This window comes from Schistocerca gregaria, chromosome 3, assembly GCF_023897955.1.
Source record: "Schistocerca gregaria isolate iqSchGreg1 chromosome 3, iqSchGreg1.2, whole genome shotgun sequence".
Taxonomy (NCBI): domain Eukaryota; kingdom Metazoa; phylum Arthropoda; class Insecta; order Orthoptera; family Acrididae; genus Schistocerca; species Schistocerca gregaria.
The window spans coordinates 634,888,140-634,960,228 of NC_064922.1; positions in this window are offsets into that span (position 1 = coordinate 634,888,140).

Here is a 72,089-nt window from a genome sequence, read left to right on the forward strand (position 1 = left end):
GAGTGGAGATCAACGTAAACACCATTTATGCCCTTTTTATTGTTCATGAAAATCACACATTGCTTGTTATACCACCATACAGCGAGACCCTCAGAGGTGGTAGTCCAGATTTCTGTAGACACCGGTACCTCTAACACCCAGCAGTACGTCCTCTGGCACCGATGCATGCTTGTATTCGTTGTTCATACTATCCACGAGTTTATCAAAGCACTGTTGGTCCAGATTGTCCCACTCCTCAAAGACAATTCGGCGTAGGTCACATAGAAGGTTGGCGGATCACGTCGTCGTAAAAACAGCCCTTCTCAATTTATAACAGGCGTGTTCAATAGGGTTCATGTTTATAGAACGTGCCGGCTACTCAAGCCGAGCGATGTCATTATCCTGCAGGAAGTACTTAACAACATGTGCACGATGGGAGCGCGAATTTTTGTCCATGAAGTAGAATGCCTCCTCAGTATGTTTTCGATATGGTAGCACTATGAAACGTAGGATGGCATTCACGCATCATACAAGCGTTACGGCGCCTTCTTTCACCCCCAGTGACGTACGTCGGCCCTACATAATGCCACCCCAAAACAGCAGGGAACCTCCACTTTGCAGCACTCGATGGACAGTGTGTGTGAGGCGTTAAGCCTGACCGGGTTGCCTCCAGACACATCTCCGATGATCGTCTGGTTGGAGACATATACGATACTCACCGGTGAAGAGAACGCCTACATCTACATCTGCATGACTACTCTGCAATTCATATCTAAGTGATTGGCAGAGGGTTCATCGAACCACAATCATACTATCTCTCTACCATGCCACTTCCGAACAGCGCGAGAGAAAAACGAACACCTAAACTTTCTGTTCGAGCTCTGATTTCTCTTATTTTATTTTGATGATCATTCTTACCTATGTAGGTTGGGCTCAACAAAAAAATTTCGCATTCGGAAGAGAAACTTGGTGACTGAAATTTCGCAAATTGATCTCGCCGCGACGAAACACGTCTTTCCTGTAATGACTTCCATCCCAATTCGCGTATCATATCTGCCACACTCTCTCCCCTATTACGTGATAATACAAAACGAGCTGCCTCTTTGCACCCTTTCGATGTCCTCCGTCAATCCCACCTGGTAAGGATCCCACATCGCGCAGCAATAATCTAACATAGGACGAACGAGTGTAGTGTAAGTTGTCTCTTTAGTGGACTTGTTGCATCTTCTACGTGTTCTGCCAATGAAACGTAACCTTTGGCTCTCCTTCCCCACAATATTATCTATGTGGTCTTTCCAACTGAAGTTGTTCGTAATTATAACACCTAGGAAATTAGTTGAATAGACAGCCTCAGAACTATACTATTTAACGGGTAACCGAATTACAACGGATTTCTTTTGGAAGTCATGTGGATCACCTCACAATTTTCTTTTTTTAGCGCCAACTGCCACCTACCACACCATACAGCAATCTTTTTTAAATCGCTTTGCAACTGATAATGGTCTTTGAATGACGTTACTAGATGGTAAATTACAGCATCATCTGCTAACAACCCAATAGAACTGCTCAGATTGTCACCCTGGTCATTTATATAGATCAGGAACAGCAGAGGCTTCAGGACGCTTCCCTGGGGAACACCTGATATCACTTCAGTTTTACTGAATGATTTGCCGTCTCTTACTACGAAGTGTGACCTTCCTGACAGGAAATCACGAATCCAGTCGCACAACTGAGACGATACCCTACAGGCCCGCAGTTTGATTAGAAGTCGCTTGTGAGGAACGGTGTCAAAAGCTTTCCGGAAATCTAGAAATGCGGAATCAACTTGACATCCTCCGTCGATAGCGGCCATTACTTCGTGTGAATAAAGATTTAGCTGCGTGGCACAAGAACGATGTATTCTGAAACCATTCTGATTACGTATCAATAGATCGTTCCCTTCGAGGTGATTCATTATGTTTGAATACAGTATATGCTCTAAAAACCTACTGCAAACCGACGTCAATGATATAGGTCTGTAGTTCGATGGATTACTCCTACTACCATTCTTAAACACTGGTGCGACCTGCGCAATTTTCCAATCTGTAGGTACAGATCTATCGGTGAGCGAGCGGTTGTATATGAGTGCTAAGTAGGGAGCTATAGTTTCAGCGTAATCTGAAAGGAACCTAATCGGTATACAATCTGGACCTGATGACTTGCCCGTATCAAGCGATTTGAGTTGCTTCGCAACCCCTAAGGTATCTACTTCTAAGAAACTCATGCTAGCAGCTGTTCGTGCTTCAAATTCTGGAATATTCTATTCGTCTTCCCTGGTGAAGGAATTTCGGAAAACTGCGTTCAATAACTCCGCTTTAGCGGCACAGTCGTCGGTAACAGTACCACCGGCACTGCGCAGCGAACATATTGACTGCGTCTTGCCGCTTGTGTACTTTACATACGACCAGAATTTCTTCGGATTTTCTACCAAATTTCGAGACAATGTTTCGTTGTGGAACCTATTAAAGGCATCTCGCATTGAAGTCCGTGACAAATTTCGCGCGTCTGTAAATTTTTGCTAAGCTTCGAGATTTCACGTTCTTCTGAACTTCGCATGCTTTTTTCGTTGCCTCTGCAACAGCGTTCGGACCTGTTTTGTGTACCACTGGGGATCAGTTCCATCTCTTACCAATTTATGAGGTATGAATCTCTCAATTGCTTTTGCTACTATATCTTTGAATTTGAGCCATATCTCGTCTACATTTGCATAGTCAGTTCGGAAGGATTGGAGATTGTCTCTTAGGAAGGCTTCTAGTGACACTTTATCCGGTTTTAAAGAAAAAATTATTTTGCGTTTGTTTCTCGTGGATTTGGAAGGAACTGTGTTGAGCTTAGCTACAACGACCTTGTGATCACTAATCCCTGTATCAGTCATGATGCTCTCTATCAGCTCTTTATTGTTTGTGGCTAAGAGGTCAAGTGTGTTTTCGCAACCATTTAAAATTTGCGTGGGTTCGTGGACTAACTGCTCGAAATAATTTTTGGAGAAAGCATTTAGGACAACCTCGGAAGATGGTTTTCTGCCTACCACCGGTTTTGAACAAGTACTCTTGCCAGCATATCAAGGGAAGGTTGAAGTCCCCACTAACTATGACCGTATGAGTGGGGTATTTATTTGTTACGAGACTCAAATTTTCTCTGAACTGTTCAGCAACTATATCATCGGAGTCTGAGGGTCGGTAGAAGGAGCCAATTTTTAACTTAGTTCGGCTGTTAAGTATAACTTCCACCCATACCAATTCGCAGGGAGTATCTACTTCGACTTCACTACAAGATAAACCACTGCTGACAGACACAAACACTCCACCAATTCTGCCTAATCTATCTTTCCTGAACACCGTCTGAGACTTCGTAAGAATTTCTGCCGAACTTATTTCAGGCTTTAGCCAGCTTTCTGTACCTATAACGATTTCAGCTTCCAATCCTGAGTTGTTTATTCGGCATGTTATTGGGCCCATCTGTACCACTATGCATGGTATCGTGATTGCAAAGATGTACCTCGCCATGGACGTCGGGAGTGAAGTAGCGCATCATGCAGCCTATTGCGACGAGTTTGAGTTGTAACACGACATCCTGTGGCTGCACGAAAAGCGTTATTCTACATGATGGTGTTGCTGTCAGTGGTACGTAGCGGTCATCCACTACAGTAGTGGCCCTTGGGCAGCTTGAGCGAGGCATGTCATCGACAAATCCTGTCTATCTGTATCTCCTCCCTGTCTCTTCACGAACTTCCTAGATCAATTCGCGAGACTGAGAAAAAATTGCAGCTCCGTAGCAGTTTCTGGTACCGTAAATTGTTGTACTGCCTGCACCAACCTTCGATTAGTCGTTACACCATCCTTACTTAGGACATAGTCCCAATAGTTAACTTCCTCCAGCAGAAAATGATATTTTTCAGCCTTGAATGTGCCAGCCGTGGTGGCCGAGCGGTTCTAGGTGCTTCAGTCCGGAACCGCGCTACTGCTACGGCCACAGGCTCGAATCGTGCCTCGGACATGGATGTGTGTGATATCCTTAGGTTAGTTAGGTTTAAGTAGTGCTAAGTTCTAGGAGACTGAACACGTCTGTTATTAATTATAATAGTGCTCAGAGCTGTTTGCCAGCCTTGAGTGTGAGCCGTGCTGCTCTTAAGTTCCTGAATAGTTCTACCAGACGTTGTCAACGTTCCTGCATATCCCGACGAACAACCGCTGGAATGTCACCAGTGCATTTTTCAATCTAAAAGACTTCGTCCTACACTGGTAGTGCACCCATTTACTGAAAAAGTTTCTTTTGTTCAATTTTCAGGAGCCACTTGTAGCTGATGGTATCCACTCTTTAACTCCAAAGTCGAGAAATATTTGCTTTTGATTATGTTTTCTATGGTATCATGATATTCGGAACAGGCCATTCATGTGCTGGTCTTGCTGTTCAAACAGCAAAAATCACGGCAAAACCGATACTGTCTGTAGACTTCTTAAGTACAATTACTTCCTGCTACCAACTAAATCTCTCGGGGCTACTGGCACATACGCTTCTGTGTCCAACAATACTTTCCACTCTCTGGCATCCACAATACCCATTACGGCACGTTCTACCTCTGCATTAGTTCTGACTGAACTTATTCCTAGGAGAAACCGTTATCGGTAGTCCTGTACTATCTTTACCACTATCCTTATAATCCAACCATTGATCAAAACTACTTCTACTCTCTTTTCCGCAAAGTTGTTGACGACCCTTGTTAATGCAGCTGTGCTGTCGGTTCCGTAATTGGCGAGTTGTCTTTGTAAATTCGATGTGAATATCTGTTTCCACTGTCTTCCAAAGTAAAGTTAACCCCTTCATAAAGATGCTTAGGCGTCCCTTTGCCCACTATCCTAGACATTTCTGTTGTCAAACCACTTAATGGAGCATATAGCGCTCGTTTCTCAGCCTTTTGAAGCACTACTTCACTTATATCCACGTTTGAGAGCTCTTAAGTGCTAAAACTCATTTTCGTAATTCTATCCGCAAAGTCGTCTACTACCTCGTTACGTCTCCAGCATACCATCCCTAATTGCTCGCGAAGAAACTGTGCACTGTTATGCTCTCTGTGTGGATGTTCCAACCCCTGTCTCAGCTGGTCAAAAGTTCCCACATTCGGCAATGCTGCTGTGCACCTTGCGAATAATTTAGCTTCTCCTGACAAACGTATCCTAGCCATCTGCAACGACTGCTTATTTGACGAACTCGCTATGTCAGGTGGTGAGTTAGGATCCTCTATAAATTCCAACGCATTTTCAGACCCACTACCAGGAACGGAAGGAACAAAATTCGCCTACAGTCGGATCCACTCTTATAGTTTGTCACTTCCACACTTCTAGCTCGCAATTCTTTCCTGGTATTTCATTAAATAGAACCACACTATCCGCTCGTAATTGAGCCATCTGATTCACTAATGGCCGCACCGCTTCTTCACTGGTGATACCTCTTGTCTCTGATTTTACCTCGGCGTTCGTTATACACGACAAAGACTACACCACAACAAAACAATATGCACAGAACTTTTAGTCCCAGAGTGTTATACCAAATTAATTTAAAGCCATTATGACTATATTTCGACCGTGACTGTATCAAAAATTATGAAAAAGTTTATTTAAATACCGCTACCAGTCACAAAATTTAACATGTTTCAGGGAATACCCCATCTTCAGGCTCAAAGGCCTTACAAAAACATATTTTAACATTAAAAGTCATATTAAAGCCTTTTATAAGAGCTGTTGGTGTCCTGTGGAGGAAGAGAAATCTCAGTAAGGGCGATGTCACTTTGGAAGTTGCACTGATGTTTGTATGAAAATGTTTTGTAATGGTCACTCACTTTGTTCTTCAGGCGTCGCAGTCTCGTTGTGCTGGGATGAGGCGTTTCCATTCCTGTGGTTCTCTTGGTGTCCTTGGTCACTGGTCACAAGTATTCACTGACGTAACAGTAACTTGGAAACACGATCGCAAAAGCAAGTTTGTTTTGTGGTGGACAAGATGGCGGTCGAGAGTACAGCTGATTTCGATTTGACTATCGATCTGTCGATCTATGTGCTGTCGGATGTTTACATGCCTTCTGCGCGTCTTGTTATCGTATTGCAGATGTAGGTTGACAAATACATAACAAAATTGAGCACCTGTTACAATATTCTTATACAAATGATGATATAAACTATTTATTTTACGTATTTCTAAGCTATTGCTGGGGTTAAAGCCAAACGATTGTCATGTTATGTATCTTTTATTCTAAGAGTACTGTAGTGAAATTGGAAAAGAAATGTGAATTTTGGAAGTCTGTCATTTCATTTAGGATCTCGTTATTCCCCTTGTGGCCATGGATGAATATTTCCATTTCTTCCAAGATGTCCATTTTCCAACTCTTTTCTAAATTATGCAGTACTTTCAGATCGTTGTCTATTGTGACACTGTGTCCAGTTTCGTTTATATGTTTCGCTATTGCTGATTTATTTGGTTTGCCAAGTCTGAAACAGTCAATGTGTTCTTTAAAGCGGGTTTTAAAATTTCGTCCCGTTTGGCCAATGTAATATTTGTTGCAATGACTGCATGTAATTTTATAAATACCTGATTTGTTAAGTTTCTCTGTAGGATGTGAGATGTCATGTATCAGTTTCTTTTTTAAGTTGTTGTTGGTGGCAAAGGTGATCCTGATGTCTGCTTTTCTAAACAGCTTGGCTATTTTGTCTGATATGACACCTAAATATGGTAACGTTATATACCTGGATTTTTGGATGTTGTTTGAGGAAGCTGTGTCACATTGTTTGTTGTTAGTTTTAGTTGTGCGTTGTGGTAGTGCGTCTATTTCATGTTCGTGATAGCCATTATTATGTGCAATGTATTTGATGGTGTTCATTTCCGTCTCATAGTCGGCGTCATTAAGTGGGAATTTCTTTGCTCTGTTTAAGAAGGACCTGAATGCAGCTTGTTTATGTGATTTGGGGTGTGTAAAAGATTTATTGATGACTGTGTCTGTGTTTGTTGGTTTTCTGTATACGTTGATGTTTAGAGTTTGGTCTGTGTTACTTATTGTCATGTCTAGAGAATTAATTTTGTTTTCTCTTTCTTGTTCTATGGTGAACTGGATGTTGTTGTGTAAGTTATTGAATCTGTTTAATAGAGTTCCTATTTCTTCATCAGTTCCATCGTATACAATGAATGTGTCATCGACATATCTGCAGTAGTGTATTATTTTCTGGGTTATTATATCTTTGTTGTTGAGAAGTTTATTTTCAAGGTGGTTGATGAAAATTTCTGCAATGATTCCACTTAGAGGACTTCCCATTGCTAGGCATACATCCTGTTTGTACATTTTATCATTAAATGTGAAATAATTGTGTGAAAGAACAAGCTCTAGCAATTCTATTAATTCAACTACTTCAGCTGTGCACATAGTCTGACCTTTTAATAAATTATTTTTGATTATATCTATGGATTCTTTGATGGGTATGCTGCTGTATAAGTTTACTATGTCAAGGGAGATGAGCTTTGCATTGGCTGGGATATGAAGATCTTTGATACTCTGAGCTGCTTGGTAGCTATTTTTCACTGAGAAAGAGGTTTTGAATTTATATTGTTTCTGTAGAATTGAGTGCAGCTTACGCATAACTTTGTAGCCTGGATGATTTATAGCATTGAAAATTGGTCTGATAGGGACATTAGGTTTATGGATCTTAGGCTGGGCTCTTAACTTCGGGGCTGTTGGGTTCATAATTGCTAACCTTTGTGTTTCTTCTCTTGTTAATAAGAAGCATGTTTTATTCAGCTGTTTTTTTAGTTTAGTGTTGAATTTCTGTGTGGGGTCATGAGAGATTTCTTGTATATGATTATTCTGAAAAAACTCAAGTGTTTTATTTATATATTCGTGTTTGTCCATGATAAATACTGTACTGCCTTTATCAGATTTTACTGCTAGTGCATTGCCCTCAATAAGCTTCTTGTTTATGTTTTTTGAGTAATTGGTTCTCTTCTGTAGCTTCTTTTAGTGGATTATTGTTAATGTGTTTCTCTAATAATTTGTTCGTTTTATGTCCTATTACTGTTTGTTCATTTTTGTTTAGTTTGCTGCCATTTTGACTGAGCAAATGATGTCTTTAATGTTATGCTGATTGAGTTCTGGTTTTAAATTATGTTTAAGACCTTTGTTTAGTAGAGAGAGTTCATTGTTGTTAAAATGAATGTTTGTGGAATTGACTACTCTTGGGAAAAATTTGTGGGAGGTCTGACTTATGGGGCTGTAAGTGCTAGATTGTCTGAGTTGATCTAGTTTCTTCAAATGTGTTGATTTAATTCTGTTATAATTTTTGTTTAGAGCATGATTTATGTCATCTTGGAAGAAAGGTAGTTGTGATGGATGGGTGAGTAGTAGTAACTCTAAATGCAATTTATATGCTAACATATTTAAGTGGTTTTTCTTTTTGTACTGTTGTTTCACCTCAGTTTTCAACCATATTTTTTCACCTTTCCTTTGAGCCAACTTGGTGGAGAAAGAACTGCTGTTTGTTTTCAGTTTTACATATTTGGGGGTCAAATCCTCTTTCAAACAGACTTTGTTGAACTTTATTCTTAGGTTGGTTTTCAGTATTTTCATTTTAATGGTTTTGTATGCCTGAAATACTCGAACAACTTGGCTTATTGGTATAAAACAATTTAAAGCCATTATGACTATATTTCGACCGTGATTGTATCAAAAATTATGAAAAAGTTTATTTAAATACCGCTACCAGTCACAAAATTTAACATGTTTCGGGGAATACCCCATCTTCAGTCTCAAAGGCCTTACAAAAACATATTTTAACATTAAAGTCATATTAAAGCCTTTTATAAGAGCTGTTGGTGTCCTGTGGAGGAAGAGAAATCTCAGTAAGGGCGATGTCACTTTGGAAGTTGCACTGATGTTTGTATGAAAATGTTTTGTAATGGTCACTCACTTTGTTCTTCAGGCGTCGCAGTCTCGTTGTGCTGGGATGAGGCGTTTCCATTCCCGTGGTTCTCTTAGTGTCCTTGGTCACTGGTCACAAGTATTCACTGACGTAACAGTAACTTGGAAACACGATCGCAAAAGCAAGTTTGTTTTGCGGTGGACAAGATGGCGGTCGAGAGTACAGCTGATTTCGATTTGACTATCGATCTGTCGATCTATGTGCTGTCGGATTTTTACATGCCTTCTGCGCGTCTTGGTATCGTATTGCAGATGTAGGTTGACAAATACATAACAAAATTGAGCGTCTGTTACAATATTCTTATACAAATGACAGCTGAATAAAACATGCTTCTTATTAACAAGAGAAGAAACACAAAGGTTAACAATTATGAACCCAACAGCCCCGAAGTTAAGAGCCCAGCCTAAGATCCATAAACCTAATGTCCCTATCAGACCTATTGTCAATGCTACAAATCATCCAGGCTACAAAGTTATGCGTAAGCTGCACTCAATTCTACAAAAACAATATAAATTCAAAACCTCTTTCTCAGTGAAAAATAGCTACCAAGCAGCTCAGAGTATCAAAGATCTTCATATCCCATCCAATGCAAAGCTCATCTCCCTTGACATAGTAAACTTATACGGCAGCATACCCATCAAAGAATCCATAGATATAATCAAAAATAATTTATTAAAAGGTCAGACTATGTGCACAGCTGAAGTAGTTGAATTAATAGAATTGCTATAGCTTGTTCTTTCACACAATTATTTCACATTTAATGATAAAATGTACAAACAGGATGTAGGCCTAGCAATGGGAAGTCCTCTAAGTGGAATCATTGCAGAAATTTCCATCAACCACCTTGAAAATAAACTTCTCAACAACAAAGACATAATAACCCAGAAAATAATACACTACTGCAGATATGTCGATGACACATTCATTGTATACGATGGAACTGATGAAGAAATAGGAACTCTATTAAACAGATTCAATAACTTACACAACAACATCCAGTTCACCATAGAACAAGAAAAAGATAACAAAATTAATTCTCTAGACATGACAATAAGTAACACAGACCAAACTCTAAACATCAACGTATACAGAAAACCAACAAACACAGACACAGTCATCAATAAATCTTTTACACACCCCAAATCACATAAACAAGCTGCATTCAGGTCCTTCTTAAACAGAGCAAAGAAATTCCCACTTAATGACGCCGACTATGAGACGGAAATGAACACCATCAAATACATTGCACATAATAATGGCTATCACGAACATGAAATAGACGCACTACCACAACGCACAACTAAAACTAACAACAAACAATGTGACACAGCTTCCTCAAACAACATCCAAAAATCCAGGTATATAACGTTACCATATTTAGGTGTCATATCAGACAAAATAGCCAAGCTGTTTAGAAAAGCAGACATCAGGATCACCTTTGCCACCAACAACAACTTAAAAAAGAAACTGATACATGACATCTCACATCCTACAGAGAAACTTAACAAATCAGGTATTTATAAAATTACATGCAGTCATTGCAACAAATATTACATTGGCCAAACGGGACGAAATTTTAAAACCCGCTTTAAAGAACACATTGACTGTTTCAGACTTGGCAAACCAAATAAATCAGCAATAGCGAAACATATAAACGAAACTGGACACAGTGTCACAATAGACAACGATCTGAAAGTACTGCATAATTTAGAAAAGAGTTGGAAAATGGACATCTTGGAAGAAATGGAAATATTAATCCATGGCCACAAGGGGAATAACGAGATCCTGAATGAAATGACAGACTTCAAAAATTCAAATTTCTTTTCCAATTTCACTACAGTACTCTTAGAATAAAAGATACATAACATGACAATCGTTTGGCTTTAACCCCAGCAATAGCTTAGAAATACGTAAAATAAATAGTTTATATCATCATTTGTATAAGAATATTGTAACAGGTGCTCAATTTTGTTATGTATTTGTCAACCTACATCTGCAATACGATAACAAGACGCGCAGAAGGCATGTAAACATCCGACAGCACATAGATCGACAGATCGATAGTCAAATCGAAATCAGCTGTACTCTCGACCGCCATCTTGTCCACCGCAAAACAAACTTGCTTTTGCGATCGTGTTTCCAAGTTACTGTTACGTCAGTGAATACTTGTGACCAGTGACCAAGGACACCAAGAGAACCACGGGAATGGAAACGCCTCATCCCAGCACAACGAGACTGCGACGCCTGAAGAACAAAGTGAGTGACCACTACAAAACATTTTCATACAAACATCAGTGCAACTTCCAAAGTGACATCGCCCTTACTGAGATTTCTCTTCCTCCACAGGACACCAACAGCTCTTATAAAAGGCTTTAATATGACTTTAATGTTAAAATATGTTTTTGTAAGGCCTTTGAGCCTGAAGATGGGGTATTCCCCGAAACATGTTAAATTTTGTGACTGGTAGCTGTATTTCAATAAACTTTTTCATAATTATACCAAATTACTTCTTCTTCCTAATCATGAGCCACCCGGACTCTCTACACTGCCGAGTGGTGTGCCCAAAATAGTTACTCGTCAAACAGTTTTGCTACTGATTCAGCACAAGGGTCAAAATTCCCGAGTAAATTACACTGAATGCAACCTGGAAGTTATGACAATTCGTGTTCACCGACGGATCCACGGGTTTCTCTAATTTCGTAGATGTAACTTTCGTAAAGTAACGGACTCTGAACTTTAGCCCCTTGATTATCACAAGAACAAAACAGAATCACTCATCCGAATGACGACACTGTGGGCGGTAGCTCGAACGACGCGGTGTGAGAGGGGCACACTCTTCGCTGTTGATTGGTGTGACGTCGGTCCTCCTGACATCAGTCTGTGTGGCCCAAATTGTAGTGGCAACTCTGTAGGAAGTGACCCGTGCTTGGTGATGTCATGGGTGGTGGGGAGCCAGAGGAAACACTATGGTTTATTTAAAAATATGACTTTATTATATTTTCAGTTCTACATACGCAGACATGCATCTCCTCGTGAGCTCTGGACGGTGCATCCGGCCTCGGCTGCTAGGACGGCGCCCGGCAATGCTCTATCAGAACTCCGTCCTGGCGGCGAAGGCAACGTAACAGCCAGTTGCGAAAGCGGCTCTTTCAGGCGGATCGACCCGCTGCTCTTCGATGGGACGGCTGTGCGCAGGTCTCAAATTGGTTCACATGGCTCTGAGCGCTATGGGACTTAACTGCTGTGGTCGTCAGTCCCCTAGAACTTAGAACTACCTAAACCTAACTAACCTAAGGACATCACACACGTCTATGCCCGAGGCAGGATTCGAACCTGCGACCGTAGCGGTCGCGCGGTCCATACTGTAGCGCCTAGAACCGCTCCGCTACTCCGGCCGGTCCATGCAGGTCTCGACCCGCGCCCCTCGGAGATGCGGCGAATGACGTTGTGGCTCCGAGTCCCTACCTGGGCCTCAGCGTCGGCTGGAGAAGGCAGGACAGCACGCCGGTAGGGGTGTGGCACCAAGTCTCCAGAAGGATCCAGTGCGGCGGCAGATGCGACCTCGTCTCGAACGGAGGCTACTGCTACTGCTGTTTAGTCGTCTGGCAGCCTGGAGTTCGTGCATCATAGTGTGACTAAACAGAGACGATCAAGTCCCCGAGTCGAATGACGTCCTGTAATCAAATTAAGCTCATTTATACTCTGTTACTGCCTATTTGTTCCTCTAAAGCCTGGTGTCTTGCCACGGCGTCTATAACAAATAGTCTCGCTCGAGTATGGGGTCAACGACCCGCTTACTAAATCGCTTCTTCGCTGCGCTGATCCGTTTACCGTGGCGCTCAGCTATTGTCACTTCGCATCTCACTTGCGTATCTGTTGTTGTGCCCTATATGCTGAATGAAGTTTTCTCTCTACAGCGGAGTGTGCGCTGATATGAAACTTCCTGGCAGATGAAAACTGTATGGCGGACCGAGACTCAAACTCGGGAACTTTGCCTTTCGCGGACAAGTGCTCCACCAACTGAGCAACCCAAGCACGACTTACGTCACGTCCTCACGTCCTGTCTGCCAGTACCTTGTCTCCTACCTTCCAAACTTTACTGAAGTTCTCCTGCGAAATTTGCAGAACCAGTACTCTTTAAATAAAGGGTATTGGGCAGACATGGCTTTTCCACAGCATGGGGGATGTTTCCAGAATGGGATTTTTGCTCTGCAGCGAAATGTGGGCTTATATGAAATTTCTTAAAAGATTAAAACTGTGTGCTGGACCGAGAATCGAACTCGGTAGGGACCTTTGCCTTTCGCGGGCGAGCCTCGGTCCGACACACAGTCTTAAACTGCCAGGAGGTTTTATATCAGCACGCACTCCGCTGCAGAGTGAAAATCTCATTCTGGATGCTGTAGCTTTAATCTGATGTTTTAATGTGTGGATTAGAAGTTTACTACACTTTACTACGAACGAGGAGTTACGAACTTGTGATCAGAAAATTTCTGCTAAAAATTGTAAATTTTCAAGTACACACCAGAAGTTTTCTAGTTTGGTTTCAAGAGTGGACCAAAATTTCAATGATTTAAAAAGTGAAACTGACTTAAAACTAAAGTTCATTAATGAAGAAATGACAGAAGAATGTTAATTCAGTTGCTGAGTTGCAAAGGAAAGTGGAGACATTGGAAAACAATGCGGTATAAGGTTCAAACAACTGAGACCGTGTTATCAACGGGTGACAAAGTTATCTACGATAATAGTGACTGTGGAAGAAATTACAGTCTGTTTGTTGCGATGGTGACTGAATTAATGCAAGGTATTATTTTTTGTCTTTGGCACAATCATGATCTGCCTCAGCCTTCAATGGCCACCTTCTGATGCTATGAGCAGCATTTGATGAACAAACGTTCATGCATTCGACATGAATACTTAGTCATCAAACTCCACCCATAACATCTGAAGATGGGCATCCAAGGCTGAAACCGGCTGTCATTGTATAATAAAAAACGGACTGAGTCAAAAATAGAAAAAATAATACCTGAATGTAGTGGCTGTACTGTATTAAAGGCTTCCGATGCTACGCCAGTATTCATACGCCAGAGTTCCGTCAAAGAAAAATTATTACAAAACTATACATACTATGAATGCAAAAGGCACAAGACTCCCCATAAGTAATGTATGTAAAGAATGGATTGAAGAGTCAAAATAAAAAAATAAATAAAAGAAAGAATCGCGGGACGAAACCAACTCGTAAGATAGGACGCAATAATTCTATCAATAGTAAATTGTTAGTAAATATGCAAGTTCAAGCAGCAGAAGGTACATTAATTATTAACTGAAAGAAAACTGCACTTTAATTCCAACATTACATGCAGTGCATTTAGACCAAGAATTACATCATAAACACAGTAAAGTATGACATTCTGGGAGAAATACAGGAAGAAAAGTATGACGACATACAAGGTATTAATAGATGGAAGTCAAATACAGATTATGCTATGGAAATGATTAAAGATTGTAAGACAGGCTCGTCCAAACTGCGCCCCTGGGGCGCCAGCGCCCGCGATCGCCCGCGGACAGCGCCCCGGGCCAATTCGCATGTTGTCGGAGTGTCCGAGCCGTGTCGCTTAGCTGCCGTGCGGACCGCCCGCCAAACCTCGCCATGCCGCTGTACGCGCACTTCGTACGTAATTGTCTTCTTTAACAATGTTCACTGTAAGAATTAAAGAGCTTTATAACCTTAATTCTATTTTATAATAAGTATTCAAACTAGGTCGGTTATAATTATTACGTGCAAAACAGTAAACTAAGGATCCGATTTCTAAGCTCTGGAAAGGGATACAAAAAGACGTAGCCCAAAGTATAACAAAAAATATTTACTTGTAACTGCTAACAGTAGGTATGAGACTCTATATCCCTTACATAAAATAATTTCTAAAATAGAATATTTATTACTCTAGTTCATTTAAGAAACTGATATATTTTTTCAGAAGACGCCTACTGTACACAATGACGAGTGTGCATGTGCAGTACTAATAGAATGAACCTGTGAGACAGAAAACAACTAAGATGTTCTTCGATTCTGGTTTTGGATATTGTTTTCTTAAGCTCTGCGTAGTGATTCTGCCACACGAACGCTAGTTGTTACTTTTTTTACGTCGTTGTCTGACTGCGGGACAGTCTAGCACAGCGCCGTGTTGTGCGGTCTCACTCGCTCCGCAGCTTCTATGCCGACAGTAGCGACACACGGTCGCGGACGGGGCGCTGAACTACACTGCCTTGTACCCGCGGAACGCTGGCGCGCCCGCCGGGCGCAATTCTTGGATGAGCCTCTTGTAAGAGGTCCATGATTAAGGAATTTGTTGCTAGGGCGCTCAAGCAAACGTAATTTCGATGGATTGCTCGCGCTGCCTGCGATATGTAAGCTATAAGAAAATCTCAGACGAAAGAGCAGTGTTGTCAGAAGTAGGAACTGTATAGCAGTAGAACTAAGTAGTTGCTAAGAGTCTGGTGTATCGTGTTGGCTGGGCCGGTCGTGTGGAGTGATGGCGATGCCTGAGCGTTGTAGTATAAGGTAACAGCAGTCTCGCGCGTATATACTATTGTTATATCAAGTCCCATGTAAAATTAAAAAAAAATTAATTATAATTTTTCTTAAAAAATTAACTTTTGACGATCATTCACCTCAATTTAAAGATTTTACTAATTTCTCCAATCCATGGACATCCCGATTATTGTAAAGAAAAATCAGTTGTTCCTTTTTATAAATGATGAAGCTATCGGCCAGCATTGCACTGAGCTGCGCCAGAAAACCTTTCTTATAGGAGCAGATATATATGCGTTACACAGCGATCTTACTGAGGTACGAATTTTCATTTTTATTCAGAATGATCTTTCAGGGCCATGACGCAGCCCTTTTGACGTCCAAAATATACCAGTTTAAATTCACAGTCAATTATTGAAAGGTTATAAGTGAGCCACAATTCTATAGAGAGTTTAGTCACATTTTTATTATTGGTAGGTTACGGAATTTATCTGTTGGTAAGTTATGCTAAATGTGAATGGTATATAATTATTTTTTTATTGGGAGGTTACACTAAATGTCAATGCTGTACATAATTATATATTTTTTGTTGGGAGGTTACACTTCTCGACAACCGGCCCGGATCGTGTTTTTGTGAATTTTTGAGAAGTAGTCAGTTACACATTTGCTCTTATTTACCTAATGCTGAATGTATTTTGCGTCTGGCGCAAAGCATTTACTAATTTGTCACTTTTTCTTTCACAGATCATCGCCAGTTTATTGCCCTTTATTGTTATTGTATTTGTTCCATTTTTGGTTTGTCCTTGTTTGATTTTGTGCTTAACTTTGATTTGTGAAAATGACACAAAAATCTGCTGACAGTACGAGGTGCATTCAAGTTCTAAGGCCTCCGATTTTTTTTTGTAATTAATTACTCACCCGAAATCGATGAAACTGGCGTTACTTCTTGACGTAATCACCCTGCAGACGTACACATTTTTCACAACGCTGACGCCCGGGCATACACAAGTCACTAAGTTAACGTATTTTGCATATTCTTTCTTTCTGTGTGATATTATGTTCTCGGGTAACTCATCTTTAAGAAGGAGAGTTTGCGTTGCTGAAAAACGTGCTGTAAGAATATTATTTGACGTTCACCCACGACCGTCTTGTAGATATCTATTTAAGGAGTTGGGCATTATGACTACTGATTCACGGTGTATTTATTCGCACATGAAGTTTGTTTTAAATAGTTCACTACAATTCAAAAGTAACAATTATTTTAATAATTACAACACCACAAGGGAAAATGATATTCATTGCTTCATATTAAGGCTGTCATGAGCACAGAGGGATACACAAAACTGCAACAAATATTTTGGTCACTTACACAGTGGTATAAAGTTTCTAACGGGGAGCAAAGAAAAATTTGGAAACAAAACGAAAAAGTTTCTCCTTGACAACTCCTATTCGGTAGAAGAATTTCTGTCTTAGCACTGTGTAAAAGGTGGTGGGTAGAAATTATTAATTCTGATCAGCATATTAAAAAAAAGCCTTACGTATATTCAGCAGAGGCATCTCGTCACGGTCTGTGCGGCTGTCCCCGTCGGAAGTTTGAGTCCACCCTCGGGCATGGATGTGTGTGTCGTCCTTACCGTAAGTTAGTATAAGTTAGATTCAATAGCGTGCAAGCTTAGGGGCCGATCACCTCAGCAGTTTGGTCCCATAAGATCTTCCCACAGATATCCAAATTTTCCAATGCTCCCAAATTAATTTGCGATGTTAGTGTGTAATGACAGGTTCCCTATCACTACGATTTATTGTGCAAAATGATCCATGGAACCAGAAACTAACTAATTAACTGTCCACAATTTATTCCCAGAGTTCACCGACAGTGTCAACGGGGCTGGGATACGATACAGCTTGCGAGTATCACCACACGACATTGGAAACCTAGATCTGTATCTGTAGTGACGAACTTTAAACGGTTTAGTCATGTACGCCCAAGTACACAGACTTATACTACGCTAACATGAGCAGTAGTAAGAATATTAATTTTGTTCACACATAGATCTCTTTTACAAGGGTATTGGATACGTCATGGTACTACGGTTTCAGAAGAACAAAAATAAAGTAATTCGCATGAACAGATATTTGGAGAATGAGATTTTTCACTCTGCACCGGAGTGTGCGTTGATATGAAACTTCCTGGCAGATTAAAGATCTTTGCCGGATGTAGACTCGAAATCGGAACCTTTGCCTTTCGTGGGCAAGTGCTCTACCAACCAAGCTACTCAACCACGACTCAAGACTCGTCCTCACAGTTTTAATTCCACCAGTACCTCGTCTCCTACCTTCCAAACTTCACAGAAGCTTTTTGGATTCATTGAAAACTAGCACGCCTGAAGAAAGGATAGTGTGGAGACATGGCTTAGCCACAGCCTGGGAGATGTATCCAGAGAGTTTTCACGAGAGCTTCTGTGAAATTTGTAAGGTAGGAGACGAGATACTGATGGCATTAAAGCTGTGAGGACGGTTGATCAGCCGTGCTTGGGTGGCTCAGTTGGTAGAGCACTGGCCCGTGAAAGCTTAAGATACCGAGTTCGAGTCTCGGTTCGGCACAGAGTTTTAAACTGCCAAGAAGCTTCAGACATTTGGAAATTTATAGGGCAAAACGTCTTCGGCCCCGGGTGCGATCCCCGCCACTGTCTAAATTTTGATAAATAATCAGCATTGGCGGCCGAACATATCCGGCATAAGAAGTTAGCCTCATTCTGCCAACGGCCTTGTCAAAGAGGGCGGAGGAGCGGATAGAGGTACAGGGCACTGTCTTGTCCTAGGGGTGGGAAATTGCCCCTAAGGGCGGAAGAATCAGCAATGATCAGCGACATGAGGATGCAGAAGGCAATGGAAACAACTGCATTAAAGACACGTAAGGTGTATCCGCAGGACATGTGGCCTGTACTTGAAGAACTGCCATGATGATCTCTCCATTGGCCAAAAATTACGGAATAGTCCCCAATTCGGATCTGTGGGAAGGGACTGCCAAGGGGGAGGTTACCATGAGAAAAAGATTGGATAATAAACAAAAGGACAATGTTCTACGATTCGGGTCGTGGAACGTCAGAAGCTTGAACGTGGTAGGGAAACTAGAAAAACTGAAAAGGGAAATGCAAAGGCTCAATCTAGATATAGTAGGGGTCAGTGAAGTGAAGTGGAAGGAAGACAAGGATTTCTGGTCAGATGACTATCGGGTAATATCAACAGCAGCAGAAAATGGTATAACAGGTGTAGGATTCGTTATGAATAGGAAGGTAAGGCAGAGGGTGTGTTACTGTGAACAGTTGAGTGACCGGGTTGTTCTAATCAGAATCGACAGCAGACGAACACCGACAACGATACTTCAGGTATACATGCTGACGTCACAAGTTGAAGATGAACAGATAGAGAAAGTGTATGAGGATATTGAAAGGGTACTGCAGTACGTAAAGGGGGACGAAAGTCTAATAGTCATGGGCGACTGGAATGCAGTTGTAGGGGAAGGAGTAGAAGAAAAGGTTACAGGAGAGTATGGGCTTGGCACAAGGAATGAAAGAGGAGAAAGACAAATTGAGTTGTGTAACAAGTTTCAGCTAGTAATAGCGAATACCATGTTCAAGAATCACAAGAGGAGGAGGTATACATGGAAAAGGCCGGGAGACACGGGAATATTTCAATTAGATTACATCATGGTCAGACAGAGTTTCCGAAATCAGATACTGGATGTAAGGCGTACCCAGGAGCAGATATAGACTCAGATCACAATATAGTAGTGATAAAGAGTAGGCTGAAGTTCAAGGCATTAGTCAGGAAGAATCAATACGCTATGAAGTGAAATACGGAAGTTCTAAGGAATGACAAGATACGTTTGAAGTTCTCTAACGCTACAGATACAGCAATAAGGAATAGCGCAGTAGGCAGCACGGTTGAAGAGGAATGGACATCTCTTAAGAGGGCCATCACAGACGTTGGGAAGGAAAACATAGGTATAAAGAAGGTAGCTGCGAAGAAACCATGGGTAACAGAAGAAATACTTCAGTTGCTTGATGAAAGGAGGAAATACAAACACGTTCCGGGAAAATCAGGAATACAGAAATATAAGTCGCTGAGGAATGAAATAAATAGGAAGTGCAGGGGAAGTAAGACGAAATGGCTGCAGGAAAAATGTGAAGACATTGAAAAAGATATGATTGTTGGAAGGACAGACTCAGCATACAGGAAAGTCAAAACAACCGTTGGTGACATTAAAAGCAACGGTGGTAACATTAAGAGTGCAACGGAAATTCCACTGTTAACTGCAGAGGAGAGAGCAGATAGGTTGAAAGAATACATTGAAAGCCTCTATGAGGATGAAGATTTGTCAGATGTGATAGAAGAAGAAACAGGAGTCAATTTAGAAGAGATAGAGGATCCAGTATTAGAATCGTCTGGCGACATACCATCTGACTTTCGGAAAAGCATCATCCACACAATTCCGAAGACGGCAAGAGCTGACAAGAGCGAGAATTATCGCACAATCAGCTTAACAGCTCATGCAACCAGGATGCTTACAAGAATAATATACAGAAGAAAGGAAAAGAAAATTGAGAAAGCGCTAGGTGATGATCAGTTTGGCTTTAGGAAAAGTAAAGCCACGAGAGAGGCAATTCTGACGTTATTATTATTATTATTATTTATTATCAGTCATTAACATTCATTACCATTCATTATCATTTTTTACATTCATTATCATTCATTGTCATTCATTATCATTGATTACCATTCATTGTAATGCGTTATCATTCACTATCATGCATTATCATTCACTATCATTCATTATTATAGGCCTACCTCCACTAGAAAATTGCGCCAAATTCAAATCCCAACACGATATTCTCTCGAAAACTGTACTTCTATGAATTATTATAATTTATTATTAATTCAAGATGTCCGATATTCTCGGTGAGAAAGCCATTCTCCTTACATCAATAACAAAAATATATCACAATTTCAAATCCATAACTCCATAATTTATCACATGTACGAGCTTTCTCCTTCACTTATCTTTTTTTTTCACTGGTAACCTGTCATCGTAGAGGGAGACCAAGAGATGAATACACCAAGATGATTCAGAAGGATGTAGGTTGCAGTAGGTACTGGGAGATGAAGAAGCTTGCACAGGATAGAGTAGCATGGAGAACTGCATCAAACCAGTCTCAGGACTGAAGACCACAACAACAACAACAACAACAACAACAACAACATCCTATCATAATCGCGTCAAATAATAAACTGCACTTACAGTAACGTAATTCACGTCCTCTGATTTTGCAGGTAGGGGAGGGGGTGGGGTGGGACTGAAGACTTTATTTCAAGCAGTATGGTCTTCACTTGTTCTCCAACACAGTCAGCACATACATCTTTGATATCGCAGTGCAGTCACCACGACATCTGCGGTCCAACTCAGTAGTTCAAATCCTTGCCACCCCCTGTCCAGCTCGTGGAGACACTGCCTACGCCTGTCACATGAGGCGGCCGGCCACTAGCGCGGGGGGCGAGCCCAGCGATCGCTCCCACGTCGTAAACATGTTTTCGCTGGACACGCTGGAACTTGTCGAGTTTGACGTCACAGCAGCCCCTTGTCCGCTCACCACGTGCATTCGTCGCCTCCACACGTTCCTCGCCAAAATTGACTCCCTCGGAGCTGAATCACACAACGGTCGGCCGTTTCCCTGCAACACTTCCAGCACCATGTTCAAACCTGCAGATACCGACCTCACACAGCCGTCTGCCACGTGTCCTTGTGCGATCGAGAACACAGTGCTACACTTTTGGCGGCAAAGTTTGCTCGACAGTGGACTCCGCCATGACTATATAACAGCACCTTTGGACCGCACTTGCACACCCGCTATTTGACTCGCTCTCGCGCGCGCGTTTAACTGTACTATCGCTGCGCCACAGCCCCGCTTACGTCACACACCCTCCATACACGCGACGGACATAGTCTTTTGTAAATATATGGAAAAAACTCTTTATTTCAGACATTACGGTCATGCATGTGTATTCCAACTGACTTCTTCATACGAAGAGTTCTTTACCTGACGACGTTCTCAAAAATCTTCGTCCTGGTGCTGCCGTGCCACCGAGATTATACGGTCTACCCAAGATTAATAAGAAAGGGGTCCCGCTTCGTCCGATCGTGAGTAATTTGGGCGCTCCTACCTACAATCTAGCCAAGTATTTAGCATCTGTTCTTGGCCCTCACGTCGGTAAATGCGAACAACACATTCCAATTCTATGGTGTTTATTCAGAGATTGAAGTCCTTGTCTCTTAGTCCCTGGGATTTGCTTGTGAGCTTTGATGTCGTGTCGCTTTTTACCCGGGTTCCTCTGGAAGAATCCTTGCAATTAATTGGTGAGAAACTGGATGAGGAAACAACCAGGCTTTGTCGCCACGTGTTAACGTCGACGTACTTTTTATTCAATGACAAATATTTTGAACAGACTGACGGAGTGGCTATGGGGAGCCCTTTGTCCTCAATAGTCGCCTATCTTTTTATGGAAGATTTTGAGGACATGGCGTTGAAGACAGCGTTCTTAAAACCAACTTGTTTTTGGAGGTACGTTGACGATACGTTTATGGTGTGGCCTCATGGGAGAGAAGCTCTGGACCGCCTCCTAGATCATTTCAATTCCCTGCATCCTAGCATCAAATTTACAACGGAGGTGGAAACTGATGGAAAGCTTCCGTTTCTGGATGTTCCGGTGTACAGAAAGGATGATGGGACACTGGGACACAGCGTTTATCAAAAGCCTACGCACACGGACCGTTACTCTCATGCTTCTAGCTGTCATCCATCGTTCCAGCGTACGGGTGTCCTGCGGACGTTGGCGAGAAGAGCTTATGCCATTTCAGATGGAGAAAGCTTGACACAAGAATTGGACCATCTTAAGATTGTGTTCAAGGAGAATGGCTTTACAGATAAACAGATCCGTCGTGCTTTCCTGTTTGGACCTTCGCCTGAACCACCAGAAGATACCTGCAAATCGGTAGCTTTTCTGCCTTTTGCTGGGAGCATTTCCTCGAAGATAGGAAGGATTCTGAAAAGATATCACATCAAAAGTATTTTTCGTCCACCAGCCAAGATTAGAGCGCTCCTTGGCTCTGTTAAGGATGACTTGGGTTTGAGGATGCCCGGTGTTTACAAGATACCTTGCCACTGTGGAAAGATTTATATTGGTCAGACAATCCGGACCATTCAGGAGCGATGTGTTGAGCATCAGCGGCACACAAGACTGCTTCAACCGGAGAAGTCTGCAGTGGCGGAACACTGTCTCACCGAGGGACACAGAATACTATAAGACGAGACACAAATGGTTGCCCCTGCATCTCTCTATTGGGACTGTATTTTAAAAGAATCCATAGAGATTCGGTTATCTGACAATCTTATTAATAGAGACAAGGGTTTTCTTTTAAGTAAGACTTGGGACCCAGTGTTATCTGACATTAAAAAACAACGGTCTGTGGTTCTATCGACGGAATAAAATTTTTTTTATTTTAATTTTTTAATTTTTTACAGCGATATCTCGATTTCGCCTCTTTCCATCACTGGCGGCGGGGTATGTCTACCGCGCTAGAGGGCGGTTACGGCACCTTCTCGCGCACGCGTTGTGGGTCTTCTGCGGCCTATATAGGGGCCGCCGCTTGCACTGGGAAGTCAGTTCCGGCGAGACCGTGCACCAGCACTCTCACCTGAATATGGCGGCCAGTTGGACCGCGGAAATATTGTGACATGAAGACGTTATGATCCGGCTGCATACCCGAGAAGAATATTATCAATTATTACGCCGGGAAAGCCTTCGCAGTCACAGAGGAATATAGTTACACTTCACCTCTCTTGTCTGAATAGAGCTTTCCTAGACCTAACCCCTCCAAGTGCACCACATTTCTCGAGATGTACCCAAGTATTGGAGCTTAGCACACCTTATCGATCTATAGTAACAGATTTCAAAGTGCCTTAATTTAATGGCATACAGTTAAGAAGAACAAGAACGGAGTGATATTTATACACAATGTAGTTCAACACATATTTAAGTAAATCATCTAATCTATCATGTGTAAAGCACTGTAGCTGCATATTGCTAGAACGTGGGCTATATCACATGCCTGAAGCATCCACATAGAATACTGGCAAAAATCGACCTTCAGCAACTTCTCTTTCTACAGAATAAATGAGTCAACGTTTCAATCCTACAAAAAATGGCGGGAAGTTTGAATTCCAACAGGATAATGCATGCAAAGACCGTACCTGTCTTTATTATTATTATTGATTATCATTCATTTACATTCATTATCGTTCATTTCATTCATTATCATTTATTAACACTCATTATCATTCATTGTCATACATTATCATTCATTATCATTTATTGTTATTTATAATCATTTATTATCATTTATTAACATTCATTATCATTCATTGTCATAGATTATCATTCATTATCATTTTTTATTATTTAGTATTATTTAATTATTATTGACCTGCCTCCACTAGAAAATTTCCTCCTAATTCAAATTCCAACATGATATTGGCTGGTAAACCTTATTTTTGTTTATTATTCATTATCATTTATTAACATCCATTATCATTCATTGTTATTCATTATCATTCATTATGATTTATTATTATTCATTATCATTCATTAACATTTAATCAACCTTCAGCCACTTGTCTTTCTCCAGAATAAATGAGTCATCGTTTAAATCCCACCTAGTTACAGCTCTGTCTCTATCGATCATTCCGTACACTCTCTGTTATCCTTTAACACAGAGGTGAGTAAGTTTAGACGTGAATGATACACTGTCCTCCTCAAAAGCATCAAATATAGTATTCAACTTGCGTGTATCACTGCTACCTCAGTACACATACACTATAATACGACCGGCGGTAGAGTAGGGTTAACGTTCGAATGTGGATCCGCCGTGAATTATATGAAGAGCGGTATTCAGATGCAGATGCAAAATATGCCACGCACGGGGTAGTGTTTGAAGGTGGATCCAACCGCGTGAGGTAGGAAGCTGTATTTAAATGCACATCCACAATATTCAATACACGAGTTAGCGTTCGAATGTGGATCTGCTGCGTACTATATATCCGGAGCTGTGTCCGAGAGGAGGATTCACCATACGCAGCATCCGTGATAGGGTTCGCGGGTGGACCAAGCACGCGTTAAGTCCGCAGAAATAATCTATGCTCGAAGTTTGGTCCACCAGCCGATGGGACCGGTTCCGGGAGCTGTTGGCGAGGCGTGCATGTGCAAACAGATACAGAAAACAGACCAAGCGCTCTCCGAATGTGGATGTGACTGGACACGCCTTGGTTACATTTAGAGACAATTTTAGAACACAGAACGATAATTTATGTCGCGGTCGCATGGATGGATCTGACATAAAATCAAAAGAAATGCGAAAACTGATTAGCCCATAGATATAAACTAACCTAATATACACCGAAATGCGGTGGAAATGATAACGTACTGGCTTATCTTCTGGTTTGCAGGGGGGGAATTTCTACATGGAGTCAAGTATGCCGCAACAAGAGGAATGCAGGAAAACGACGACATCGAAGGGAGCGGACTAAGGAAGGTAGTCAATTTTGTCTCGTTGACTTCTTATTATAGTTAACGTCTACGGAGGTAGCAGTGATACACGCGATTTGAATACTGTATTTGATGCTTTTGAGGAGGACAGAGTATCATTCACGTCTAAACTTACTCACTTCTGTGTTAAAGGATGACAGAGAGTGTACGGGATAATCTATTGAGAAAGAGCTGTAACTATGTAGGATTTAAACTTTGACTCACTTATTTGGCAACAATGCAGCATGTCCTGGTACATAGGTTGTGCCACTACTGATGGCCCTGGTTTTATTGTAAGAACTGTCTCGGCATTTGCCCGAAACTAAGGAATACATAAATCAGGGTGGAAGAAAAAAGACTGGAGCCTCCACCCTCACGAATACAAGGTCACTCTATTTAAAATAGTGTTATTTCTTTCGGTTCACCCCTAGTGTATAACGCTGATTGATGATGAAGCTATTTAATATTGAAAACGGCTAAAGCTACACTATTCATTTATATCTTCGTCACAGTAACTGCACATAAAACACACTCTATACAAACTTTGTATCATAAAACTACACATATTATCTGATTATGTCAGGACTATTCTGTGCATCCCAACTTTCAATTTGTTATCTAAAATCAGAGTCACCATCATTCTACACTCCTGGAAATGGAAAAAAAACACATTGACACCGGTGTGTCAGACCCACCATACTTGATCCGGACACTGCGAGAAGGCTGTACAAGCAATGATCACACGCACGGCACAGCGGACACACCAGGATCCGCGGTGTTGGCCGTCGAATGGCGCTAGCTGCGCAGCATTTGTGCACCGCCGCCGTCAGTGTCAGCCAGTTTTCCGTGGCATACGGAGCTCCATCGCAGTCTTTAACACTGGTAGCATGCCGTTACAGAGTGGACGTGAACCGTATGTGCAGTCGACGGACTTTGAGCGAGGGCGTATAGTGGGCATGCGGGAGGCCGGGTGGACGTACCGCCTAATTGCTCGACACGTGGGGCGTGAGGTCTCCACAGTACATCGATGTTGTCGCGAGTGGTCGGCGGAAGGTGCATGTGCCCGTCGACCTGGGACTGGATTAGGGACACTGTTGCTCCTGGGGTATCGGCGAGGACCATTCGCAACCGTCTCCATAAAGCTGGGCTACGGTCCCGCACACCATTAGGCCGTCTTCCGCTCACGCCTCAACATCGTGCAGTCCGCCTCCAATGGTGTCGCGACAGGCGTGAATGGAGTGACGAATGGAAACGTTTCGCGTTCAGCGATGAGAGTCGCTTCTGCCTTGGTGCCAATGATGGTCGTATGTGTGTTTAGCGCCCTGCAAGTGAGTGCCGCAATCAGAACTGCATACGACCGAGGTACACAGGGCCAATACCCAGCATCATGGTGTGGGGAGCGATCTCCTACACTGGCCGTACACGTCTGGTGATCGTCGAGGGGACACTGAATAGTGCACGGTACATCCAAACCGTCATCGAACCCATTGTTCTAGCATTCCTAGACCGGCAAGGGAACTTGCTGTTCCAACAGGAAAATGCACGTCCGCATGTATCCCGTGCCACCCAACGTGCTCTAGAAGGTGTAAGTCAACTACCCTGGCCAGCAAGATCTCCGGATCTGTCCCCCATTGAGCATCTTTGGGACTGGATGAAGCGTCGTCTCACGCGGTCTACACGTCCAGCACGAACGCTGGTCCAACTGAGGCGCCAGGTGGAAATGGCATGGCAAGCCGTTCCACAGGACTACATCCAGCATCTCTACGATCGTCTCCATGGGAGAATAGCAGCCTGCATCAAATTACGTTTCCTTGACGTCTTGGTCAGGAGAAGGGCTGACGCCACCCTAGGTCATGGGGTGTAAAGACAACACACACGGATCTGTATTTGCACGCAGACCGCTGCCACCACCCTTCACAGAGGAATGGGGTACTTAAAACTCTAGTACATAGGGCGCACACTATCTCTGACACAGAGAGTCTACCCCAGGAATTGGAACATCTGAGAACTGTATTTCGAAAAAATGGGTACTCAGAGTGGCAGATCCAACGTGCTCTCCGCCCAACCACTGCAGCACAATCTGTTGAGATGGAAGAAGTCACGAGGGAGGAGGTAGGCACTGAATTTATTCCATACACAGGCGCACTCTCGGGGAAAATCGCCCGCATTCTGAAGAAACACCGGGTCGGAACTGTGTTTTGTCCTCCGAATAAAACTCGTGCACTGGTGGGGAGCGCCAAAGATGACCTCGGTTTGAGGTAGGCCGGCGTGTACCAGATTCCGTGTCAATGTGGCAAGTTGTATATTGGTCAGACGATGCGTACCGTCGACGATCGATGCCGTGAACACCAGAGGCACACTCGACTGATGTATCCGAGCAAGTCGTCGGTCGCTGAACATTGTTTGTCGGAAAATCACGCTATGGAGTATGACCGCACGAGGATTCTGGTACAGACGTCGAGATACTGGGACAGCGTTGTTAGAGAGGCCATCGAAATTCGCAACAATGACGAGCTCATAAACCGTGACTGTGGCTATAATCTTAGCAAGGCTTGGGAACCAGCGATTGGGTTAATCAAGAGTAAATCGAGCAAACGCATAGTTGTGACGACCACGGCGGACAGAGCCATCACACCGGCATCATCTCAGACGCCGTCGCAATCTGTTCCACCGCGCTACCGTGGCGCTGTGCGCGGACGGCGGAGGGATTTCGCCGCGGGCGGAGGGTATTTAAATCGGTAGCCGCCGCGACCGAACCCAGTTTCCGCTGAGCAGCCATAGCATACGGATCTCTGTTCCGGCACGTTCACAGGAGCTCAGTCCGCCAGTTCACCTGATGATGGTGACATGTTTGATCGCCGAAATATTGTGTCCGTTGGACACTATAGACCGGCAGTACACCCGAGGATATGTTGATTATCAATCCTGATGTTAAGTTTTTCGGTATACTCATTTGTACTACTTCTCATTACCTTTGTCTTTCTCCGATATACTCTTAAACCATACTGTGTACCCATTAGACTGTTCATTCCGTTCAGCAGATCATTTCATTCTTCTTCACTTTCACTCAGGATAGCAATGTCATCAGCGAATCGTATCATTGATATCCTTTCACCATGTATATTAATTCCACTCCTGAACCTTTCTTTTATTTCCATCATTGCTTCCTCGATGTACAGATTTAAGAGTAGGGGCGAACGGCTAGAGCCTTGTCCTATATCCTGCTTAATACGAGCACTTCGTTCTTGATAGTCCACTCTTATTATTCCCTCTTGGTTGTTGTACATATTGTATGTGACCCGTCTCACCCTGTAGCTTACCCCTACTTTTTTCAGAATCTCGAACAACATTGCCCCATTTTATATTGTCGAATGCTTTTTCCAGGTCGACAAATCCTATGAACGTGTCTCGATTTTTCTTTAGCCTTGCTTCCATTGTTAGCCCTAACGTCAGAATTGCCACTCTCGTGCCTTTACTTTTCCTAAAGTCAAAGTGATCGTCTCCTAGCGTATACTCAATTTTCTTTTCCATTCTTCTGTATATTATTCTTGTAAGCAGCTTTGATGCATGAGCTGTTAAGTTGATTGTGCGATAATTCTCGCACTTGTTAGCTCTTGCCGTCTTCGGAATTGTGTGGATGATGCTATTCCGAAAGTCAGACTCATATATTCTACACATCACCGTGAATAGTCGTTTTGTTGCCTCTTCCCCTAATGATTTTAGAAATTCTGATGGAATGTTATCTATTCCGATTATAGTACTGGATCCCCTATCTCTTCTACATCGACTCCTGTTTCCTCTTCTATCACATCATACAAATCTTTACCCTCATAGAGGCTTTCAATGTATTCTTTCCACCTATCTGCTCTCTCCTCTGCATTTAACATTGGAATTCCCGTTGCACTCTTAATGTTACCACCGTTGCTTTTACTGTCACCAAAGGTTGTTTTGAGTTTCCTGTATGCTGAGTCTGTCATTCCGATAATCATATCTTTTTCGATGTCTTCACATATATCCTGCAGCCATTTCGTCTTAGCTTCCCTGCTCTTCCTATTTATTTCATTCCTCAGCGACTTGTATTTCTGTATTCCTGATTTTCTCGGAACATGTTTGTACTTTTTCCTTTCATCAATTAACTGAAGTATTTCTACTGATACCCATGGTTTCTTCGCAGCTGCCTTCTTTGTACCTATGGTTTCCTTTCCAACTTCTGTGATGGCCCTTTTTAGAGTCGTCCATTCCTCTTCAACTGTATTGCCTACTGTGCTATTCCTTATTGCTCTATCTATAGCGTTAGAGAACTTCAAACGTATCTCGTCATTCCTTAGAACTTCCGTATCCCACTTCTTAGCGTATAGATTATTCCTGACTAATGTCTTGAACTTCAGCCTACTCTTCATCACTACTATATTGTGATCTGAGTCTATATCTGCTCCTGGGTACGCTTTACAATCCAGTATCTGATTTCGGAATCTCTGTCTGACCATGATGTAATATAATTGAAATCTTCCCGTATCTCCCGGCCTTTTCCAAGTATACCTCCTCCTCTTGTGATTCTTGAACAGGATATTCGCTATTACTAGCTGAAACTTGTTACAGAACTCAATTACCCTTTCTCCTCTTTCATTCCTTGTCCCAAGCCCATACTCTCCAGTAACCTTTTCTTCTACTCCTTCCCCTACAACTGCATTTCAGTCGCCCATGACTATTAGATTTTCGTCCCCCTTTACATACTGCATTACCCTTTCAATATCCTCATACACTTTCTCTATCTGTTCATCTTCAGCTTGCGACGTCGGCATGTATACCTGAAGTATCGTTGTCGGTGTTGGTGTGCTGTCGATTCTGATTAGAACAACCCAGTCACTCAACTGTTCACAGTAACACACCCTCTGCCCTACCTTCCTATTCATAACAAATCCAACACCTGTTGTACCATTTTCTGCTGCTGTTCATATTACCCGATACTCATCTGACTCTTCACTTCACTGGCCCCTACTATATCTAGATTGAGCCTTTGCATTTCCCTTTTCAGATTTTCTAGTTTCCCCACCACGTTCAAGCTTCTGACATTCCACGCCCCGACTCGTAGAACGTTATCCTTTCGTTGATTAATCAATCTTTTTCTCATGGTAACCTCCCTCTTGGCAGTCCCCTCCCGGAGATCCGAATGGGGGACTATTCCAGAATCTTTTGCCCATGGAGAGATCATCATGACAGTTCTTCAAGTACAGGCCACATGTCCTGTGGATACACGTTACGTGTCTTTAATGCAGTGGTTTCCATTGCCTTCTGCATCCTCATGTTGTTGATCATTGCTGATTCTTCCGCGTTCAGGGGCAATTTCCCACCCCTAGGACAAGAGAGTGCCCTGAACCTCTATCCGCTCCTCCACCCTATTTGACAAGGCCGTTGGCAGAATGAGGCTGACTTCTTATGCCGGAAGTCTTCGGCCGGCAATGCTGATTTTTTATCAAAATTTAGACAGTGGCGGGGATCGAACCCGGGATCGATGACGTTTTGTTTATAAATTGAAGACACTACCCCTAGACCACGGGTCTTAGAACTACTTAAACCTAACTAACCTAAGGACTCCCCACACATCCATTCCCGAGGGAGAAATCGAACCTGCGACCGTAGTGGTCGTTCGGATCCAGACTGAAGCTCCTAGAACCGCACGGCCACAGCGGTCGGCCAACTGTATGATCTTCTGACATAGTAGATAGATAAACGAATCATAGATCAAGCTAATGGCGAAGTAAGATGTTTTTATTTGTCAAGTCATTTAATGTCACAAAATGTAATGTTATATCCACAGTATCGACTGATATCTATTACAACAGACGAAGTTTTTCTTAGAAAATTTTCTAATGTGTACACAAGTGTTCCACAAAACTAAGTTACCAGTAGACAGTAAATACGTTCCTTAATAGCTGACATTTGCATGACATCAACAATAAATTACAAATATTGAAATTTGGATGACAGGAATTATTTCACGTATAGAGGAATGTCAGTTAACCAGTGATAACTGAGTAACTGTGTTTGGAATATTTGCAGCTATGGCCTCCGCACCTTGCACATGTTTAAAGTGTAGTATGCTCAAAGTATCTGAAACAGAACCGTTTTCAGCTTAACCAATTTCACAGGTAGTACCATACGAACAGAACTAAAAATGTACTGTCATTAAATTCTCAAACTGAAATTTTTGGTGTATAAGTTACACAAATTGAAAAAGCTGTTGCGTGTACAAAGAAAGTTTATATTAAGTTTGGTATGTTGTGAAAAAATAAATCGAAGTAAGTTCACTGTTTTTAACCCATGCAGTGACAAAAGTTCTATCCAGGATGACAATGAAATACACGTCAATATGTGCTCCATGGGAATAGTAATCAATAAAATTCTCATTTTATTATGTATTTCTTAGTCTACCTTCGATAATAGGATGTGAGATGTATCTATCAATGAATTTGGACGACAAAATCTGTGCTGAAAAGGTCTGAAAAAATCAGTAGATAAATTGCAATGTCTACTTCCGTTAGAAAACTTATGCGCTCAGTAGGAGGAGCGTCCATATAGATCCACATTGACAGTGACTTCAGTATCAGATTTTCACACCTAGTAGTCTACCCTAGCAGCTACATATGTACTAGAATTTTCACCCACTGGTCAACTTGACATCGTGTTAACCAAACTACCATTAGTTACTGTAGTACTGCTTGAAAGTACAGAATAGTAGCTGCATCATCTGCATCATAATATTAGCCAAATATCAAATCTTCTGCTTGCTCTTCTGTTACACCTTCCCAGCAGTTCATTACGTGATCAACCAGATCTTCATCTGCCGTATAACCGTGCCACCTCCGGGAAATAAAGATCAACATAACCATCATTTCTGCCCTCTTTATTACTCATGTAACCAATACATTGTATGTTGTACCACTACAATGTGAGAATTTCAGAGGTGGTGGTCCTCATTGCTGTACACAACGGTACCTCTAATACCCAGTAGAAATTCCTCATTCATTTTTTTCATGCCTGTATTCGTCGTGGCATACTATCCACAAGTTCGTCAAGGCACTGTTGATACAGACTGTCCCATTCCTCAACGGTGATTCGGCGTAAATTCCTCAGGGTGGTTGGTGGTCACGTCATCCATAAACTGCCCTTTTCTATGTGTTCAAGGTATATTCGATAGGGTTCAAGCGGGCCACTCTAGTCGAGTGATGTTAATCTGAAGGACGTCATTCACAAGATGTGCGCGAAGGGGGTGCGAGTTGTCGTCCATGAACACGAATGCCTCGCCAGTATGCTGCCTATATGGTTGCACTATCAGAGGATGGCATTGACGTATCATACATCCGTTACGCCAACTTTCATGACCACGAGTTGCGTAGGTTGAACCTACATAATGCCACCGCAAAAAAAAAAAAAAAAGTTTTCTCCACCTTGCTGCACTCACTGGACAGTGTGTCTAAGGCGTTCAGCTGGACCAGGTTGCGTCCAAACACGTCTCCGACGATTGTTTGGTTGAATTCATATGCGACACTCATTGGCGAAGAGAACGTGATGCCAATCCTGAGCTGTCCATTCGGCATGTGGGGCCTATCTGTACCGCGATGTATCGTGTCGTGGTTGCAAAGACGGAGTTCGCCATCGTCGTCGGAAGTGAAGTCGCGCATCATGCACCCTATTGTGCACAGTTTGAGTCTTAACACGACGTCCTGTGGCTGCACGAAAAGCATTATTCAACGTGGTGACGATGTCATGGTATCGCCGAGCCATATTGCGTAAGTACCGGTCATCCACTTGGGCGGGCTGAGCGAGGCATGTCATCGACAGTTCCTGTCTCTCTGTACCTCCTCCATGTCCTGAAAACATCGATTTGGTTCACTTCGAGATACTTGGACACTTCCGTTGTTGAGAGCCGTTCGTGCTAAAAAGAAACGATATGGACGCTATCGAACGGCGGTATTGACCGTCTAGGCATCGTTGAACTACAGACAACACGAGCCGTATACCTGCTTCCGGGTGGAATAACTGAAAGTGATGGGCTGTCGTCCAATAGGTGTTGCTCATGTATGGTTGTTTACATGTTTTGGCGGGTTTAGTGAATCCTGTGACTCTGTTGCAATATTCAAATTCAACGTCTATCTTCACGGTTCTGGGAACCAGGGTGATATAAACCTTTTATTAATGTATGTCTTACCTCTTATGTGACAGCATAGTGGTGCAACATAATACTGATAATCAGGCTCATACCACCAATTTCATTGTAAATTTGGCATGGATTTTTATTACTGAAATAACATCACATAGCTCCACTGCCCGCGGAGTTTCATTTTCTTCCTGTTTGAGCTACGTTCCTAATCAATTTACCGCGCTAAAGAAACCAAAATTACAATGTAACCACAGCTACACAAAGGAGATAGGAAGCTAGGGATCTTTGCTGAAGGACAAACTGGCAGTTGGTACATAATTTTAATTTCAACTACAGAACAGATTTCATTATTGTAGAATTACAGAATCGGAATAACAAAATAACAATTTATTTATGACCTTTGTCCTCTTAAAAAAATAAGAAATACAAAATGAATTACCAAAGTCCAAGCCAACCGCTGTGGCTGAGCGGTTCCAGATGCTCCAGTCTGGAACCGTGCGACCGCTGCGGTCGTCGGTTCTAATCCTGCCTTGGGCATGGATGAGTGTGATGTCCTTAGGTTAGGTATGTTTGAGTAGGACTGATGACCGCATATGTTGAATCCCATAGTGCTCAGAGCCATTTGAACCATCTGAACCAAAGACAAAGTGTTTAAATTTCTGACGCTTGTCCTTCGCCCAACATAGAAAAACTATGTGATTGGATCATGAATAAATATAACAAACAGCATTTGTAAACTAATAATGAGATCTGATTGCAAAAGTATCTCAGACAGTCACCACCTTAGGCACACTATTACGCTCATTGCTTACGTAACCAAAATTTACACCAATAATGATTCACCTTGAGTTACTTATGAAAACATCTCGTCCGTCCTGGCGAACAGGCCGGATATTCAGCTAAAGGATGAAAGTTTAGATTATACACGGTGGTACTCGGAACAAACGAGTAGAAAGCAACTACCAAGAAATTTCGAAGATGATCAAGCTTCAAGTATGGCCAGAAAACACGCCGAAGATACACACGCGATCTCAGCCTTCCCGCCAAGGCAACAAACCCCATCTACCTCACATAACAGGCCGTATTTGTAACAGCAAATAATTCACTCGGCAGACAAATCCTGCTCGTGATTCGCCTTTTTCAAGACCATGCGAGGCTTACTAACTACGAGACTATATGAAACATAACAGGAAACCAATCTGAGACATTTACTGAATAATAGAAGAATGAAAATTACACTGACTTAACGAAACTCTGCCTTTCATATTAAAGAAAGTCTGAAACTGAAACTCTGCGAAGAGCACACTAACATACTACATCACATTAACAATGCCAGGAACCTTTAAAACCTTTAAAAAGCAGTACAACTATTTACCTTTAGCATTTTCCGATGTAATCAGACTCCGCAACGTGGAAGCAACACTTCAAAGCCTTAGGCATCGTAACTTAAGTATAATACTCTCTCATTCAGAAGCATCTTTAACTGATCTCCCGCAGATGCAACATGCCACCATAAGTTTCACAAATCTTCACAGGTTAACAGCAGAATATGAATAATACGTAACTTAATGCTTCCAGTTAAGCGATGAGAAGATGTCGAGCATGAGATAACGGACCCGCCACCGTTTCGCACGCAAACACGTCGACTGATGAGCACCGTACACCCAGCGCGTGGCAAAACGGCGAGGATGGCGAGGCCCAGGCAAAGCGGTTGGAGAGGAGGGCCTGCCTTCAAAACATGTTGCCTCGTCGAACGCCGACCGGAGAGAGCCCCCGGCCACACACCAAGCCGGAAAACCCGAGTCCGAACAACCAGAGATACAAGATCAGGCTAGAGACGATATAAGCGACTCAAGTGGAGCATAACTAGAGTTAGTCACCACGGCACTACCTCGCCCTCCTATTCGATAACCACCCACCAGCAGGGCTAACGCCAAAAAAGTCTCACGATACTTAACCTGTCTCCTGTGTACTCTGGAAGCACTAAGAGAGTTAAGCTCCTTTACCTGGACATTCACTGGATTAAGAATCTTACAGATTCGGCACGGCCGACGATATCTCGGCTTAAGCTTCCCTTTTACATCGTAACCCTTGGAAGCGGCCACATTTCAAACAATACCAAACAGCTAATTTTCCGCGATATGGGTTTTCGCCCTTTATTGTGCCGCTTCTCCTGCCGACTGTGAGATAAATATATATTATTCAGAGCCCGCTGCCAATTTTCTCTCAGACCTTCCGCAGTGATCGATGCCGGCAACAAATCACTGTTACTCCACAAGTTCGAGAGGGGAGAATTGACAGAATACGGGAACGTTAACGAACTGGGTGCTACACCAGTGGCCTCATGTCTCGAGGAGTTAAATGCATGCTTAAGCCAGAGAACCCTCATATCCCATCTACTCGGTGACTTAGAATGGTATATATTCAAGGCTGATTTTAAATTCCGGTTGACTCACAACTCGAGGGACGCCTTCAGATAATATGGAATGTTGGCAATATGTTTGATCCCGTGGTTGAAACAAAATGCCTTAAAGGTCTTCGATAAGAAGGCCTGAGCATTGACACTCACCAAGGATTTAGGTGGACCAAACCATGAAATTACTCTAGCCAGCTGGTGAGTGGTAATATCAGCCGTAACCTCTCGAAATAATTTTTTCATAATGAGGGGCCACAGTCATAACGTATTTCTTTAAAGGCAGTACTGCCATTAGACTTGTTTATTTACAGTGTTACATTTACACTGACACGATCATGGTTCAGACGACTCTGAGCACTATGGGACTTAACGTTTGAGGTCATCAGTCCTCTAGAACTTAGAACTACTTAAACCTAACTAACCTAAGGACATCACACACAGCCATGCCAGAAGCAGGATTCGAATCTACGACCGTAGCGGTCGAGTGCTTCGAGACTCCAGCGCCTAGAACCGCTCGGCCACCCCGGCCGGTCTTACACGATAATGATTTAGGCTTCAAAGTGCCATTATCAAGTCTTTTAAGTGTTATAAATTGCCTAAGATGGCATACATCTACATGACTACTCTGCAATTCACATTTAAGTGCTTGGCAGAGGGTTCATCGAACCACAATCATACTATCTCTCTACTATTCCACTCCCGAACAGCGAGCGGGAAAAACGAACACCTAAACCTTTCTGTTCGAACTCTGATTTCTCTTATTTTATTTTGATGATCATTCCTACCTATGTAGGTTGGGCTCAACAAAATATTTTCGCATTCGGAAGAGAAAGTTGGTGACTGAAATTTCGTAAAAAGCTCTCGACGCGACGAAAAACGTCTATGCTGAAATGACTTCCATCCAAACTCGTGTATCATATCTGCCACACTCTCTCCCCTATAACGCGATAATACAAAACGAGCTGCCCTTCTTTGCACCCTCTCGATGTCCTCCGTCAGTCCCACCTGGTAAGGATCCCACACCGCGCAGCAATATTCTCACAGAGTACGAACGAGTGTAGTGTAAGCTGTCTCTTTAGTGGACTTGTTGCATCTTCAAAGTGTCCTGCCAATGAAACGCAACCTTTGGCTCGCCTTCCCGACAATATTATCTATGTGGTCCTTTCAACTGAAGTTGTTCGTAATTTTAACACCCAGGTACTTAGTTGAATTGACATCCTTGTGAATTGTAATATTTATCGAGTAATCGAATTCCAACGGATTTCTTTTGGAACCCATGTGGATCATCTCACACTTTTCCTTATTTAGCGTCAACTGCCACCTGACACACCATACAGCAATCTTTTCTAAATCGCTTTGCAGCTGATACTGGTCTTCGGATGACCTTACTAGACGGTAAATTACAGCATCATCTGCGAACAGTCTAAGAGAACTGCTCAGATTGTCACCCAGGTCATTTATATAGATCAGGAACAGTAGAGGTCCCAGGACGCTTCCCTGGGGAACACCTGATATCACTTCAGTTTTACTCGATGATTTGCCATCTATTACCACGAACTGCGACCTTCCTGACAGGAAATCACGAATCCAGTCGCACAACTGAGACGAAACCCCATAGCTCCGCAGCTTGATTAGAAGTCGCTTATGAGGAACGGTGTCAAAAGCTTTCCGGAAATCTAGAAATACGGAATCAACTTGAGATCCCCTGTCGATAGCGGCCATTACTTCGTGCGAATAAAGAGCTAGCTGCGTTGCACAAGAGCGATGTTTTCTGAAGCCATGCTGATTACGTGTCAATAGATCGTTCCCTTCGAGGTGATTCATAATGTTTGAATACAGTATATGCTCCAAAACCCTACTGCAAACCGACGTCGATGATATAGGTCTGTAGTTAAATGGATTACTCCTACTACCCTTCTTGAACACTGGTGCGACCTGCGCAATTTTGCAGTCTGTAGGTACAGATCTATCGGTGAGCGAGCGGTTGTATATGAGTGCTAAGTTTGTTGCTGTAGTATCAGCGTAATCTGAAAGGAACCTAATCGGTATACAATCTGGACCTGAAGACTTGCCCGTATCAAGCGATTTGAGTTGCTTCGCAACCCCTAGGGTATCTACTTCTAAGAAACTCATGCTAGCAGATGTTCGTGTTTCAAATTCTGGAATATTACATTCGTCTTCCCTGGTGAAGGAATTTCCGAAAACTGCGTTCAATAACTTCGCTTTAGCGGCACAGTCGTCGATAACTGTACCATTGGCACTGCGCAGCGAAGGTATTGACTGCGTCTTGCCGCTTGTGTACTTTACATACGACCAGAATTTCTTCGGATTTTCTACCAAATTTCGAGACAATGTTTCGTTGTGGAACCTATTAAAGGCATCTCGCATCGAAGTACGTGCCAAATTTCGCGCGTCTGTAAATTTTAGCCCATCTTCGGGATTTCGCGTTCTTCTGAACTTCGCATGCTTTTTCCGTTGCCTCTGCAACAGCGTTCGGACCTTTTTTGTGTACCACGGGGGATCCGTTCCATCTTTTACCAATTTATGAGGTATGAATATATCAATTGCTGTTGCTACTATATCTTTGAATTTGAGCCACATCTCGTCTACATTCGCATAGTCAGTTCGGAAGGAATGGTAATTGTCTTTTAGGAAGGCTTCTAGTGGCACTTAATCGGCTTTTTTAAATAAAATTTTTTGCGTTTGTTTCTGATGGATTTGGAAGAAATGGTATTGAGCCTAGCTACAATGACCTTGTGATCACTAATCCCTGTATCAGTCATGATGCTCTCTATGAGCTCTGGATTGTTTGTGGCCAAGAGGTCAAGTGTGTTCTCGCAACCATTTACAATTCGCGTGGGTTCGTGGACTAACTGCTCGAAATAATTTTCGGAGAATGCATTTAGGACAATCTCGGAAGACGTTTTCTTGCTACCACCGGTTTTGAACAAGTATTTTTGCCAACATACCGAGGGTAGGTTGAAGTCCCCACCAATTATAACCGTATGAGTGGGGTATTTATTTGTTACGAGACTCAAACTTTCTCTGAACTGTTCCGCAACTGTATCATCGGAGTCTGGGGGTCGGTAGAAGGAGCCAATTATTAACTTAATTCGGCTGTTAAGTATAACCTCCACCCACACCAATTCGCACGGAGTATCTACTTCGACTTCACTACAAGATAAACCACTACTGACAGACACAAACACTCCACCACCAATTCTGCCTAATCTATCTTTCCTGAACACCGTCTGAGACTTCGTAAAAATTTCTGCAGAACTTATTTCAGGCTTTAGCCAGCTTTCTGTACCTATAACGATATCAGCTTCTGTGTTTTCTATTAGCGCTTGAAGCTCAGGGACTTTTTCAGCGCAACTACAACAATTTACAACTATAATTCCGACTGTTCCTTGATCCAAGCACGTCCTGTAATTGCCAAGCACCCTTTGACATTGCAGCCCATCCCGCACTTTCCCGAGGCCTTCTAACCTAAAAAACCGCCCAGTCCACGCCACACAGCCTCCGCTACCCGTGAGCCAGCTGAGTGTAGTGAACTCCTGACCTATATAGCGGAACCAGAAAGCCCAACACCCTATGGCGCAAGTCAAGGAATCTGCAGCCAATACGGTCGCAAAACCGCCTGAGCCTCTGATTCAGACCCTCCACCCGGCTCTGCACCAAAGGTCCGCAGTCGGTTCTGCCAACGATGCTGCAGATGGTGAGCTCTTCCTTTATCTCGTAAGCAAGACCGGCAGCCTTCACCAAATCAGATAGCCGCTGGAATCCAGAGAGAATTTCCTCAGATCCATAGCGACACACGTCATTAGTGCCGACATGTGCCACCACCTGCAGCTGGCTGCACCCTGTGCTCTTCATGGCACCCGGAAGGACCCTTTCCACATCAGGAATGACTCCTCCCGGAATGCACACGGAGTGCACACTGGATTTCTTCCCTTCCTTAGCCGCCGTATCCCTAAGGGGCCCCATTACGCGCCTAACATTGGAGCTCCCAACTACACTCCTGGAAATGGAAAAATGAACACATTGACACCGGTGTGTCAGACCCACCATACTTGCTCCGGACACTGCGAGAGGGCTGTACAAGCAATGATCACACGTACGGCACAGCGGACACACCAGGAACCGCGGTGTTGGCCGTCGAATGGCGCTAGCTGCGCAGCATTGGTGCACCGCCGCCGTCAGTGTCAGCCAGTTTGCCGTGGCATACGGTGCTCCATCACAGTCTTTAACACTGGTAGCATGCCGCGACAGCGTGGACGTGAACCGTATGTGCAGTTGACGGACTTTGAACGAGGGCGTATAGTGGGCATGCGGGAGGCCGGGTGGACGTACCGCCGAATTGCTCAACATGTGGGGCGTGAGGTCTCCACAGTACATCGATGTTGTCGCCAGTGGTCGGCGGAAGGTGCACGTGCCCGTCGACCTGGGACCGGACCGCAGCGACGTACGGATGCACGCCAAGAGCGTAGGATCCTACGCAGTGCCGTAGGGGACCGCACCGCCACTTCCCAGCAAATTAGGGACACTGTTGCTCCTGGGGTATCGGCGAGGACCATTCGCAACCGTCTCCATGAAGCTGGGCTACGGTCCCGCACACCGTTAGGCCGTCTTCCGCTCACGCCCCAACATCGTGCAGCCCGCCTCCAGTGGTGTCGCGACAGGCGTGAATGGAGGGACGAATGGAGACGTGTCGTCTTCAGCGATGAGAGTCGCTTCTGCCTTGGTGCCAATGATGGTCGTATGCGTGTTTGGCGCCGTGCAGGTGAGCGCCACAATCAGGACTGCATACGACCGAGGCACACAGGGCCAACACCCGGCATCATGGTGTGGGGAGCGATCTCCTACACTGACCGTACACCTCTGGTGATCGTCGAGGGGACACTGAATAGTGCACGGTACATCCAAACCGTCATCGAACCCATCGTTCTACCATTCCTAGACCGGCAAGGGAACTTTCTGTTCCAACAGGACAATGCACGTCCGCATATATCCCGTGCCACCCAACGTGCTCTAGAAGGTGTAAGTCAACTACCGTGGCCAGCAAGATCTCCGGATCTGTCCCCCATTGAGCATGTTTGGGACTGGATGAAGCGTCGTCTCACGCGGTCTGCACGTCCAGCACGAACGCTCGTCCAACTGAGGCGCCAGGTGGTAATGGCATGGCAAGCCGTTCCACAGGACTACAACCAGCATCTCTACTATCGTCTCCATGGGAGAATAGCAGCCTGCATTGCTGCGAAAGGTGATATACACTGTACTAGTGCCGACATTGTGCATGCTCTGTTGCCTGTGTCTATGTGCCTGTGGTTCTGTCAGTGTGATCATGTGATGTATCTGACCCCAGGAATGTGTCAATAAAGTTTCCCCTTCCTGGGACAATGAATTCACGGTGTTCTTATTTCAATTTCCAGGAGTGTACCAGTAAGCCCACCCTCTGCGATTGCCCGGACCTTGAAGGCTGAGAATGATCCTCTGAAACAGGGCAGGCAGCTGCATCTGGCTCAGCCAGAGACAGTGCCTGAAACCGGTTTGTCAGACGCACCGGGGAGGCTTTCTGATCAGCCTCCGGGGACGCCTTTCGCTGCCTGCACGCCTTGGAACGACCTCCCAAACAACCACAGGCGAGGGCTCAGCCCCACTGCGGGCAGCAACCGGGGCAACCACAGCGGCAGACCGATCTGGGGACAGACGGGACGAGGTTGACATGGCCGTGATACCCGAGTCCGGCTCCCCACAGTGGTGCCCATTGGCAACAGCCTCAAGCTGCGCGACCGAAGTCAGCGCCGATTGCAGCTGTGAGCGAAGGGATGCCAAGTCAGCCCTCATCCGATCACAGCAATCGCAGTCCCTGTCCATTCTAATCGATGTTTAACAACAGTTACCGAAACACGAGTCCGTGCCTAGATTACGCAAGCGGAACACGCAAAGAATGTATTAACTAACCTGTACAAATGCCTAACGACTGCGCTACAATCTGCTGAATTTACGATTACAGTAACTAAAACTCGAAATTGCACCTCCTATACGAAACTCACACGCAATTTAAATAAGAATCTACGAAGTAAACACTAAAGCGCGATGCTACAACTGTCAAATACTATAATACGCCCGAAATATATGAATTAAACAATGCAAGTACCCAAAAACACGCAAAGAAATTAATTAAACTATCTAACAAATAAGTAAGCTAGGGTTATACGACTTGCTGCTGCAGCTGCTTATGCAACGGCGGCAGGGAGCACATACTGTGTTATTAAAATATTAAGTCAAGGTGGTGTACTCAGAAATGAAACAAAGCAGTAGGCTCTGCCAGGAATATCGACTCTAAGACAATGTGTCTAATAGGGTATTTTGTACGACAGTATGCCGTCTTCGGCAATTTATAACACTTAAAACACTTGATAATAGCACTTTGAAGCCGAAATCATGATTGTGTATGTGTAAATATAACACTGTAAATAACAGTCTAATGGTGGTACTGACTTTAAAGAAGTAACCCCACGAGTTGGTAACAACCACACAAAGCGAGAGAAGGCATCAACTACAACCAATACATATGTGTTACCCCTTCTAGTGCGCGGCAACGGTTCGATGTAATAAATAAAGGCTATCAAGAGGGTAATATTCCCTTAGAGATTATAAGAGTCCAGGAGGAGCGCCCGAGTTGGGGTCCGCCCTTTTACATGCCTGATAACTAGCAATAAAACGGCGCACGTCGCGACACAGTGAGGGCAAAACAAATCTGTGACGTAGCTACCTTAAGGTCTTATACAGGCCTAAATGGCCACCAACTACAGACTCACGGAAGCACTTAAATACTTTAGGTACCAAACATCGGCTAGCAAATGTTTAACTGTTGGTCCTTGCCCAACTGCTTGCAAAGGACACCACGACTGAGATAAAAACCCGGAGAAAGCTCCTCTACCATTAACGTCTCCCTCACCGGTCCCCAGACCGAGTCCTCCACCTGCTTTACTTGCAGGTCACAAAATAGCTCGGTAATATCCGATAATATAGCTCCCATCACACACAGCGGTTCAAACCTTTGGGACTCGGAAGGCTCCTAAGTAAACATACGACTTCACGCGTCAGCTAGTGCGTTATCGGACCACTTAATATTTTAGACGTCAAAACGGAATGCTGAAATACGCACAGCCCAACAAGCGATTTGACCGGTTTTTCGTGACCTAGCCAGAACCCAGCTCGAAGCCTGGTTACCTGTCTCCAGGAGAAATTGCGTATGCTCAAGATAAAAGATGAACTTCTCTAAGGCAAATATAACTGCCAGGGCCTCCAGTTCACGACCAGAATAATTAGACTCGGGACCAGATAAAGAGAGTGACGCGTAGGCTCCTGGAATAAGAAGGTTGAAATACCCAAATGGAAAGCGTCAGTTTGTATGACCCAGTTCTTATCGAAATTCGGCACACCCAATAATAGTGGATTAGCCTTAAATTCCTGAATAGCAATTTGCTGGGCCTAACCCCAAACGAACTCCCTATCCTTCATACAAAGATGGTTGAAGGGAGCAGCTAATTGGCCATAATTCGGTTCGAAAGAAATTAGCCATTCCCACAAAACGGGCGAATTCCTTCTTATTCCGTGGAGGGGACAACTCGCGCAAAACCTTAGTTCTTTCCTGATCAATGCTGACACCCTTTGCCGAGACCCACAAAACGGGCAATGTCCCAAAAACGAATTCTGCGATCTACAAAGTGTAACCTTCGAGGGTTTGACGGTCAACCATGCCGAACATAATCGGGCTAAAATTTGATCCAGGTGACCTATGTGATCCTGTAGAGTTCGATTATAAAACACTATATCGCCAAGGTAAATATACACGCAGACAAATTTAAAATCGCCCAGAACGGTATCTAGTAAAAGACATAATACAGCTGCACACGTTGCCAAACCAAAGGGAAATAGAGTTAATGTGAAAAGGTTCCAGTCGGTGAAAGATGCTGTGACCACGTTCGACACTTCCGACATGGGAATCTGGTAATATGGCTGGTTTAAATCGAGGATAGTAAACACGGACGCACCAGAAATCTAGGCGAAACGATATTTTAAATCTGGAAGTGGCACAGATGACAGGACTACCTCCTTGTTAAAAACTTTGTCGTTTATTTTCGGAACCAACTGTGAGGTGGAGGCCCTAATTACCCTTTCCTGAAGAGTTTTATTAATTTTTCGCCTCAATATCCCCATCTTGAGAGGTGACAATCTATACGGTGACTGGCGGACAGGAACATTGTCAGTCAAGGTTATCTCGTACTCTAACAATTCCGTCTCCCCTATGCACTCAGACAACACTTCTGGGTACCGCTCAAGGACCAGTCTTAGGTGTAAAGATGACCCATCTCCAACTGCACATTACCCAAATAGTCTACACTGGTTCCCTTGACTGATTACACGAACAAAGCGACGTGACAAAATCTGGAGCAAATAAAAAATGAAAACACCGCCGCGTAATCAATAATCAACCCGGTACGTCGGGCAAAATCGCGTCCCAGTATCACGGCAATCTTCAAATTACTATCAATTATAAAGTTATGTGGCCAGGAAAACTCATTAATGCGCAAATAACCCGGCAGTTCTGCTGTCAAAGGCACCTCACGGCCGTCTGCAACCCGACATCTTTTCGCAGGAGGGAGTGGTAAGGAAAATTTACACAAACGTCGGAATTCCAGATACCACGTCTGGTCAATTAGAGATACCAAACTACCGGAATCCACTAAAGCACAAACCGGCTCAACTCCATAACAAGCACAGACATATGTTAAGGGAGAACGACTCACACCAGTTACGGTCTTTGCTACCCTACCTCGCCTCTGGCGCCAGCTGTTCGGCCTAGGGCACCCGGACGCGGGACACTGCCGCACTAAGTGGTCGGTAGTTTGGCAACGATAACATCGTAACACACGAGGACTATAGGACCCCCTATATCACCACTAGAAATTACCACGCAAGGTTGTTTAATTTGCCATTGCGGACGTTGATCATCAACTAGGGAGATCTTTTCTACGTAATCGATTAGCTGTTGGAATTGTGCCAATGAAGACTGCGCAAAAGTTAAACGCGAACGATCTCGAGGACGCATCTCCTCAAGCAGACGTTCAATATTATCTGTTTCTGATACCAACTTGTCAAGAGCAAGAACTGCAATAGGCATTCGATCAAAATCTAGGGCTAGCGTCTTATATGCTTGTATCCTCCAATAGAAATCACGCTCCAACTGTACCCGTTTTCGATGCGAGAGCTTTCTCACAAAGATTTTGCGACGGAGTTCCACCGAGGTTCCTAGATTCTGCAACTGCTCCGCTACGATCTTACCAAAGGACCCTCGAACCATCGGATACAATAAAGACAAAATTACGCAATGCTCCACCCCCAAACCATCAGCTTAAACTTCTAACCGGACTAACAACCACAATAATTTCTGAATATGATCTAAGGTTTCAATATGTCAATCTGAAATCCCTTTAAACCATTTTACAACAGGATTGAGCAATTTCAAAAGAAATCAGAATACACAGTTTTACACTGCCCTCCCACAGCCTTATCTTTACTCAGTACAACGGGCTCGTCTCCCAAACCTCCCTCACCCAAAGCAAGCGCGACGGTAGAAGCTTGCAAATCACGAACTGCATGAACAATATGATTTCGAAGTTCGTGCATTGCGTCACTGAGATCGATAGTCGATATATCCGTTAAACAGTTATTATAGTGATTTAGATGAGCCCGCACGCTGCAAATTTGCCTCCAAGTAATTTTAAAAGATCTTAAACGGTCGAGTGTACGACCAATGCCGTCCGCCGACACTTTAATGCGTGCAAGCCACTCACCTACATCAGCAAGGTAATCAACAGGAAGGGAGACCGGAGTATCCTCCGCCAGGAGGCTCGCCGCGAACTCATCAACATTGCGCTGCACTTGCAAACCGCATACGCTCAGCACTTAAATTAAATGCCCGCGGCGCAAATATGAAGTTGCAGGGAAGGTCCGTCTACTCTTGCTGGGCACTTTCCTGAAACAGAAAAACGTATTAGCTACATTTCCCAGATATTATTATTACAAACTTCGACCATCAACACTAAGGGTAGGAAAGGAAATGAACCTTTATTAGTTCTGCTACCTGTTAAACTGCGTTACTGCTCAAATTACGTGCTAGAGAAACCAGAATTGCAATTTAACCACAGCTACTCAAAGGAGATAGGAAGCTACGAATCTTTGATGATGGACAAACTCGTGGTTGGTGCATAATTTTAATTTCAACCAAAGAACAAATTTCATTATTACAGAGTTGCATAATAGGAATAACAATATAAAATATTAATTCGCGAGTTTGTCCTCTTTAAAAAATTCAAAATACAAAATGGAATTACCAAGGACCAAGTCTAATTTCGGACGCTTTTCCTTCACCAGGCTTAGAGAAACTGTGTGAGTGGATCATGAAGCACAATAACAAACAGCATTTTAAAAAAATAATAATGATTTTGATTGCAAAAGTATCACACACTGTTAGCACCATATGCACACTATTAAGTTCATTGCTTACGTAAGCAAAATTTATGCAACACTAATGATTCATTACTTTTGAGTACATTATGGGAGTTAACATGGATCAATGTGTTACAAATATTTACTATCAAAAAGAGTCCTTACAACAATTTATTTATTACGGTGACCGGTTTCGACCACTACTGTGATCATCTTCAGACCAATCAGTAAGAACCTCCTTCTGCTGGAGAATCACTACTAATGGTTTCGAGCGGAAGGAAGTCCCTACTCATTGGTCTGAAGATGATCACAGCAGTGATACAAACCTCTCGCCATAATAAATAAATTGTGATCAAGACTATTTTTGAGCCGGCCGGAGTGCCAAGAGGTTGTAGGCGTCTCAGTCCGGAACCGCGCGACCGCTACGGTAACGGGTTAGAATACTGCCTCAGGCATGGATGTGTGTGATGTCCTTAGGTTAGTTAGGTTTACGATAGTTCTACGTTCTAGGGGACTGATTACCTGAGATGTTAAGTTCCGCGGTGCTCAGAGCCATTTTAACCATTTGATCTATTTTTATAGTAAACACTAATGATTCACCTTGAGTTAGTTATGAAAAGATCTCGCCTGTCCTGGCGGACAGTCCTGGTATTTAGCTAAAGGATGAAAGTGCGGATTATACACGGAGGTACTCGGAACGAACGAGTAGAAAGCAACCGCCACGCACTTTCAAAGATGATCAGGCTGCAAGCCAAGACAGAAAAAACCCTAAACACACACACACACACGATCTCAGCCTGTCCGCCAAGGCGACAAACCCCATCAGCCTCACATACCAGAACATATTTGTAACAGCAAATAATTCACACGGCAGACAAATTCAACTCGTGATTCGCCTTAGTCAAGACCACCCAAGGCTTACTAACTACGAGACTATTTGTAACATAATTGAAAACCAAACCAGGACATTCACTGAATAGTAGAACAATTAAAATTAGACTGACTTAACGAAAGCTCTGCCTGTCATATTAAAGATAGTCTGAAACCGAAACTAGGCGAAGGGCACACTAACATACTACATCAAATTAACACTGACAAGAACCTTTAAAACAAGCATTAAAACTATATCCTTCTGTATCTGACGAAATAATTAGACTCCGCTCCGTGGAAGCAACACTTCAAACCATTACGCTTCGTAACTTCAGTATAACACTCTCTTCTTCTGAACCATCCTTAAGTGATCTCCGGCTTATGCAAACCGCCAACATAAGTATCACAGATATACACAGGTTAACGGCAGAATATGAATCGTACGTAACTTAATGCTTCCACTTACGGGATTAGAAGATGTCGAGAACGAGATGACGGACCCACCACCGTTTCACACGCAAACGCGTCGACTAATCAGCACCATACAACCGGCGCGTGGCGAGGATGGCGAGGCCCAGGCACAGCGTATGGAGAGGAGGGCCTGCCTTCGAAACATGTGCCTCGTTGAATGCCGACCGGAGAGCCCCCGGCCACAAGCCAAGTCTGAAAACCCGAATCCGAACAACCAGAGATACAAGACCATGCGAGAGGCGATATCAGCTACTCAAATGGAGCATCACTAGCGTCAGTCACCACGACCCACCCATAATCTCCTGGATGCTTCCGTCTTTTGGTCAGTCACTCTATGTCATCATTGTTGGACATAACTACTGAAGAGATAGAGCACGTGACAATCAAGAAGTCCAGCCATTGTCGTAACGTCGTACGTTACACGGCTACACGGGTAGCAGAGGTTGTGTGGCGTGGACAGGGCGGCTTTTTAGGTTAGATGGCCTCGGGCAAGTGCAGAAAGGGCAACAGCCTCAAAGGGTGCGGGGCAAAACCAGGACATGCGGGGACCAAGCAACAATCGGTATTGTAATTATAAACTGTCGAAGCTGCATTGGAAAAGTACCGGAATTTCAAGCGCTGATACAAAGCACCGAAGCCGAAATCGTTATAGGTACAGAAAGCTGGCTTAAGCCAGAGATAAATTCTGCCAAAATTTTTACAAAGACACAGACGGTGTTTAGAAAGGATAGATTGCATGCAACCGGTGGTGGCGTGTTTGTCGCTATTAGCAGTAGTTTATCCTGTAGTGAAGTAGAAGTGGATAGTTCCTGTGAATTATTATGGGTGGAGCTTTAACTCAACAACCGAGCTAGGTTAATAATTGGCTCCTTTAGCCGACCTCCCGACTCAGCAGCATTAGTGGCAGAACCACTGAGAGAAAATTTTTAATACATTTTACATAAATTTTCTCAGCATGTTACAGTCTTAGGTGGAGATTTCAATTTACCAGATATAGACTGCGACACTCAGATGTTTAGGATGGGTGGTAGGGACAGAGCATCGAGTGACATTATACTGAGTGCACTATCCGAAAACTACCTCGAGCAATTAAACAGAGAACCGAATTTGTTGATAACGTCTTGGACCTACTGATAACAAACAGACCCGAACTTTTCGACTCTATAAGTGCAGAACAGGGAATCAGTGAACATAAGGCCGTTGCAGCATCCCTGAATATGGAAGTTAATAGGAATATAAAAAAAGGGAGGAAGGTTTATCTGTTTAGCAAGAGTAATAGAAGGCAGATTTCAGAGTACCTAACAGATCAAAACGAAAATTTCTGTTCCGACACTGACAATGAGGAGTTTTTATGGAAAAAGTTCAAGGTAAACGTAAAATGCGTTTTAGACAGGTACATGCCGAGTAAAACTGTGAGGGACGGGAAAAACCCTCCGTGGTTCAACAACAAAGTTAGGAAACTACCGCGAAAGCAAAGACAACCTCACTCCAAGTTTAAACGCAGCAAAAATCTCTCAGACAAACAGAAGCCAAACGATGACAAAGTTAGCGTAAGGAGGGCTATGCGTGAAGCGTTCAGTGAATTCAAAAGTAAAATTCTATGTACCGACTTGACAGAAAATCCTAGGAAGTTCTGGTCTTACGTTTAATCAGTAAGTTGCTCGAAACAGCATATCCAGACACTCCGGGATGATGATGGCATTGAAACAGAGGATGACGCTCGTAAAGCTGAAGTACTAAACACCTTTTTCCAAAGCTGTTTCACAGAGGAAGACCGCATTGCAGTTCCTTCTCTAAATCCTCGCACAAACGAAAAAATGGCTGACATCGAAATAAGTATCCAAGGAATAGAAAAGCAACTGGAATCACTCAACAGAGGAAAGTCCACTGGACCTGACGCGATACCAATTCGATTCTACAGAGAGTACGCGAAAGAACCTGCCCCCCTTGTAACAAACGTGTACGGCAAGTCTCTAGAGGAACGGAAGGTTCCAAATGATTGGAAAAGAGCACAGGTAGTCCCAGTCTTCAAGAAGGGTCGTCGAGCAGATGTGCAAAACTATAGACCTATATCTCTGACGTCGATCTGTTGTAGAATCTTAGAACATTTTTTTTGCTCGAGTATTATGTCGTTTTTGGAAACCCATAATCTACTCTGTAGGAATCAACATGTATTCCGGAAACAGCGATCGTGTGAGACCCAACTCGCTTTATTTGTTGATGAGACCGAGAAACTATTAGATACAGGCTCCCAGGTAGATGCTGTTTTCCTTGACTTCCCGAAGGCGTTCGATACAGTTCCGCACTGTCGCCTGATAAACAAAGTAAGAGCCTACGGAATATCAGACCGGCTGTGTGGCTGGATTGATGAGTTTTTAGCAAACAGAACACAGCATGTTTTTATCAATGGAGAGACGTCTACAGACGTGCCACAGGGGAGTGTTATGGGACCATTGCTTTTCAAAATATATGTAAATGACCTAGCAGTTAGTGTTGGAAGTTCCATGCGGCTTTTCGCGGATGATGCTGTAGTATACAGAGAAGTTGCAGCATTAGAAAATTGTAGCTAAATGCAGGAAGATCTGCAGCGGATAGGCACTTGGTGCAGGGAGTGGCAACTGACCCTTAACATAGACAAATGTAATGCATTTGCGAATACATAGCAAGAAGGGTGCTTTATTGTATGATTATATGATACCGGAACAAACACTGGTAGCAGTCACCTCTGTAAAATATCTGGGAGTATGCCTGCGGAACGATTTGAAGTGGAATGATCATATTAAATTAATTGTTGGTGAGGCGGGTACCAGGTTGAGATTCATTGGGAGAGTCCTTAGAAAATGTAGTCCATCAACAAATGAGGTGGATTACAAAAGACTCGTTCCACTTATACTTGAGTATTGCTAATCAGTGTAGGATCCGTACCAGATCGGGTTGACGGAGGAGATACAGAAGATCCAAAGAAGAGCGGCGCGTTTCGTCACAGGGTTATTTGGTAACCGTGATAGCGTTACGGAGATGTTTGGCAAACTCAAGTGGCTGACTGCAAGAGAGGCGCTCTAAATCGCCGTGTAGCTTGCTCGCCATGTTTCGAGAGGCTGCGTTTCTGGAAGAGGTATCGAATATATTGCTTCCCCCTACTTATACCTCCCGAGGAGATCACGAATGTAAAACTAGAGAGATTCGAGCGCTCACGGAGGCTTTCAGACAGTCGTTCTTCCCGCGAACCATACGCGACAGGAACAGGAAAGAGAGGTAATGACAGTGGCACGTAAAGTGCTCTCCGCCAAACACCCTTGGGTGGCTTGCGGAGTGTGGATGTAGATGCAATCCAGCGTTGACCGCTACGAATTTGTTACACTATTATCCCATGACCGTACACACATGTACTGTAATAGGAGATCAAAAAGTTTACATTCGAAGGCCGTACAGTCCAGAATAGGTCCTCCAATCAGGCAAAATAGCCGTGAGCATTGAGGAATCATCCCGCAGAAGCACCAGGTTGAAGATACTCTTTTGGAAAAACACCGAGTCCTGCTGCGTGACGAGATCCGTAAGTGCCTGCTTCATATCCTCTTCCGAGACATATTTCGACACTTAAAAGCCTTCTTTAAGGGACCGAAGGCGTCGTAAACGATGGGAGGAGATCAGGACAATATGGCAGATGCTGAAGGGTCTCCCAGTTCAGATGTTGTTATGTATGGGGCTGACCTCAAAAATCGACCAGCGTCTTGTGTCGAGTCGCGACCAGCACCGCACCGCTCCAAAAAGTCGGTATTCGGCATACGTGCTGTCCTATGTAAATTCTTCATTCTCCGATGGGTGTCTACCACTTCTTGTCCTTGAGAAGCCAATATGAGAATACCAGTACGTTGATCCTTTGCTAATAACATTGCCATAGCTCACGTTCTTGCATTTACCGCATGAAGTCGGCAAGAGATGTGTGGCACATTAGTATGTTGCTTATGTGTCGTTTGTATAGCGGCATCGGAGTAGCGCTACGTTCCACATATACTGCAGCAAAAGCCCACAAACAAGAACTTCCTGACAACCTTAAATAATATTCCTGTGGTTCGATAAGTCTGGTCTATACTAACTATTAATTAAATCCTAAAGGGACATTATTTTCAGTGAAAAAAAAAGAAAAACATATTCTCAGAGGAAAATAATGTTGTCAGTGCATGATAGTTATTGTGTCTAAGGATACAGGAACTTTTCTACACAACTGGCCATTAAAATTGCTACACCAAGAAGAAATGCAGATGATAAACGAGTATTCATTGGACAAATATATTATACTAGAACTCACATGTGATTACATTTTCACGTTATTTGGGTGCTTAGAGCCTGAGAAATCAGTACCCAGAACAACCAGCTTTGGCCGTAATAACGGCCTTGATACGCCTGGGCATTGAGTCAAACAGAGCTTGGATGGCGTTTACAGGTACAACTGACTAGACGTTTTCAGTTGGTGAGAGATCTGAAGAATGTGCTGGCCAGGGTAGCAGTCGAACATTTTCTACATCCAGAAAGACCCATACAGGACGTGCAGCATACGGTCGTGCATTATGCTGCTGAAATGTAGGGTTTCACAGGGATCGAATGAAGGGTAGAGCCACGGGTCATAACCCCACTGAAATGTAACATCCACTGTCCAAACTGCCTTCAATGCGAACAAGAGGTGACCGAGACGTGTAACCATTGGCACCCCATACCATCACGCCGGGTGATACGCCAGTATGGCGATGACGAATACACGCTTCCAATGTGCGTTCACCGCAATGTCGCCAAACACGGAATCGACCATCCTGATGCTGTAAATAGAATCTTGATTCATCTCAAAAAATGATGTTTTGCCATTCGTGCACTCAGGTTCGTCCGTGAGTACACCATCACAGGCGCTCCTGCCTGTCATGCAGCGTCAACTGAAACCGGAGCCATGGTCTCCGTATGCTGCTGCAAACGTCGTCGAACTGTTCGTGCAGATGATTGTTGTGTCGTAAACGTCATCATATGTTTACTCAGGGATCGAGACGTGGCTGCACGATCCGTTCCAGCCATGTGGATAAGATGCCTGTTATCTCGACTGCTAGTGATACGAGGCACTTGGGATTCAGCAGGGCGTTCCGTATTATCCTCCTGAATCCACCGATTCCATATTCTGCTAACAGTCATTGGATCTCGACCAACGCGAGCAGCAATGCCGCAATCGCGGTAGGCTACAATCCGACCTTTATCAAAGTCGGAAAGCTGATGGTACGCATTCCTTCTCTTTACACGAGACATCATAACAACGTTTCACCAGGCAACGCCGGTCAACTGCTGTTTGTGTATATGAAATTGGTTGGAAGCTTTTCTCATGTCAGCACATTGTAGGTGTCGCCACCGGCGCCAACCTAGTGTGAATGCTCTGAAAAGCTAATCAATTGCATATCACAGCATCTTTTCCCTGTCGGTTAAATTTCGCTTCTGTAGCGCGTCATTTCGTGGTGTAGCAATTTTAATGGCCAATAGTGTAGTTGACATCACAGTAAACCACTCTCAAAGGAAGTTCATGAATAGCTTATTGACAACTTTCTGACTTCGAGAAAATTCTCATCGTTGGTATGAGGGACTTGGCGGAGCGTATCGACAGAGTTCACTGATCTGTACTGGAATGACTGCAGGACAAGTCTTGAAAACATGGATTAATTACAACAGTCGGCATGGCTGTTGCCAGCAGGACAACAGCATGTTATGTTTGTAGCCTTGTTCGTCTAGCTCTGGCGAATAGGCAGATGAAAACAGTAGGAATTCTGGGGCAGTGCCCATGCGTAACCATCAATGGTCTAGATCAGCTAGAAGCTGGATTAAAATTTTAAATTAACATGCATCATTTACCTCAGAAGACGTACTACAAAATTTGGCACGTACGATAGTCTGAGTCACCTGGAAAATTTGTGGTGGAGATCAGTAATGAGTTTTCTTTCGGTAGCTGCAGTTCACACCAATGTATCTGTCGACGAAGTGGGGAAGGTCAGACGAAGCCGAGGTTCTCGCGACCTGTATCTCCCCAAATATTGTATTAAGGGTATGTGTAGCTACTGGGAATAAATTAGTATGATATTGTTATGTCAACTGGAAACTGATAGCGCTTACACTGCGTGATGAGACTGATACACACTACTGTCATCTCTGTACGACCAAGTTACCAAATGACATATTCCGTGACGATAACTTAAGATGGCATTCTACAGTTCACATCGTTAACTCTATGAGAAATGTACGGATTATTGACTAGGCCGCGTGGTCCCGTGATTTGTCGTCATATCGTCATGTTTGGTTCAAAATGGTTCTGAGAACTAAGGGACGCAACATCTTAGGTCATCAGTCCCCTAGAACTTAGAACTGCTTAAACCTAACTTACCTAATGATATCACACACATCCAGGATTCGAATCTGCGATCGTAGGGTCGCGCATTTCCAGACTGTAGCTCCTAGAACCGCTCGGTCACGCGGCCGGTTGTTGAATGTTAGCCTTCAGCATTCCACACCAGTCTTTTTCGCTACAGAATGCCACAAATCTTGATTCTACATCGTGGTCTAATTGTGCATTCAAATATGTTTAATAGAAGTTTCACATCAATGTAGGACGAGAGACAGCAACTTATATACTGGGGAAAACACTTCCACGTTACAAAGACATACGGCTAAATTATCCCTTACACGGAATAATCTGATACACTTAAAATACATGATTTTCCAACGCGTACAGTTTACACAAGTTTCTGCTGTTTGCATTTGTATTAGCTAAGATAGCTGAAAAGCATATGCAAATTAGTGCTCCATGAGTTAATATTAATTCAGGATTATGTATCCCTGGAGGTTACAAGGACAAGCATCTTTCAAAATATTATATATTTAACATTGCTTCAAAAGATGAACCAAAATGTAGAGAGAAACATAAGGGACACGACACCATCAGTAGTTTAAATTCATGGAGGCACCTTCATTCATGAAGATGTCTGTGAAAACAGCGTCGTGCTGCTGATACTTTTTGCTTCAGATTTAGCTAAATTTGGAATACATACTACTTCGTATGTGTCACAATAATTGTCTCATCATCTGAAACTCCTTTTTATTTGATATATTGGAGATTATAAAAGAAGAACACAGAACCATCCCTTACGGTTGCCTCGATAATCACTGTAAGAATACCAGTCGTTTTCTCTATCAGTCCAGATCGAATATGCTAATATCCAATTTTTACGTGAACTCATTTCACCGAATCTCATTATCGGCAACACTAATTTATTTTGAAATGTTAATGAGCACATTATGTTTTGCTTCTCTTTCTGCATTCGTTCTATTTTTCATGACATGTATTCGGTTTTTTCTGTAACGTAACTGGGCGTATTTTTCGAATTAAATATTTGCAAACAAATAAAATACACAGCACCATCACTGGTTCTGCACACATACGCTCCCGCCGTCACACCTTAGTCGTCATTTTCTGTTTCCATTCAAAATCTGATGCTGTCCGTGAATACTTCGCAAATTAGCCAATGCCATAGCATGCATAAAGTAAAGAAAATGTAGTTTAATGCAAGTCGCTTATTCTTTGACGATCATGTTTGTTTGTGTTGGACATAGCAATTTCAAACTTAATGAACGCGCATGCAACAGGACGTGTTTGGAAGAAAAATGCATATTGACGTACATGTTCTTAAATAATATGGAGATCCGGCACTCTCAGAATAAAAAGAAACTTCACTAGAATATTTTATATCTGTCTCTACATAATCATTTGTTTTCATTCGGCATTTAATGGTATTCTGACGTACTCTTCGCCAAATGTGCGTATCGTAATAGCATATCGTTATGTTCCGAACAATGAGAGACGTGAAAAACGAATGCGAAAATATCGGTAGAACGTTTTGTAAGTATTACCTCAAAGCGTTAACAGCGAAGCGTTGGCAGAAACGAAAACGTAATTGCAGTATCAATAAACATAGAAATCACCAATATTTCCTGTGAGCGAGTTATTAAAAATTACAGTAGTTAAAATTTACGTGTTGACGTATCTCATGCATTAATGGTTTCAAACATTTATATTCCATGCGTTACAATTTCATTATACGTGATCCTGACGTTATTGATTTGTATTATTTGTAGACCTACGAACTGCGACAGTGTCCGAGATTTCAGATTCGCTTTGACCCACATGCGATTGTACAAATAGCTGGGTTGTAACTGTGGCTGAATTTGGACTCATGATATGCTCATTGCCAAGTAATATGTGGCGCATTTCACGTATTAGCATTCAATTTAGTATCGTATAACATTCCCTTGCCACAATATAGGCATACAAGGCTCAAATACATCATTTGTAACATTATATGTTCGTTGGATGTTAGTCATCAATGGTGTTCTGCCAAAAGTCAGGGTTTCACATTGTAGTTCTCCTCGCTGACCGGTCTTCTGCGATCCTCTTCAGTCCGCATAATTTCCTCTTCGCATTATATCGTCTGTCATCTCGTATCTTCTTCTTCCTCTCAGTCTTCTCCCACAAAGCAGTCCTTCCAAAGCATCTGCTAGCAAGCACTCCCTTATCAATGTTTTTTCTTTCTCTTATAACCTTCAGTAGACGTCTTCTCTCACCAACCCTTTTCAGTACTCTTTCGTTACACACACTCTCCATCAAGCTTATTCCCTCCATTTTCCTCCACATCCACATCTCAAACGCTTATAACCTTTTTTCATCCTCTCGTCTCAGCGTCCATGTTTCTGCTCCATATAGTGCCACACTCTAGACAAAACATTTGCCAAGCATTTTCCTTAGACCTTAATCTAATTTGCCACACTCTCCTCTTTCTGTTGAATGGCACCTTCGCTATGGCAAATCAAGTTTTCACCTCTTGCTGACATCTCAAGTCTTCAGTTACTGTGCTTCCAACATATATTGAAATGCACTTACTTGGCTAATGGTTTTAATATTGGACAGTCTGCGTCTTTTACTGCTGAACACATTCTCTGTTTTTGCTGTGTTTATTTGCATTCCATATTCCATGAGAGCTTCATTCAGATCTTTCAGCATATTATTCACAGTCCGGTCACTTTCTGCCACTAATACTAAGTCATCGTGAAATCGTATACATTCTATTCTTTTTCTACCAATACATATTACTCTTTTTTCATCTAAGCCTCTCGCAATAACCTCTTCAAGGTATGTGTTAAACAACAGTGGGGAAAGGCAGCAACCTTGCCTAACACCTCGTCCAATGCGGCTTCATTTTGACATTTCATTTCCAATCCTTATCCTTACTATTTTGTGTAAATATGGATTCTGTATCAGTCATCCCTCTTTCCAGTCGTCTCCTTTCCTCTTCAGAATATCCGTCTGCTTGTTCCACTGAACTCTGTCGAAAACCTCCTCTAAACATATAAAAAAGCAAAGATGTATCTACCTTTTTCCATATATCTTCCCCTAGGGTTCTTAATAAACCAATAGAGTCTCTTGTTCCTTTCGCTCTTCTTAATACGAACTGCTCCTCTGCAAGCACTCTACCTAGCTTTCCATATAGCCTTCTATTCAACACTCTCTGCAAAGCTGTAGCAGAATGAGAAATTAGACTGTTTGTCCTATGCTCTTCACATTTTTTAGTGTTTTTCTTTTTCTCTCTTGGTATGTTAGTATTGTATTGGTATTAATGATATGTATTTATCTATTGATATATTAGTGAGTCCCTCTAATTTGCATCATCTACGTATGACTAACTGCAACATTAAGTTATATAAATCTGTTTGATTAAAGGCTGACTAAAATTCTTCACCTAAATCACACGAAGTTTGTTGCCATCTCACAAAATCTTTAGTGTTGGTGGCCGTAATTTAATGATTGTCTGCACATGCTTGACAACCATTGCAGAACTTAATTTGTTCCCAAACGACTGTATTAACTGTAGAAAATCACGAGAAGTGTTCCTACATTTCCTTGGACGTTTGTGGGTACATTTATTTTATTTTCGATTTTTGGCCTTACTGCCATTTCGTTCCTCCGATAGAAAGAGTGTAGCCTCATGACAGTAGAACGTCTCCGCTACTCAGGTATAGGTTTGTTCTCAATTTTATCTAGTTATAACCAATACTATAAAGGGAAAACTAGTGACGTTACTAAAAATAGTGTTGACCATGCGGTTAAGGAGGTCTGACCAGTGTGCATTGTGGCACTGTATTGCTAGATAATGACATTGCCTTCGTATGATAGCTGATCATCACTTAACTGACACACAATATTCTATTTTACGTAACGTAGTCTGACTCTCAATAATCCCTACTAAAGAATGATCCAGATAAACAGTAACCTGTACCTTACCTCATAAAAATCTTCGTTACTTGAACTACTGCAATACAGAGAGCACCAGTACTGTCAGCTAAATAAAAGATTCTAACTACTGAAGGCACTAACTACTGATAGGCATAGTTAGCAAATGAAAGATTTTGATAGAGAACAAACAATTTATTTACATTAATAGCGTTCCAAAGTCATTATATAATTTGGTGACATCCAATAAAACATACGTCCAGATCGTCCGTTCAAAACTCCGCCATCTCTCTGTCCACATCCACCACTGCTGGCGGCTCACCTCCAACTGCGCAACGCTGTGCTTGGTTCCCATCCAGCAGCCCAACACTACACAAGCGAATATTCCAACTATGAGCCCAACCAGCCACAGTCTGCACACAGCACAGTCATTTATTTTTATACAGACCGCTACGTGGCGTTACCAACATAAAAACCTAAACAGCTTACTTACACAGCCTATGAGGTATTAAATAAAATTTGGCCGCGGATTTGAATGATCTGTGCAGGATAAATTGTCTGAAGTTAGATTTCAAAGTTGCGTTGCTACCTCTCAAACATTTTATGTCATAGGGAAACATTTTGTTTCGAACATATTTTACTCCTTCCAGAATCTACAACCTTTACTAGTAGGTAATAAAGGTCACATTATTTTCTAATGTAGTAGGTGTGGACATCACTGTTCTTCCCAAACTCTCATGAATTATTTATGACGAATTTCATTAGCGAGTAGGCCCTGTATGTATTTTGATGATGTGGTTAAAATTTGTAATTCCTCAAAGGGGTATTTACTTGATAACTACTATTGAACACCACATATTCTTCTTACTGTTGGCTGCTGTGCAACCAACACTTTATTTCTGGGTGGTGAGTTATCTCAAGAAATTATTTGCTAAGACTTTACATAGTAGGGGTATGGTTGATTAACACACTCAAAACTTTGGAACATTCTGCTCTGTTTACCAACTCCTGTTCGTGTGCTGCTTCAGTTTTTAGTATGACTACTTGTGGTACAGAAGTTTGAATATAGTGTTTTTTCTCATCATTTAGGGCACTCCATTTTTGGAGAACCCCTTACCAGGTCTTTGAAAAGCGTCATTGTTAATCCACAAATAAGGTGGGTTGCTCAGAAAAAATGGAGTGATTCTTGGCGTTTATTGCGGTGTAATTAAGGTAAAATCATCAAAGGGTAATCAATGTGGTCCGTTAAGAGAATAGACCATTAAACAGGTTGGAGAGTTAGGTGGGCAGGTAAGTGAGAAAGACGTGCTACCATATACACAACTCACAGCACGTTATTTGAATTAATTCTTTCACTGAGTAGTTTGTATGCATTATTGTGAATATCATGTTATTTTCGCAACAAGTGAACTTACATATTGAAGTAACAAATTCGTCAAACAAAAGTTTCCCTTTTCTGCGAGAAAGATGTTAGTAGTCGCTTTCCTAAATATTACTATGTAATCAATTAATTACTATGATCATATTCTTGTTCAAAAAAATACAGATACCAGGATGAACGTTCCACAAACTGTGCATTAATCAGGGGGTGTGAACTAAACAACAAGACCCTATTGGTGCTCTGAGGCTGCACAGCTATTACCTTCCGCCCACCCCCCACCCTCCGCACCACACACCCACGCGGTTTCATCTGTCGGGTGTCTGTGACTCGTGACGACGTAAAGTTAACAAAAAGGTTACAGAGTGATAAACCTTGTTACTTCAACAGCCTCGTCATATGGAGAGCTAAGCATATTGACATACCTTTCTCAAAGTTGCTAATGTAGCAAACATTCGACCTTAACTTCTTCTTTCACAAAGCGAATATTGTTGTGTCTGCCAGAGAGCTTCAGGGAAATGTCGAAGCGTGCCCGCTCACGTGTTACTATCGAGAACATCTATGGAAAATATTCTAGACGTCCACACCCCATCACAGAGCCTGGAAGACCGATGTTTCTCCGTTCTGTAAAGCGGGATAGATGATGATCTGTGGCAGATCTAAAAACAGAGTTGGGTGATGGAGCTCACAAGTTTCAGCGCACATTGCTAAACATGGGGTTTTCCATTACATATCTGTTCGTGTTCCCATGTTGTCGTCGTCAATTACAGTTCTTTTTATAAATGGTTCATTGACTCACGAGAGTGGATCGATGTAAACGTATAGTCTGCTGGATGAACCACACTCGTTCTTAAGATAGGTTGATTATCGTCTCCAAATAACTGTTATTCAGATGAGCAGCTGCTCGCGAGATATGCACCGCACCCGACATACAAGCCGGTGGAACAGGGAAATTCACGTAGTCTTCTATGGAAGCACTGGTAGTAAGCTAACACCCCATGAAAGCTGTTCATTGGCTTGGAGATGGAACCATTGGATAGAACTAGGTGTTCTGGGCATAGATGCTGCCGTTTTGTGCAGCATTCGAACAACTAGGACATGTCAGTACTGCCTCTATTGCATATCCTTCATCAGGACCCATTGGCACACCTGTGAAATCATCTAATCTGTAGAAACCATCGGACAGCCATTACAACTCTGCCAGAGGCACATATAGTTTGGTAGTGTATACATATAAGTTGTTGACATACAGGTACATGATGTAGCTCACATTCTCAGATGCTTTAAGGTATCTACCTGTTCTTATGTCATTTTCTTTGGCATTCCTCCTTGAATTTAGCACCTGAAAAAGAGGAGCTGGTTGACATCATTCTATAATTCAGTGGTGACACCTGCCCATTTTACAATGTGTCCCGTGAGAGTCAGAAATGATGTAATAGAAGGCATCATTCGACACCACAGAATTTCTAGAAAACATCAGCAAATAGTCACACATCGGTGTACATGTATAGCGTTGCTTACCTCCTTAAATCAATGATACTGAAGTCTTGCCAAATGTGCAAGCTCATTCTCAGCACCCATCATGGCATTGCCTGCAGCATTACTGGTGAATGTCAGGCAGTGTGGTTTCTGCAAGTATTTCCTTCACATGCCTGTATATGTAAGGAAAGGCTCCCTTATTCATCACAAGATGATATGTTGCATCATCTCAAATGCACCGCTAGTGAAGGGTATGTCCTCCTTTCACTGTGTCTAAGGAATCTTCTGAAGTAGTGCTTGTGTAAATCGACGTAGTCCAAGAACCCCCTTGCTCCCTCCTCCACTGGTGGGCTCTTCTCCTATTGGTCCAGCAACCACTGACACACTCAATTAGGTTGCCAGTATACTGAGAGGGGACTTGGAATTCAAATTCTGTATCTTTCTCAAGAAGCAGTGCCACTACGAAACGTCATTGATCATCCACTGCTTCCAAGGGGAATGAAAAGAAGAAGACTATCTTACTCGAATTTAAGCACCAACATTTCCACTATATTATTATTATTATTATTATTATTGTTCGTTTTCTAGTGCTATATTCCTTTTCTTACTGTCCAGCAGACTCCAGGTGATAATACAGTCGACTAGCTTGCTTTATGGAAGCCACTCAATTTTCCGCAGCACCTACACCATTTGGCTGAGTTTCTCATTTTGAGAGTACTGAAGGGCAATCTGTTTTAACTGCAAAAACCATACAACTGCCAAGATCACATAAAATAATTCTTGATTTACGACAACCGGTTTCAAAAGACTTTGCTGTCACCTTCAGCTATTAAAAACTCTATGTTACAAAACAACACAAACGTATTTTACAACACAACGATTTTAATGCCAGGCAATGACATCAAAGTCTGTTGAAGCCGGTTATCTTAAACAAATAAATATTTTATGCAATCATGGCTGCTGAATGGTTTTGAACCTGCCCAATTTATATGACTTCTGAATCTTTTGGATATGTGTGGTATGTTCTTTCAAAGCTTCCTAATAAGAACATTTCAGAGGGGCATTTTCACAAAACATTTTGATTACAGATGTGATGCTGAATGCTTATGTTTGTCGTATCACAGCTACCTGATGTGGCAAAAGAAATGCTTGCAAACTTACTTATGTTCATATACTAAAATATGATATGCAGATTAATATGTGATAATAAATTAAATGTAGAAACCTTCTCCCTATCCTATTTCACGCAAAGATACAGTGCTGTTGTAGCTTGGCCAGTACTGTATTTGCACTAAGAAAAGTAAGAATGCCTGCATTGGGGAATCTCTCTAAGATATAATGGCGATGCACTTCGATATTCATTGTAATTATCAAATATGTGATAGGTACTTTGTAAAAAAATAAAACAGATATAAAACACACACACACATAAATATATATAATTTCTGGTTTATTAGTTAGATTCAGATTATTTTTTTTTGCCTATACACACAGATACATGTCACTTATTAGAAAATAAAATCACAGAGATACAATTTGTTTCTTTTGCTTTCATGACTAAACGCTATTGTACATAAAACTTTTAGGAATGCATTTTATTTGGTATATGCTTAATGGATGGAACTGCCACTATTGTGCAGCTTCCATGGTTCTCCTAAATAAATGTTTTCATCCATTTTAAATGCAATGCTAAAGAGATAATACATATAGTTGATATATGAATAGAGAATCTTTTTGATATATGTTTCAATGCACGTATCATTTTTTTGTATTTGACAATAGTCTTCTTATTTTAAAATGTGATTGGAATAAAAGAATGTATACCTGTATACCCTGATAATAGAGAGATGGCTAACTATGGGTGAAGATAAAGTTACACACTTTACACACACACACACACACACACACACACACACACACACACACACACACACACATATATATATATATATATATATATATATATATATATATATATATATATATATATATATATATATATGATCTCACAGCGTGCAACCATCACACACGCCAACACACAAATACACACACACACACACACACACACACACACACACACACACACACACAGATGCACTTGTACACTATAAGAAACGATTCATCTGCCTATTACACATATACCTGCATACCTGCACATGTGACACCTGCTTACAAATTAATACCAGTTGACACACTCAATGACTCAAACAAGTAGTATGGGATGGCTTCAAGCCATTCTGTACAGTTGTATCATTTTTGTCATCATTGCATGGGAGACCAATTTTAAATTGTGAAAAAATATTGGTCTTACATTCAAATGCTTAATTAGTGCACCATATGCAGACAAGAATGACACCATGTTTCAGGCAGTCAAAGTATAGTGGCAGAACTTCAGACACCTACTTTCGTTGACACTTGTTTCTGTGAGATATGTTCGCAAACTTCACTGTTTGCGACCTATTTGTCTCCTTATTTGACAGGTCAATAACCTTCTTGTTCTGAGATATAATACCACCAGGATTACTAACATCTTCATATGGATTTTTACTTCTCAGTACAGTAGATGAAACCGTCTGCATCTATTTAAAGTAGCTCTGTATCTGTGAATCCGTTCTTCTGAAGTCATAATGACATCGGTAAGTGTGGAGTTTTCAAAGATCATATACACATATATCAACATAAACAGGTGTCATGAACTTTTCTGATAACTTAACCAGCTTCAGGGCAACTAATCCATGACTGAAGATGTGGCCCATTAAAAAATTTTCCTTATGATATGATCTCCTGTTCTGTAACACTACACCCACCAGTAAACCAAATGAATTTCACTAAGGTTCCTTAAATTTTCCATCATCCCACGAAATTGCCATTATTAATTAATGTTAAGTAAATCTCTCTCAGTGTCCCAGGCTATGAGAGCCATCTGCTGGATAATAATGCCAGTATTTTCTTCAACCAATTTGACTGTGTTAAAGAGGTGCCATGGGTGACCCTAACAAGTTACATTCCCAAATTGAGACATTGATAGAGGTTTCTACACAGCATACTGTAACAGTTTATACCCTGACCCTCCTCTCCTCCTCCTCCCCTCTTCCACCACCACCAGTGGGTTCATTGGCTTGGAGATGGAACCATTGGATAGAACTAGATGTTCTGGGCATAGATGCTGCCGTTTTGTGCAGCATTCGAACAACTAGGACATGTCAGTACTGCCTCTATTGCATATCCTTCATCAGAACCCATTGGCACACCTGTGAAATCATCTAATCTGTAGAAACCATCGGACAGCCATTACAACTCTGCCAGAGGCACATATAGTTTGGTAGTGTATACATATAAGTTGTTGACATACAGGTACATGATGTAGCTCACATTCTCAGATGCTTTAAGGTATCTACCTGTTCTTATGTCATTTTCTTTGGCATTCCTCCTTGAATTTAGCACCTGAAAAAGAGGAGCTGGTTGACATCATTCTATAATTCAGTGGTGACACCTGCCCATTTTACAATGTGTCCCGTGAGAGTCAGAAATGATGTAATAGAAGGCATCATTCGACACCACAGAATTTCTAGAAAACATCAGCAAATAGTCACACATCGGTGTACATGTATAGCGTTGCTTACCTCCTTAAATCAATGATACTGAAGTCTTGCCAAATGTGCAAGCTCATTCTCAGCACCCATCATGGCATTGCCTGCAGCATTACTGGTGAATGTCAGGCAGTGTGGTTTCTGCAAGTATTTCCTTCACATGCCTGTATATGTAAGGAAAGGCTCCCTTATTCATCACAAGATGATATGTTGCATCATCTCAAATGCACCGCTAGTGAAGGGTATGTCCTCCTTTCACTGTGTCTAAGGAATCTTCTGAAGTAGTGCTTGTGTAAATCGACGTAGTCCAAGAACCATAAGGTTATGTTTGGCGTCATTCTCTTTAAAAACTACATGTTTCTCTAAGTGCTCTCAGACAGGACACTACATAAACCAATTGTTGCATTATCGCAAATCATCCAAGTGCTAAATGATGAAATGGACATCATAGCCACTCAAATTATGGGAGAAGACAGATATTTGCAATGGCACTCGATAGCTTCAGTAGCCTGTATTTTGTGCTGCCCTGTTGAACTTACCCATTAGGTAAGTGATCTTTCAGGCAGTTTCCGCTTTTCTGTGTAACAGCAGCGTGTATGACATGTGGCAAATTTTTCGTTAAAATCATCATTCTTCCGTGCTTTGATCATGGGAATGCTATTGCCGTAAATGCTATCAACTTGACGCACAAGTGCTTCAAGCTCAGAGAGCAACCATCTCACAGAATTTCCCCAACATACCATTTAAATAACTGTGACTTGAGCCATATGAGCATACAGTTCGATATGCCATTGCACGTGGTGTGTGCTGCTCTGTGAAGTTTATATGGAGGCAGTGGATTCTCCTTCACAGGAGCGATCAGGCAGTTGAGATAAGCATATACTAGGTTGGGGCAACACAGCTGGTGGTGGAAATTCATTAGTTTCTGAAACTTGTTTTTCTCAGTGGGCATTGCCACACCTACTGGTTTCCAGCTAGAGCATCCAGTCAGATGTTTCTCTAGATCCTCTTTCGTAGCGAAGGAGTTTAGGCATGTGGAGCAATAAAAACGTTTAATGGTTGTTTTCACAGGGTTGTGGGGAACGTAAGTGGGGTATGTTTATGCAGAGTGCTTCCTCTCGCCTTTGGAGAATAACAACAAATCGGCGCGCTGCTTACAATTGTAAGGCTGTTTAGGTTTTTTTATTGGTAACGCCACGTAGCGCTTTGTATGAAAATCACCGACTGTGCTGTGTGCAGTCTGTGGCTAGTTTGCATTGTTGTCTGCCTTTGTAGTGTTGGGCAGTTGGCTGTTAACAGCGCGTAGCGTTGCGCAGTAGGAGGTGAGCCGCCAGCAGTGGTGGATGTGGGGAGAGAAATGGCGGAGTTTTGAAATTTGTGAGCCTGGTTGTCATTAACTGCTATATATATTACGACTTTTGATGATATTAAGGTAAATACATTGTTTGTTCTCTATTAAAATCTTTCATTTGCTAACTGTCCGTATCAGTAGTTAGTGCCTTCCGTAGTTTGAATATTTTATTTAGCTGGCAGTAGTGGCGCTCGCTGTATTGCAGTAGTTCGAGTAACCAAGATTATTGTGAGGTAAGTGATTTGTGAAACGTATAGGTTAATGTTAGTCAGGGCCATTCTTTTGTACGGATTTTTGAAAGTCAGATTGCATTGCGCTAAAAATATTGTGTGTCAGTTTAAGCACAGTAATTCATTAATTGTTCAAAGGGGACGTTTCACAATGACTGGTTACTTTGTAAAGGTAGAGTGGTCCATCCTTCTTTCTTTTCCTGCACGTTTGTGCCCTTCTGGATATCTTTCTTCATTCATCAGGCTAAAACCTTGAATTGAATAATGTGAGATCTACCTTTAAAATTTAGTTGCGTCCTGAAAATTCATGGTGAATCGATGAAATCAATATTATAAAATCTGCAAATATTGTCCATTCAATATGTCGATGGATGTATGGGATGTTCAGTGTAATTAGGTTATCAGCTAGTATTCACCAGGCAATGCAGAATTGTTTTCATGATTTTGGACACTGCAGCCTCTTCAGCAGCTACAGCTCTCGGAATTTCGATACAATTAGACACGAATTGGCTGTGGAGATACAAATATGACATTTGAGATGAAATCACAGAAGAATTCAGTTATGCGTCACCCCATTATATCATGTCAAATTTACTTCAAATTTAGATGGTAGCTTTCTCCATCATATCACCTATTTCTCTGGTGGGCAGGAGATTATGCCACAGCCTATCACTGTACTGCACTTAATTGTGGGACGTCTAGGACCATTTCAAACTTTGTGGAGGTGTCTTTCCAGAATGGGTGTGTGTCTATTAAGGAAATAGCCAGGGTTTATGTAGCCTGCAATAGTGTTACATATGGGAGCATATGAGAGCCTCTCGCTAAATCTACCAACAACCTTACAGTAAGTCACACTGGTCCACAAGTGAAGTGGTCCATTCCCAATCCAATAGTGTAGGGAAACGAGCTCCTGCTAGCTGACTAGTGACAATTGCTTGAACCTGTGATAGGAGATGGCATCATAGAAAGGATGTTGGATGGAGAGCGCCACATGATGGCGATGTAAACTTTGTTATAGATGGGAAAGGGATCCATGCTAAGCATGGATGTGGTGACATTGTTGTAAATGGCCCCATCACAGTGGTATTGTAGTTGTGAAGGTCCTGAACATGGTGATTGCACCGGATGCTTCACTCATGGGTTACGCAGAAGTGTTGCTGCTGCTGCTGCTGCTGCTGCCACATCAAGTCCATCTCCAGATTCTGGAGACAGGGATATGTGTCCTGTATGTGCGATAATTCCAGGAATGAGAATCATATCCAAGCATCAATGACAATTACTTATGGTACTGACCTGTACATTCATCAGTGTCACCAAGTACAAATCTCATGCCATATCTAGTTGTGGACCACCTTATATTAGTATCCATTGATAATCATCTACTTTAGTATTACTCCTCCCACAAATATCCACCTATCAATAAGGAAGTGCATCATAAATATTGCATGTGTGAAATGTTATTGAAGAAGAAGGAAACCCATTACATGTCTATGCATCTCCGGTTTGCCTGACACATCATTGTGAGTGAATGGATGAACCAAGGGTCATGAACTGAGGCTGCTCACTCTGCTTCGTCGCCACTTCTCCTCCCTCAACCCACCATCCCAAGGCTACACCATTGTCGATAACACTGTGTGACAAGAGAAACACTTCAAAAGCAATCCACATACATAAAAAATGTGATTCATTTTTATCATAGAAAAAGAATAAGTCGCTACTACATATGAATGCAATCATCAGCAATGGGTGCCCATCCATAACAGACAACAGAAGAAAGTGGCATAATGGTATGTGATGGCTCATTTTGTGCATCAGTAGTGTTTAGAGGGAAGAACAGGAAACATAAGCAATATATGCAGAAATAGCTGTACCTATAAGATTAGAAGAAGAATATGTGTGTATCACCACAAACCACTGCACCCATTGATAATATGAGTCCATCACTGGGAAATCCAAGCCGAAAATTGCGTCATGGGCTAAAAAGATAATGTATGTGATGAATAACTATTAAAGGAAACAGACAGTATATGTATCACGCATAAGAAGAAATCGCAAAAACACAGGAGAAGAAGAATAAATACTGCATTAGCACTCACCGTGCAATGTGCAATGCCTAGGACTGCCTAAACCCCATGTGTCAGCTTGCAGGGTGATCATGCCCTGGAGTACATAATAGGTGTAGTATTCACACACACCCACGCACACACACACACACACACACACACACACACACACACACAAACAACCGGCCGGGGTGGCCGAGCGGTTCTTGGCGCTACAGTTTGGAACCGCACGACCGCTACGGTCGCAGGTTCGGATCCTGGCTTGGGCATGGATGTGTTTGATGTGCTTAGGTTAGTTAGGTTTAAGTAGTTCTAAGTTCTAGAGGACTGATGACCTCCGAAGTTAGGTCCCATAGTGCTCAGACCCATTTGAACCGTTTTGAACACAGACACAAATAAAGCCGCATAATAACGTGTACACAGCACTGGAAAAATTTCCCTTTAGCGGCTCGAGAGCTACAGGTCCAAACCATTTACAGCCCTCTCCCCCCACCCCATACCACATCCGCAATTTTCTGTAGAGCCACAGAACCGGAAATCGAGTGTTTCGCTTATAATTAACAGCCTGTGTACATACGTACTGTCTGCAACCACAGAAGAAATCGTCAAAATTACAGTTGACTGTTCAGCATGAACATGAAGAATAAACTGGTTCATAAACACTCAGAGGTCACGATACATACCGCGATCATTGAGAACTTGATAGCTTGTCTCCTCAGCAGAGGAAAAGTAAAAAGACTGCAGATATTTCATCTCTCAAACTGCTTCTCATGGTTGTCTGAAGAACACTGAAGTGCAACCCTGCATCGTAGCCTTTTAATAGGCCTTTAGCAGCGGGAGGCCGTCTTTGAAGCCATCAAAGTGCCCTTAGAAGCCCTTTCGTATTGACTGCATGGGGATTTGGAGACAGGTTTATAGTCCACACTGATGGTTCTGATGTCGGAGCTACCGCTGTACTTTTACTGGAGGATTCTGCTGAAGGGCACCCTCTAGTTTTGCTTCAAGGAGATTCGTAGGTCTTGAGCTGAAATACTTCATTTATCAATGCGAGGCTTTGGCTGCCTTATTTTCTTTTGAAAAGTGTTAATTACATCTCGAGAAGAGCGAATTTGATTTGGAGCCGACAAGCAAGGCGTTAACAGGTTTCGGTATATCCTAGGAAGACCGACAGTGTTTCTAAGTTCGCCATCCGTACATCTACCTTTCGCTTCCAAGTCCATCATATTAAATACACCCATAATCAGATTGCTGATGCGTTTACACACATGTTTGATGGAGGAACTCACGAACGTGAAGTGTGTTCTGCATTGTCCAGTCTTAACCAACATAAGCCAGCTCTTTAACGACATCAAGGTTAAACAAGATTAGGATGCTAGGAAGGGTATGTTGACTGGTGAGATGGTTCCTGGTTATTTGTTAGAAAAGGTATATTGTATCTTGAAGTTCATACATTAGCTTAAACTAAAATTTGTTTGCCTATGGAAATTGTGCCATCCATCTTTCATTATTTTTATATTTTATTGTTGAGTGGCCACTTGGGTCTATGTAAGACACTTTCTAAGGTGTGCTGCTACCTCATGCGGCCATTATTGTGTAATGATATTCGTCGTTAAGCCGGCGAGTGTGTATTGTGTAAAATCGGCAGGCCAACAAATATTCACGCGAGGGGCTCTTAGAATCGGAACTTGAACAAAACCCAATGGACAAATTATTTATTGATTATGATGGTCCCCTTCCCCACACTAAAGGGCGAAATCGCTAATATTCGTTGTTGTGGATGTTTTTTCCCAATTTGTTTGGTTGATTCAGAGCACAGGCGTAATGGCTTCCTTAAACATTCTCCACTCTACCAACATTTTTTCATGCTTTACATTGCCAAAAGCTCTTGGTGGCAACAATGCACTTTAGCGAGTTTAAGCGGTTTAGCTTTAGTAACTCTTTGAAGCATATTACGACTACTCCTTATAACCCTCAGCCTTCCTTCTCCGAGACAGTTAATAGCAATTTAAGGGTCGTTTTGGTCATTTATCATGCCAAGTCTCAAACCAAATGGGATAGTTCTCTGCCGTTGACTAATTTCGCCTTTGTTTCTGTGCATAATGATGTCAGTAAGATGCTTACCCTCTGGCTCAGTTGTGGACCATAAACGACCTTTGGCACGAGCTTATTATTCTCGACATTATTAAGCAGAACTGGGTTAGATATAAGACGAATCTAGAAGTAGCCCACCGCCGTCAGGAGAGACGGTATAACGAAGGGAGAAAAATCTTCTGAGCCGTAGTGGCGGATAAAGCTTTTGTCCGAAATTTTAATGTTGGTGGCGAATAACGTCATGGTATTGCAGAGAAACTTACCCCTCGATTAGTAGGGAGTTGCTCTATTCCACGGGTCTAGAGTCCTTTTAATTTGCTTGTTCATAAACGTGCCGTAAGTATAACCTTGAATCTCCATGTCAATCAAGTGAAGCAGCGTAATTAGTTCCCCCTTTGGTCTTCCACTTGAGGTTGGGTAGGGGGGGGGGGGGAGGGCAGGGACTTTGAGACTGTTGAACCGTGGTGGCTTCAGTTCATTTTGTCTCTGTCTTCGCGGTGCCTCGTTTCACGAGCCCTCCGATAGGCAGCGTGAATTTAACTTGCAATATGACTCATCATTCTTCGCTTAAGCCTAATTTGTCGTTGTATCGATTCTACTGATGTAAGAAAATTTGTCAGATCTACCATGCTTCTACGTTTATTCTAAATTACCAGTACCTAACTTAATAACTGTGACTGTTTAAGAGGATTGTGTAGAAATACCGTCCACTTACCTACTGTTTAAGAGAGACTTTTTATAATTAATTTTTTATTTGTTGTTGGCACAGATCCTTTCGGATAGCAAGAATAGAAAATTTATTCATGTCAATTCGTGGTTTAAATTTAAAGAGGTTTATTTTCATTTACCAACTTTTTATGTACAGCGTTATTTGGTGATTACTGCATTTTATTTCCTACTATCATGTGCACTGTAAATAAATGTCATCACTCAGAGAACAAATGATGCAGAAATTGTGGACACACCCTTCCATGTGACCCTTTTTCCTATCCCAGACTGTTTCTTGAGGTTTAATACTCGTTCGAGTTTTAGAACATGTGACGGTTTTCTAGGGTTTAGGAGCCATAAAAATTGCAGAAAATGTCAGTATTAGATGTCCATCATTCGTAAAAGCGATAAATGTCACATACTTAAACATGAACACCTAAAATTATCGTGAAAGCCATGTTAATGAACAATATGACCAGCACTCTATGGTCCCATTCCGTACTGTACTCATTCGTTTGTTTTACCTTCTTGACTATTCCAGCCAGTGGACAATAATTTATCACCAAATTACGCACCAACAACGTGTACCCAATTGTACTTTCAGGGAAATTGTTTGATGGCTTAAGTTCTTCACGTACATTATTGATTCACACTTGATGAATTCATTTTCTTTAGGACAGTCTGTAGCGTTGATAGGAACTTAGTCTCTAAATCTTTCTATGTTGAGGATGCACCAGGAACCGTTCTCTCCCTCGTAGTAGGAAGGACGGAACTTCGAATACATGTCGTATAATTACAGTATTACTCCAGTTCAATTTTAAGTTGTCATACGGATAAAATTCACTATTTAAGAACACTATGGCACTGTTTAGCTTAAACGTATCGAATCATCTGCTCCAATCTTTCTTCGAGATTACTTTCCTCTTCGTTCGCAGCTCCAGTATAATCAACAGTGGTGTTTGTACTTAAACAGTCGTTTAAGTATTCAGGAGAGCTAGATCTTCAAACAGTTCGACGAACAGGCAAATAAGGACAGCACTGCAGAGGAGTTCAAAGCCTTTAGTGATCTTCATCTTACTCTGAAATATAACGCATGTTCCAGATGAGCTTCACCAGCACTATCTTATTGTCTTCAGGATTAGGTTCCCCCTGAACATATCAGTTATTATCTCCTCCTATTCTCACTAAAATCAGTTCTAATTTCGAATTCATGATAATGGCTCTGAGCACTATGGGACTTAACATCTTAGGTCATCAGTCCCCTAAAACTTAGAACTACTTAAACCTAACTAACCTAAGGACATCACACAACACCCAGCC